The sequence below is a fragment of the Ylistrum balloti genome, unplaced genomic scaffold, assembly GCF_031769215.1.
Source record: "Ylistrum balloti isolate Yb309-2 unplaced genomic scaffold, AGI_CSIRO_Ybal_v1 Utg369640, whole genome shotgun sequence".
Lineage (NCBI taxonomy): Eukaryota > Metazoa > Mollusca > Bivalvia > Pectinida > Pectinidae > Ylistrum > Ylistrum balloti.
Genome location: NW_026781901.1, coordinates 63,574 through 135,662, shown reverse-complemented (window position 1 = coordinate 135,662; position 72,089 = coordinate 63,574). Strand labels below are relative to the sequence as shown.

At 35.4% G+C, this 72,089-nt stretch overlaps 2 protein-coding genes across 2 annotated transcripts; one reads left to right on the top strand and one right to left on the bottom strand.

The window, feature by feature from the left end:
• Positions 1-4,104: 4,104 nt before the first annotated feature.
• LOC132554193 (G protein-regulated inducer of neurite outgrowth 1-like) lies at positions 4,105-5,382 on the bottom strand. The gene has a single exon (XM_060218497.1). The coding sequence runs from the start codon at positions 5,380-5,382 to the stop codon at positions 4,105-4,107; it is 1,278 nt and encodes a 425-aa protein (XP_060074480.1).
• Positions 5,383-44,117: 38,735 nt separating this feature from the next.
• LOC132554183 (uncharacterized) lies at positions 44,118-59,466 on the top strand. The gene is made up of 9 exons (XM_060218485.1): positions 44,118-44,204; positions 44,773-44,891; positions 50,138-50,262; positions 51,051-51,433; positions 52,243-52,296; positions 53,210-53,348; positions 56,609-56,724; positions 58,193-58,286; positions 59,237-59,466. Exons 1-9 carry the CDS (start codon positions 44,118-44,120, stop codon positions 59,464-59,466), a joined length of 1,347 nt encoding a protein of 448 aa, XP_060074468.1.
• Positions 59,467-72,089: the final 12,623 nt, after the last annotated feature.

The following is a 72,089-nucleotide window of genomic DNA, read 5'->3' as shown; positions in this document are numbered from 1 at the left end:
ACTGGTGCGGTAGATGTCTGTCAGATTTGAATGTCAATACATGCATTTTCACCATAAAAATATACATGATATATCATACACTAGATCTGTATACCTGGAAATTTTCACCATTGATTAATTTTTTGACCTCTTCGTCCATGAACAAGGAGGGAGAAATTAATACGGGGCGAAAAATTGTTCCACTTATATAACTCGTTTATATATTTCACGGAGGGTGAAATGAATATGAAAATATACATTAGCTAATACATCTCCAAGTATGACAAGAATCTGACTTCAAGCGTAGATCAATACCTCATTAAGCAACAGTATAGGCTTAAAGAAATAGTACATCGCGCTTCAAATATGTCAGATGGGATATAGAGAACTGGTGATCTATTCCGAAAGTGGTTATACAAACTGGTCAGTATGTTCATACAATAAAATCAGGTGGAACCGGCAAGCCATTAACACTCTCTGACTGACCAGCGTCCCTCTCAATCTCCCCAACTACAGCCGTGGTACGTTAACTACAGGAACATTAACAGGTAAAAACTCATTCCCGAGCTACATACAGGACGCGTTGTGTGTTTCCGATAAGAAATGCAGGTCTGTGCTTTCTGACAAGTGTCGATTGTAACTTTCATCCTAGTTTCATCTTTCAAATTCTTTATTGACAGCTGAGGCAAAACACGTGCTCTCTGCCAATTAACACTCTGGTACTTTGTAAAGTATCCAGCTGTGTTTTTCAGAATTAAGTCTAAGGCTATTAGTAACACCTAGATGTGTTTTTCAGGTAGAACATACACAATGGCTATCTTGATATTTCTCTTGTAAGAATATGTGTTGATGTATTGCATAGTCAAGGAAAATAACGCTGAAACTGAAACGTTTTTATAAAAAAGGAAAACATTAAATGTTTTCATAAAATAGAAAAAAATATTAAATAACAAAAAATTATAAAATCTCCCATACGTATCTATCACTATATCACTATACATTAGTTCTTTACACTAAATAGCGTGACGTCACGATAGCAGGTGATGTCCGTTTCAGCATGAATAACAACATTTAAAGTCTCTTAATGATTTCATATTGATAGTAACAACAACGATGACTATGAAAACAACAACGACGACAACAACGACGACAACAACGACGACAACAACAACGACGCCGGCATCAACAACGTCGACAACAATAAGAAATATTAAATTTTGTCCAGAAGTTCGATCGAATAATAGTCACGAAATTTGTGTTCTATTTTAGTTCGTAATTTTCAAATTACACGAAGAACATGACTTATATAAAAATGTACTCAAACCTTACAAAATAAACGTTTAAGCTGTGCTCATGACAAAAAACAAACCTATGACGTCATTACTTTATAAATTTCAATGGCGTCAACGATCGCAATACTGAAATAATCGTCTAACATCACTAAAATACAGATATTAAATGTGAATATGTGAGTTAGTTCGCGTTAGTGACTAGAGAAATCCAAAGCAAAGCAACAAGATCGTTAAACTTAAATGTAAACACGTTCAAGTATGACGTCAGTAAAACTGAAATGTAAAACGTTCAAGTATGACGTCAGTAAAACTGAAATGTAAAACGTTCAAGTATGACGTCAGTAAAACTGAAATGCAAAACGTTCAAGTATGACGTCAGTAAAACTGAAATGTAAAACGTTCAAGTATGACGTCAGTAAAACTGAAATGTAAAACGTTCAAGTATGACGTCAGTAAAACTGAAATGTAAAACGTTCAAGTATGACGTCAGTAAAATTGAATTGTAAATACGTTCAAGTATGACGTCAGTAAACATATTTAATTATGTCGTCAATATCAAATAATGAAACAGCACATATTTTCTTAAATACCAATGGTAGTACTGATCTCGGCAACAGAAACGTGTTTTTTACCGTGGCCTCCTAAATATACCGCCGTGGCACACCAGCTTTCATCAAGGACGGTACGTATGGTAGTATGGCTTTTGTCTTTCGCTCGTATCTCACGGTTCATGTACATCCCTAACGAGGAGAGAAACTTTCATCAATGGCATCTTCATTCCATATGCTTCATGTACTTTTAACCTATCAAGGTTTTCTTCCTGCCTAATTCACTCAGTAAAGTAATTTCTTTATTTTGAGATTTGAATTTTTTCTTTTCTGTAGATTTTTAAAGCCATTTATCTGTCATTGGTATCAAGATTTCCATCAATGTTAATGTATAACATAAAAATATTTTGAGCTAGTAAAAAAAAAAAAAAAATGATCATAAGGAATTATGATATATACAATGTGAATCTGCAATGTATACATTATCATACTATACACGTACAGTACAGTTAAGGCGATTTTGCTCCCAAGCCTTGCGGAAGCAACCGATTTGCTGACCTGTCGCCCATAGTCGCGGCGGGATCGCAGGGGTGTCGCGGTGGGTTCGTAGCGGGATCGCGGGATAAACTGGTCGATCCAGCCGCCGCGACATCGCGTGGAAGACGCGCGACAGGGATTAAGTTAATGTATACGGTTCAGACATGATGTATAATATATATATTTCAGTGCAAAGTCGGAGGGTGATTATTGTTTTTGTTATTTTTCTTACTTAACATCAAGTCCATCTAACGAACATTATCGTAACCTAAGTTTCAGATTTCAACAAAATGACCGTCATTTTTGGCCAATGATTGGTCAACATTGTTTGGTCAGATTGTTTGAATGCAATAAAATTTGGTATGTGGGTGTGTCATTGGACAGGGATCGATTTCGTAAGTTTAGTCTCGCATACAAACGCACTGAATGCCAATTCCTGACATCTGATTGGCCAAAATTAAGAGTTGTGACAATGTTACACAGGTCGGTTGGGATGACGTGTGTTACTGCATGCATTTGTAAAACTAGTTTCTTTTTGCTTTTTGTGGCAAGTTGTTTATTTGATAGGCTTATGATTATACAACTGTCAGGTTTTTTTTTTGTTAACTATGCTGATTTTTTGTGATCGCCCCAATTTATAGGGGAATGACCTGCAAAATTGTGATCGCCCCAATTTTAGGGGAATTTTTAATCTGATAATGACCTGCAAAAACTGAACACACTTAAATGTAGCCATAGACAGTAATACCATTGAATATATTATGTAGATACATTGTTAAATTTGATAAAAAAGGACAAATGAATGACATGTAACTTCCTACTTTATCGAGCCAAGTTCCTTAAAAAAACTTATACATTGCTAATGTCAAGAGAGAGTCAACATGATGCGAAACAGAAACCGTATCGTTTCGAAATGTAATTATCTAAGGAAGTTGGAATAACGCCTCCGTGAAGTAGTAGATCGTATCGCTGATGTTTGTTTTCATACATAAACACTTAGATATATGTCAGCATTGCTTTGAGAGATTGTAAAAGGGCCGACACGTAAATCTGAAGATTTTATAGAATCACGTTTTATGTATAAAGATTGTAACCATCATCTTCACGTGCGGCCCAGACCCGCCACGATTACACATCGCAGGAACTTGTGGTTACAGTATTGGTAGAGATCAGTATTGTGTATTATAGGAGAACAACATGACAGTTGAACAGTTTTTTTCCTCATTTACGTAGCTTTACACATGAACTGAACATTTGACTTTTAAAAAAATAAAAAATGAAAAAAGGTCATTGATCCTACGGGATTTGTACCTATTTTTGATTTTTGTTTTCAAGGAATAGAATAGCTGATACTAGCTCTTCATTCTCGTACATGGCAGAGGCGACTAGAGGCGGCTAATGTGAACTAGTTTCGTCGTGGGGATTTGGTTTTTGCTTGCTCTCAAATACTTCGACCTAAAGCTGCTTTTGTATTTGAAATACGATGTTCTGTTTTCGGCTTTGGAATTGAATGGTTTGCCCAAGCAAGGTTATTTGTTATTTTTGTCGTCAGGCCGGGACAAATCAGAGTCGTTATTATTAATTAATCACTGCTGCTTGTTGCTTTTTGCCTCAGAGGACATAATTTTTCCGTGGTCAGTATAATAGTGTACCTACGCAGTTAATTTTATATCATGCTATTCTCTGCATCTTCATGAACTTTTAAAAGGACGTTAAATCAAATGTCTGCCAATCAACAAGAAAATATATTAAACCCAACCTACAAAATTAAACACGCAAGTAACTGGTTTGAAGGTCAATATCGCATTTCTAAATGAGTTCAGCATAAGGTCTGTCTTTGAGGTCAGTATTGGGACTCTCAATGAGGACAGCATAAGGTCTGTCTTTGAGGTCAGTATTGGGTCTCTAAATAAGGACAGCATAAGGTCTGTCGTTGATGTCAGTATTGGGTCTTTAAATGAGGACAGCATAAGGTCTGTCTTTGAGATCAGTATTGGGTCTCTAAATGAGAACAGCATAAGGTCTGTCTTTGAGGTCAGTATTGGGACTCTAAATGAGAACAACATAGGGTCTGTCTTTGAGGTCAGTGTTTGGTCTATAAATGAGGACAGCATAAGGTATGTCTTTGAGGTCAGTATTGGGCCTCTAAATGCGGACAGCATAAGGTCTGTCTTTGAGGTCAGTATTGGGTCTCTAAATAAGGACAGCATAAGGTATGTCTTTGATGTCAGTATTGGGTCTTTAAATGAGGACAGCATAAGGTCTGTCTTTGAGATCAGTATTGGGTCTCTAAATGAGAACAGCATAAGGTCTGTCTTTGAGGTCAGTATTGGGACTCTAAATGAGAACAACATAGGGTCTGTCTTTGAGGTCAGTGTTTGGTCTATAAATGAGGACAGCATAAGGTATGTCTTTGAGGTCAGTATTGGGCCTCTAAATGCGGACAGGATAAGGTCGGTCTTTGAGGTCAGTGTTTGGTCTCTAAATGAGGACAGCATAAGGTTTGTCTTTGAGGTCAGTATTGGGTCTCTAAATGAGGACAGCATAAGGTCTGTCTTTGAGGTCAGTATTAGGACTCTAAATGAGGACAGAATAAGGTGTGTCTTTGAGGTCAGTATTGGGTCTCTAAATGAGGTCAGCACAAGGTCTGTCTTTGAGATCAGTATTGGGTCTCTATATGAGGACAACATAAGGTATGTCTTTGAGGTCAGTATTGGGTCTCTAAATGAGAACAACATAGGGTCTGTCTTTGAGGTCAGTGTTTGGTCTATAAATGAGGACAGCATAAGGTATGTCTTTGAGGTCAGTATTGGGCCTCTAAATGAGGACAGGATAAGGTCGGTCTTTGAGGTCAGTGTTTGGTCTCTAAATGAGGACAGCATAAGGTTTGTCTTTGAGGTCAGTATTGGGTCTCTAAATGAGGACAGCATAAGGTCTGTCTTTGAGGTCAGTATTGGGTCTCTAAATGAGGTCAGCACAAGGTCTGTCTTTGAGATCAGTATTGGGTCTCTAAATGAGGACAACATAAGGTATGTCTATGAAGTTAGTTTTGGGTCTCTAAGTGAGTTTAACACAATGTCTACCCTTTTGCTTTTGTGCATTGTTTTGTTTAAAATTGGAAGTCTGTGCTCAGGTCACAGTCTTCTAAGTTTTAGAACCTGTTATAGATTTCCCATGGATCCAATGGATGTCGTTGACGATAAAATGTCGTGAAAAAAACTAAAGAAGCACGCGCGAACCTTTAATGTGAAAGACCATCAACAGAGTTCAATCGATCTTAAGTTTTACAGCTTTCATCGATCGATAGTTATCGATCGGGTCACGATCGCTATCGTTGAGCATAAGAAAAGAAGAGAAATAAACGAATTCCTAATGACATGTTATGGTGCAACGAAGCGAATGAAACCACGCGCTGTACTTCCAAGAGCCCTCGGCCTTTCCCCTAATGGTAACATAACTATAAAAAACATCATTGTACCGCCTCGTTCTGATTTGTTAGAACGTGTATTCCACTGGTAATTCAATTTGCAATACTATTTCCAGTCTGCAATTAGACACTGTTACGCTTATTAAGGTATAGAAGTGCAGACTTTGTTTACCAGATGTGAAGGAAAAAGTCTTATGATACAGTGTAATCAGAAACACAGCCGTCATTGTAAATACAAAATATTGAATAGTTATAGGGTTTTACGTGAAAAGATGAAGCCAAGTAGGTGGTCTTTAGAAACAGCATTTAAATATACCTGTTCCCATAAAAAATCGAAGAATTTCGCGAGACCAGATAATTAGTGCAAAAGTACTAGATAAAGTTAAAAAAAAATACAAATTATGTGTTATTTAAAAAATAGGTTAAAATCATTAACTACTTAATTAAAAATCTGCAAATGTTGTCATTATTTGCTAATTTCCCTATAAGTGACAGGTTGATTTCACAAGCAGGTGACCTCACAGACCCACGCATATAGACGCTAGCGTTTAGGTCAGTGAGGATTCCGCGTAGATATTTCGGGTTAGAATTGACTTCCTCACAGCAGCCAAGGTCATCTGAAGGTTGCTTTAACCAATGACAAGGCCTCACGTGAACGTTTATATTATACTAGCTGTGATGTGAAACCGGCGACACTGTAGAATGACACCTCGTTTGGTCACATCAAACACATGACACAGTCCATACTTCAAACACTTTGACAGATGAACGTCAAACTGTAAGAATTAGGCATCAACTCTGTGGACTTGTGTATGTCGCGATAAGAACATGTAGCCTTCACCGCTTTCTCTTGAAGCAAATAATACTGCCTTTTAGCCATAAAAATATTTCATGATAGCTTGCCCTTCTAGAACAATAACGATAATTCCGGTAAGGACACCTGAAATATCACCAGTAATGTTGTTTGTAACACTATGTTAAAGCAGTAAAATACCAGCTGTTTTTAAAAACAAATTAACTGTCACTAGGTGAAAAACTGTGCAATGTCACCAAATGATTGACGTCATGCTCTTCAAAAAATAATAGCACCACCAACTTGTGATAACTAAGGCAGAAATGACCTCCCACACATGCTAATAGCACCATCAACTTGTGATAACTAAGGCAGTAATGACCTCCAATACAAGCTAATAGCATCATCAACTTGTGATAACTAAGGCATTAATGACCTCCAATACAAGCTAATAGCACCATCACCTGGTGATAACTAAGGCAGTAATGACCTCCAATACAAGCTAATAGCACCATCACCTGGTGACAACTAAGGCAGTAATGACCTCCAACACGTGCTAATAGCACCATCAACTTGTGATGACTAAGGCAGTAATGACCTCCAACACATGCTAATAGCACCATCAACTTGTGATGACTAAGGCAGTAATGACCTCCCACACATGCTAATAGCACCGTCACCTGGTGATAACTAAGGCAGTAATGACCTCCCACACATGCTAATAGCACCGTCACCTGGTGATAACTAAGGCAGTAATGACCTCCCACACATGCTAATAGCACCATCACCTGGTGATAACTAAGGCAGTAATGACCTCCAACACATGCTAATAGCACCGTCACCTGGTGATAACTAAGGCAGTAATGACCTCCCACACATGCTAATAGCACCATCAACTTGTGATAACTAAGGCAGTAATGACCTCCCACACATGCTAATAGCATCATCAACTTGTGATAACTAAGGCAGTAATGACCTCCCACACATGCTAATAGCACCACCAACTTGTGATAACTAAGGCAGAAATGACCTCCAACACATGCTAATAGCATCATCAACTTGTGATAACTAAGGCAGTAATGACCTCCCACACATGCTAATAGCACCATCACCTGGTGATAACTAAGGCAGTAATGACCTCCAATACAAGCTAATAGCACCATCAACTTGTGATAACTAAGGCAGTAATGACCTCCAACACATGCTAATAGCACCATCAACTTGTGATAACTAAGGCAGTAATGACCTCCAACACATGCTAATAGCACCATCAACTTGTGATAACTAAGGCAGTAATGACCTCCCACACATGCTAATAGCACCATCACCTGGTGATAACTAAGGCAGTAATGACCTCCCACACATGCTAATAGCACCATCACCTGGTGATAACTAAGGCAGTAATGACCTCCCACACATGCTAATAGCACCATCAACTTGTGATAACTAAGGCAGTAATGACCTCCCACACATGCTAATAGCACCATCAACTTGTGATAACTAAGGCAGTAATGACCTCCAACACATGCTAATAGCACCATCAACTTGTGATAACTAAGGCAGTAATGACCTCCCACACATGCTAATAGCATCATCAACTTGTGATAACTAAGGCAGTAATGACCTCCCACACATGCTAATAGCACCACCAACTTGTGATAACTAAGGCAGAAATGACCTCCAACACATGCTAATAGCACCATCAACTTGTGATAACTAAGGCAGTAATGACCTCCCACACATGCTAATAGCACCATCAACTTGTGATAACTAAGGCAGTAATGACCTCCCACACATGCTAATAGCATCATCAACTTGTGATATCTATTGCAGTAATGACCTCCCACACATGCTAATCGCACCATCAAGTTGTGATAACTAAGGCAGTAATGACCTCCAATACAAGCTAATAGCACCATCACCTGGTGATAACTAAGGCAGTAATGACCTCCAACACATGCTAATAGCACCATCAACTTGTGATAACTAAGGCAGTAATGACCTCCCACACATGCTAATAGCACCATCAACTTGTGATAACTAAGGCAGTAATGACCTCCAATACAAGCTAATAGCACCATCACCTGGTGATAAATAAGGCAGTAATGACCTCCCACACATGCTAATAGCACCATCAACTTGTGATAACTAAGGCAGTAATGACCTTCCACACATGCTAATACCACCATCAACTTGTGATATCTATTGCAGTAATGACCTCCAACACATGCTAATAGCACCATCAACTTGTGATAACTAAGGCAGTAATGACCTCCAATACAAGCTAATAGCACCATCACCTGGTGATAACTAAGGCAGTAATGACCTCCAACACATGCTAATAGCACCATCACCTGGTGATAACTAAGGCAGTAATGACCTCCCACACATGCTAATAGCACCATCAACTTGTGATAACTAAGGCAGTAATGACCTCCCACACATGCTGATTGCACCATCAACTTGTGATAATGGTAACTGTAATGACCTCCCAGACATGTTGATAAAGTATATATGCAAACTTTGCAACATTTGTAAAGCAACTTATTTCAGCTTATACTAATCACTCTTGGTTGACCAGGGTGAATGCTCGAACGGGATCTGATTGTACGAGGAAACCGAAGATCCCTAAGAAAACCCGCTTGGTCAGGCTGGTGTACCCTTACCTGTTCACGTCTGTTCGAGAATCGAACCCCGGACGACTAGGTGAAAGTCGAGTACATTACTACTGCGTCATCGACCATCTAACATGCTTATAGCACCATCAACTTGTTATAGCGCTGCTCTAAATAGTAATGACTTTTGAGAACACTAGCAGAATCAATGCTAATTATAGATTTGTTATCAGAAGTATTGCCAGTGGAAAGAATAAAATGGCTCCATCTGTTTGATTTTGTCGTTCTCACTTTACTTCAAAACTCACAAAAAATTTGCTTCATTTCGCAGAAGATTTTATGAAATATTTTCTCGTCAAGGCTTGAAAAAAAACTTCGTACATAATTTATATACATTTTTATAAAAAAATATTATTGATGTATCGTGTGAATCGAACACATGTACAATGTGCAAACCGGTCATATGTTTGAAGATTTGCAAAAATAGAATGAACATAAAGACGATAAGATATTCCTTGAAGGACCCCTATCACATTGGAAAATGTATCAAAGTACTTTGAAATATATCTTTTCAGCATCAAAAAAGTATAAAAAGGTTCATTTCTTATTTAGAAGTTTTTTTTTATGATTCACAGAATTCAGAGGGAAATACTTTTTGTTGTAATCCGTCAAATTTCTTCACGTCACAAGTTTTCGGAAAATTAAGGCTTTGTGGCGAAGTAAAGAGCTCTTCTATCATTCATCACTACCAAGGACGACGGGCCTGTCTGTGATTTATCTGTGATTGTCTCTTTTGCGAATCATTTACTCCAGCTGCTCTTGATATACTGCGATGGATCTCCAGCATGATGTTCAGTGAGGTAGACATCGTCTACGAAAGAACCCGTGCAAAATTCGTACTGGTTTACTGGTCGGTAGACAACTACAGGTATGATTGATTTACTCTTAATAATTTGATGTTTACACTGTTATACATCAAGCAAACATTTCTACACAGATCTTCTTGATCATGCTCAAATTACTTACTACGAAGATTAGAACAACGGTTACCGTTTGTCATTCAAGTGTGTCATTCATTAACCGGTTTCGATAAAAGACATAATGTACAAACTCCGGATCATTAACTAGGTGAGACATCCTAAGCGATAATTTCTCTGCTCTTAGTACTAGATCACAATGGGACACACTAGTCTGATTGTCGCCACTCCATCAATATAATACGAAAATAACACTCATAAAATCAGCTTCTCGTGAAAGGAAAGTACGGTAAAAAGTACGAAAATAGCGTTATATATTTATGTATAATTAGCTCTACATGCTTCGTCTATTTACTTAATGTAAGTTAAACACGAACTAGGTCACTGAGTATTTAGTATCTATGATTATTTTAGAAACAGTAACATATTTTTCCCACGTGGTATCGATTTTGAGGTTAAATCACGCTTAGATGACTTGTCAGATTTTTTTGTTGGATTTAGATAAAATCCAAACCACTATTTCTGAATAATCAATAAAAATAATCATTCATGAATTTACCTTCTCTCACAAATTTATTATCATTTTATGCGATCACTTAAATCCACCCATCCTAATTTCTACTAGCATTGATTTCAGTTCAAGACTTAATTTTGGCATTTTGGATTTTTTCCTAAGAAAAAAATAAGCTCTTGGTTTCAATGATAACCTCAAATTAAAACAAGATTGTGTTCTATATACATCTACATGAAGACTCCAAACCTCAAATGTTTCTCGTCCATGATTTGTATGTCTCCCGATCGTGGTGTAAATGTCTCCAAATCGCATTGGAATGTCTCCCGATCGTGGTGTAAATGTCTCCAAAACGCATTGGAATGTCTCCCGATCGTGTGTGTGAATGCCTCCAAATCGTGATGGAATGTTTCACGATCGTGGTGTAAATGTCTCCAAAACGCATTGGAATGTCTCCCGATCGTGGTGTAAATGTCTCCAAATCGCATTGGAATGTCTCCCGATCGTGGTGTAAATGTCTCCAAAACGCATTGGAATGTCTCCCGATCGTGTGTGTGAATGCCTCCAAATCGTGATGGAATGTTTCACGATCGTGTGTGTGAATGCCTCCAAATCGTGATGGAATGTTTCACGATCGAGGTGTAAATGTCTCCAAAACGCATTGGAATGTCTCCCGATCGTGGTGTAAATGTCTCCAAATCGCATTGGAATGTCTCCCGATCGTGGTGTAAATGTCTCCAAAACGCATTGGAATGTCTCCCGATCGTGTGTGTGAATGCCTCCAAATCGTGATGGAATGTTTCACGATCGTGATGTAAATGTCTCCCGATTGTATCATGAATGTCTCCACGTCGTGAGGGAATGTCTCTCGATTGTGATGTGAGTGCCGCCCAATCATGGTTGAATGTCTCTCAATGGTCATTGAACGCACGTGTCTCTCGATCAAGATTTGATATGTCCCTGTTATGATTGAGACATACATTGTAGAAAAAAAAACCAATTATCATAAATATAATTTGGTATGTAAGATGACAACTTTTGTCTGAACAAAAGGACACCGTAGTTATCAAGTTAGATTCACCGAAGAACATTGAGCTAAAATATCTGGATATTGACGGTACATTGTGGTCACATGCCGCAAAACTTTGTCCAAAATTACTTGAAAAGACTCGTTAACAGAATAAGAAACAGCCGTTGAAACAGTATCTTAATATGAGGTCGAGAACAAAGTTTCGAATTTGTGCACACCGTATCAATCAGGCGTGCATCTCGTTAAGTTAATAAGCATGTCTTACCTTAATGGTTTTATTAACAATAAATAAATACATAAATAAATAAATAAAATAAGATAAAATCCTGATGATCAATTCCGACAGGAAGAAAAGAATGTCAAAATAGATTAAAATAAAAAACTCCTGACATAGGCCGGGACGGAATTGTAACTACAAGAAGACATCGGCCGGAATAGTGATGTGGCGTTCATTCTAAACAACACATATATATATACATCATTTTGTATGTACCTGTATCTACATTGAAACGTTGAGAGCATACGTGTATTTAACGCCTTTTTACCTGTCTATTCTTCTCAAGCTTAGTTTCGAAATGGAAACATACCTCTTGGTATTCGGTATCTCACACCACTAAAACTATATTCCTCAGCTCAGCAAACCACAGGTTGTTTACAGAACACATTGATTGGTTTGGTCCTGCAATCTGTATATCTCGTTGTGTTAGTATAGAAATCTACATCAATGCTCCTACCATCGCTTTTGTGATTTTAATATTCTTTCCTTTTTAGCTGTGTTGTATTTTGTCAAGTCAATACCATTTTGATACATTTTAAAAATTAAACAACCAATTGATGTGAAATAAAAAGTGAATATTTAGATGTGATAATTAACTTTCCAAAATCAGTTAAACCCTAAAATACCTCCTCGACAATGAATGCTTTGTAATTGAACCAACCCTAGTAATGTCATGTTATCAAAGTGAGGACCAGAAGATCTGGGAAAAGGTCAAGTTATATTAAATAGCAAACGCTACAAACTCGATATCCACGGAACATGTTTTTTATATGTATATATAAACATCTTTAAAGCGTACAGGTGAACTCGATTCTGTCGTCGTCCAATATCCCCCATGGTTTAAAGAAATTAGAAAATCTAAATTAAAAAAAAAGTCATCACATTTTAATACTTGATTTCAATCTTCTTAACCTTGGTGAGCGCCCCTGTGGAGTCTCACGGGCTGCGGTATTATGCAGCACTCGGCAAACCAACCTTATGGTGTCAGTCGTCGGTTTTATTGTTTAAAGACATATTAACTTTCTTCTGCCTTCTAATGCCACCACAAGACCGGGTAATCGCTGGAATGAATACACAAAAAGACATCTTTATAGACATAGCGATTTTTAAAAGACTATTTCGTTGATTTCTTATTTGAAACAGTGGTTTAATTCGGTAATGCATGGGTATGGTAGAAATGTTATGCGTATTCTCAGAGACAGAAAAAACTTCAGATGAATGTAGTTAATAATGACTATATTTGTTTTTTTTTCTCCGAATGACACAATAAGCAAATGAAATGTCGTAAAAGTATACATAGTCGAGATATTGTTACAGAAATATTCATTTTTTACAAAACTTTGCTGATTGTATGTACCTTGTGTTCTCACTGCTCTCATACGGCACGATTGTTTGTTGGGCGTGTAACCTCCAAAATAAAGAACAAACACCAAAACCCTTTTTTATTCCTACATAGACCGTTTGACATTGAACTCAATTTAGGACAGTTTGGATAAAAATAATAATTATGCTAAACTTTTATTTGATATACGATTTTAAAAAATATGACGATGTAGCGGCATTATGTTAAGATTCGGGATACAATGCTTTTCCATTTTGGCATTGTAGCAAGCTTTTTGGGTAAATCAGTGGCTGTATAGTGAGTTTATATCATAGTATTTAGTTTTAGATGGTTCAGATGTTCACGGACCGAAAGCAAAGTGTATGTACTTTTCATGAAAGTTATTCAACAAAGCATTGTTTTCTCTAATTATTTTACACATACCTATGTTTGGTGATATTAAACCGTCTTCGAAAATATCGAAAAAGAGAATCTCCAAAATAATGACCTTTTAGTAACGAGACACGTAACAAAATGTCAACATGTGTGCTAACAGAACCATTCTCGTTATTCTTTAAACTCTGCCCTACATATTGGCAAAACACTGCAGGAGCTATACCACATGGTACATCTTCGACAAGACTCCCCAAGAATTCAGAATAACTTCAGTAATTAGGTCGCGAAAGGGCTAGCCACCTTCCGTGCTCCCCAGAATACAAGGATCTTTAACATAGATCAAGCCGTGACAATTTCCGGTTTGTGTCTGTCCCTAGTCTAAGGTCAGTCGTTATCGGAAATGTTAATCCGGTTGATCTAATGACCTTATATCTCCGGGTTTTACTTTTGCGAATATCGACTGTTTCAAACTTTTTTTAAAAACCCGTCCAAATTTTTGATCGGTGTTCAAAGCAGCCCCTTTCATTTTACGTTGAGCTGTACTTACTCTGTATGTTAAATAAATAATACAAGCTCATCTCACACCTGTTTCATCCTTCTAGGACTCTTCAATCATTGTAGAGTCCCGAAACGGAAATTGCAAGCGGCAGGCATTGCTGGTGAATTTTTCAGTCCCCAAGGTTTGCCGTAACCTGCATGCCACACTTTAATTTATTAGAATGGTGACACGGTTCAGAATATACACATGTACTTGACAACCTCCTGAAATTTACAGACACTTTTATTTTTTATGACTTTGGATTTTCCTCTCTGTCGCCTCCAAGGTTTTAAAATTCAGGTCCTTTGCATCACTGACGATTCCTAGAAGGACGAAACAGCTGTATGAGTATTTTGCTCTACTGTATCTTATTTTAACTTTGTAGTTTACATGACGTGTAAGCGTATATACTGACCAATATCTCTGTCTATAAGTATGAACTATTTTATTTGCATGAGTTTCATTAAATCAGACATAAGATATAAACAAATTACAGATTCTGTTTATTATCAATTTGGACAAGTTTTAAAGTAAACATGTGGAGAACAAAATTTTCAATTCATGACGTTATTTTCCATGTTACTTTTATGACGTCATGATTAATTTCCGACTGCTGCAGCCGATATAAAACGCTGCAGGATATATAACATTATTGTACACTCTGTCATATGCAAACATGCTACATAGACGTATTCAGTGAAAAACAGGCAGGTTAAGCGATAAGAACATATCGATCTATGTGTGCTCAATAATGGACGGATATCTTATCTTGCAGCAGAAATAAATTTATCGACTACATTTCATTTATTCCCTGGGGAGTTGTTTCTGAGGAGACTCGGTATCACATGAAGCACGTGCGATATACCTGACCTTCCGACAGAAGAGGTCATGGTGTTAAGAGGACAGGGCCATATAAACAATCGTATTATCGTTTACACAGTATGTCAGTGATCAAGTACTCAGCCCAATATTGATCCAACTTAAGTGTTTTGTGATACTCCGAGTTAGGAAACACTTCATGGCGTCACCTAGTATTGTATAGTAATCTGCAGACAAAAAAAGTCTAAAGGCAATTCGTTTTCCTTCGGTTATGTACTTTTAAGTTTCCATTGGCTACTGACCAAGCTTTATGCGGAGGGTCTCTTCTGGAACACCTCGTCTAAAACATGTTGTACTTATCACAGAGATATCAGGGTAAATATGCTTATAGATAAACTTTGAGCATATCTCTGTTTTTTGAGTTTTTCCTTCAAAGGAAAAGAAGATATTATCTTGCTTGATAAACATTTATCAACATGACCATAATATCAGCTTCCTGAACATTTTGAACATGTGAACAATTTATATGAGTTTGTGCTCAATGGAACCATTAAGTTGCAGCGCAAGAATATTTAATTTGTAGACTACACTACTAAATATTGCTATGGTATCAGTGTTTTACTGTATGTTAATGAAGAAAAAATTAACGAAGTTGAATTAGAATGAGATACATTGTATCGAAATAGATAGTATACTGAGTGATAAAGCATAAATGTTATGTAACACAGAACGTTATATCGAGACTTTGACGTTGATATATAACCGGGGGTTTCTTTAGCTATACTGACTTAGACAGAGAGCAATGTATCTTGGCAACACATATTACTGGTTAGTGTAATACAGCTTTCATGTTCTAATTTCGGAACAGTGAACAATTAGTACACAATCAAATCAGTATTAATAAACCCCTGTGGGAAGCCTGAAATATTGTCTTCGTAGAAAATGCATATAGACTGTAATTAAGTACTTTGTAGGAGTGAAGAGATGGCAATCGCTAGAAGGAAAATTACTAATTAAGGTTTCGTTTCTGAAGCAGTTCCATCTATATTCAACACAAGGTCATTTTTTTTGGTGCCATTCCTTAATACATTTCGAGTCACTGCAAGAGCTAGTCATACAGATAAAGCCAAACAATTGGCAAGCAATCCGTCTCTTCGAGAATCGTGTTCGATTTTAGAGCACATTTTGTATATTCTAAAAGTAAGCGGTCTAGTGGTAAGATTGGTTAAGTCCAAATACCAGTCTTGATATAGATTTATATGTCCGTAAAGTGCGCGTGCGGTTTTTTTATGAGGCATGGGTTTATGTGAAAATATCATACCGACGCTATTAACGTGTACACCAGACAGCCATACTTTTAACATAAATAGTTAACAACTTATCTACTAAAGATAGGAACATGTACATATCAACAGAAATACAAACACAATAGGTAAAGATAGAGGATATATATTGACCTGTTCGAGAAGTCATGCTGAAGACTTACTTAAGGATTAACTGCTTGCTGTGTTCCGGTTATCGAGGAATAATTACAATTGAACGCTGGTAAATTTCATCGGGTAATTTTTTATATCTACAGTTTTTCTTCGCTGAAATACGGTTTTATTTTTTATCATTTCTACAGTGTGCAGACACAAAAATAACGAAAACATTAATTTTGCCGACCTCAAAAGCTACCACTATGTAACAGCACACTGTTTCAGTCTTTCTGATACCATATTCACATATATTCATATATCATTTATTAAATACAAAATTCCAACGTTTATTAAATGTCAAAAGTTTGACAAATATTGGCACAATGGTTATATTTTAAACAGAATTTAATTCGTGGAGGCATTTTTAAACGCGCGAAATTCAAGCCCAGTGTGTGAAACAATAACATTACGCGGAAGTCCTACTTTCATGACACCATATCACTACGCGCGCGAGAAAAGATAGCATTACCATGTGTATTCATGATAATGAGAATTACAGTGACTATAGTAATGGCAACACAAGTGAATGGCACCTTATAATCCACATTTGGAATTAGATACAGGAGTTGTAACTATAACATACAGCTTTTTCGTCCTTTAGGAACCCGTCAGTGAGACTAGATTCAGATATAGAAACGTTGGATGCGACAGCGGAAATTCAAAATCCATAAAAATTAATAATTAATCGTCAGTCTATCAACTACATTGTTTGAAAACACACTCATGGTGCATTGGCTTATTTCTGTGAAATGCACAGCAGGCAAGTTATTAATATTTCAAAGTAAAAAGCAAAAATCCGAAAAATCGATTAAATCATCCAAGCAGATCGGATCTGAACGTACAGCAGATTTAACGCATTGTGGATATATTCCTATCTGAGGCATCAACTTAATACGAATACAACTTTAAAGACCAACACCATGACAGTGTCAAACAGGAATATACAAATCGATGTTCATCAAATTCAATGGACCATTGTCAGATGATATAATGAAGGTTAACGTGAAATGATCAAATCCTTCCTATGAGGAGCTCTGTGTCCAGTTAAAAACACATGTCTATTATATAAACATGTTTTCATTATTCGGTTAAAAAGTCTTTAAAATCATGTTGGTATTCCGGTGTAAAAACGTGTTTACATATCATCCGGTTAAACACACGTCTGTTCTGCGGTTAAAATCACATCACTTTTATTCGGTAAAAAACAAGTCAATTATCCGGATTGATTAACATGTCTATTATAAGTAGAATATATCTGAATTACCTGTACTTCAGACCTGTGAGAATGCCATAATTACATTCTCTTTTGACGTGTTAAAGTGACGTCATTGGTTGTAAATCGTTGGGATTTATGTAACATACAGATAAAATATATACAATTAAAAAAAATATTGTGCATGAAAATATCATTAAAAAACAATAGCTCTCAATTACCTCTCAAACTAAAAAAATGTACTAAAAATCCGGAAATATTAGTTCCATAGATAAGATATTGTATATACATTTTACATGTAACAAAGATGGGAGTTCTATATAGTTGTGAGTAACATAATAATTTCAGCCTTGGCTCATAATCAGCCACGGCTTTTTCCTTTGATTTTGCAAAGGGATCAACAGTTGGACCAATTAATTGTTTTGTTTCGTTTGAAAATATCTTTGCAGCATCCAATGGAACATGTAAACTGGGGATACCAACGAAAAATGATAGAAAATAATAATCAGGAAAGACCTGGTTCCTGCGTGGTCTGGGATTTGGGACAGCAAATCAATACTTGTTTCTTTGTTGTCTGGAAAGCAATCTTGGATTTTACCCATCAGACCCTCCATTCGGCAATATTCAACGAAATAAGACTGGTTTATAAAACAAAGCGTCAACATTCAAAACAATATCATTCATCTAGATAGCATATTGTTTTTATCTCGAGTTGTAACATTACAGGCGTATGAGGGCATTCAGCAGTTGTACTGTTGTACCCACCTATGATAAAGGACTGCCAAAGCAAGAGAGATGCTTTAGAAAGACATGCATAAAAGTACAAAATATACATTACAAAACACATGCCTGAAACCATTTAAAGGAAAAAACGATGACAGTCATCCATTAAAATTGTTAAATAAAATTGAATACAAAAACAAGATATAAGTTAAGACAATGCTATCAGCAACACGGAAATCACCATCTGTCACTGAACTTCTTACATGAGTGAGTTTCCTTTGTTTTAGAACTGTGTAAGATTTATATGTACCATTTTACCCTTATTCCATCCTCTCTCCTTAACGAAAATAGATAAGCTTTTTTTCTAAAACGTAATGGTAGCCAGCACCATTTGGCGTCATTTGTAAACGATTTTACAGAAAGCCAGCAGGCCCCTATGGCTGGGTTACACAGATTGGACTGATGGCATAACGGGAATTGTTGGGCATTCAGTCGTAAATAACAACCCTCAAACAAGTACTTTACGGTAGCAGATCGAGTTTCATCCAAGAAATTGTCAAATGACGAATTTCTTGAGAATGTTCACAGCTCTCACATCCGATGATTCAAAATATTTATTGATACTGTAATGATAACACGAACTGTCAGATAAAATCTAAAATCTTACCAGGAAATTTCAAATTGGTATTTATATCTTCATGTAATGTAGTCAACAGATAGCGTCAATAATATCACTGACGAGACTTAGAAGAACAAAAAAGTTGTCGTATTCAGTTAAATCTATTTATTTGACTGTACTATATCTACAGTAAAACTAAATATGCATTGAAATGTGATGTTGTGTGTCTTTTTAACTTTAATCTAAGGCAGCTCTAGAACCATTCTAGAACAGGTCATCGATGTTTTGTAATGTAAATAAGACATTTCATTAACATAGGTTATCTCCGAAATGCACAAAAGTATTGCTCTCTGTCTACATGTCATGAACTAATGTTATTTTGCTTTCTCGAGGCATTTAGGCAATAAATATTGTAGAACGTGCCAATTATTTTAGCAAGGAAAACATTAAATAAGAATACATGTTTCATGTTGTATCATAAATAGAAACTAATGAGTGAAAATAATATTTATCATTATTTACAAAACTAAAAAAAGACAGTAGGACAACGACCTGTGTATGCGTGATGTTTGCAGTTGATGCCCGTCTTATTTAATACCGAGAATCTTGTTTCCATCAACGTGAGTTTTGTAAAAATAGTCCGAGAAGTCTTCATTTTAACTAACAGCTTCAGCAAAATTCGTGATGAGATTCATATTTATCAATATGATATTAAACAGAAACGAATATAATATTCTATTTATCACATAATTCTGATATTTTGGCTAAAAGCATATAAAACAGCATATCATTAGGCTGATGTAAACTCATAATAGGTAATATTCTCACTCTTTAATGTAACTGGTGTTATACTTCTGATAACAGCGTAGCTATGTTATTATACCAATAACAAGTTTTTACCCAATGGCTGTTGTTAAACTAATAACACGGTAGCCACCGTTATCCCTGGAGTTTGTGTGTTACCGTTGATATAAGAGGGTTAGTGGGTATTGTACCTGTTGTTATTTTAAGGACGTGAAATTGCTTGAAATTATGTGAAAATCCTTTATACAAGGATATAAATAATCCATTTCTCCTTAAAGAAAACTATTGTTTTATGTTCATTTCCGAATATCGAGCTTGATTTAATAGTTTATTAGGATATATAGGTGATTTGAAACTAGAGAAAATCTGGCAAATAACCTCACCAAGAGGCTTACCTAATCAGTTAGAAAACGTGTATCTTACTCAATGATAAAATAAAGAGTTCAGTCAAAATATACGTCTTAAAATAAAGGCAATTTAGGATTGCTCTGGAAAGTATAACGTCATTGTCATACTGTGTTCAGTTTCATGGTGATGTCAACTTTCGTTGGGTTCGTGTTCCTACTCAATCAGGCTAGGAGTAGGGCAAGGGTTGAAGCTCGTCCTCAGCGAAAGTGATCGTAACCCCTGGAGTGAAGAGGATTGGTAAAACTCGGTTAACTTAATTGATTGGTATGGATTTTACGTCTTTTCAACAGCTAAGACTATATGAGAAAGGTGTCAACAAATGATTGGACAATCCGGGAATCATCTAAAAGTGTCGTTCGAAAGTCATAACTTGGATCTGGAACAATAATTCCTGTCGGTCACACAGTGCTCCCGGAGAATCGGCTTCAGAACAGAGGACGCAGGACTCTGGTTGGAGATCAGTACCTTCCGTTTTTGTTGTCCGTAATGACTCTCAGATGCGTGGAACTGGTGATTATCCCGGCTAAATATTTATATCATTAATAAGTACTCTTCACTTGTAGGTCATTGGTACGATCCGTTGAGATAGCAGATTGACGAGATAGGCTGAAGCGTTTACAATCAGTTTAGACAAACAATGAGGTCAACTGCATTATATGGCTGTTTTGTCCTTCAGGGTCACATCAGCGACACTAGTGACCTCCTAAGGGGCGACAGAGGGAAATCGAATTTGGTCAAATTCACTGCGAAGAAAATGGATATGGAATGTGCATTAGCCCTGTTATACAATACATAATACATTTGAAAATTTTCGATACTGGTTCATTTCAAATATAACACCAATTGTATGCGTATATTCATTCCTATAGGTAACCAGTTGTTATGAATCTTTCCGTACACTCTGACCCAACAGTTAGATAATGAACTAGGTTTTGTCGGCGCAACCTAATGTATGCAATAATCTATCTTCATCTGAAACAAACAATTGAACATGTTTAAAAAATATTAACAAATAACGCTATAATCTAAGACAAAACAAACGATTTTTTTTCTATTTAGTAGTTTTATATGAAATGTTAAAAATGTCTACAAAATCCTGTTTCAAACTCACCAATTAGAATACAACAACAATTACGCAGATGTGCGTCTAGTATACTTGTTCTTATCCATTACACACTAGTAATTACCGGCCTAAGTAGACTCGTCGAATTTTACGACAGTCATTTTGGAGCAACGTTTACGACAACTACTTCTGAGCCAATTTATGACACGTAGTTTAGGATCACCAGACCTATTGTTTCATTACAGATTTGAATTTTATTTTTCTAATAAACTGTTTATTGTCTGTATTTTGCTAACGGGACCTCAGATAACCATTAAATTTCACAAATTATATCATTTCCAGTCTCATTCTTTCTACTGAGATCTATATAAGCATATAAACTTCCATCATTTAACATTTTTACGGTAGTTCTAATATAGCGAAATGGAAGATTAACACAGTGAATGATTTCAACTCAAGTGTTAAGTATGTCGCTACCGACACTTGAAGTGGCAATATTCGTAACAAATTCCATAAAAAAAAAAAAAATCAAAATCATATTTACAGATAAAAGACATGATTACTGTGGAGAGGTCACTTGGGATTGTTGCGTGAGGTTGGGCCATTGTAGAGTTCTTGTTATCCACAGCATAGTGAGTGACAATCATCGAGAGATTTACATGTTCTGTATCTGTTTCACATTATATATACCCTCGTAAAAGTCAGGCCTGAATCTATACCATCGTTTCACAAACCTCCCACAGGATTTAATAGCGAAATTGAAAGATTTCAGTTGCATGCGTTAAAACATAGCCTTGAATTTTTTAAAACAGGAAATTCCTGTTTTAAGTTTTCAAAGCAATAAAATGAGACTCAAACTTGAGGCTGAAGTCATTGGCAACAAAATACATGAATATTAATGTTCCTCAACGATTTTTATACATACATGTAAATATTTCTAGGTTGATTACAATTTGGGGTCGTTAAACTTGCTTTTATACTGAAAGAAAACATAACTCCATGAATGAGAAACACACACGATTTTATCCAAATTTTCGTTTTTTGTTTAAACCTACTCATTAAGACTGTGAAGTGCAGTTTCGGTTGTTCACCTACAACTGGGAATTTCAATAGATTCTAGATGGAATTGAAACAGAGAGTTTCTTGAATTCCTCTAATCAAGATTAAATGCGTGCACTTTCAGATCATCGTTACAAGAATACAGAAAACTGGGTTGTTTTTGTAGCTCTGTGTCGATATCAGAGTCATGAACGGAATTGGTGCCTTGCGCATGGTACTTAATGCAACTAATGACGCACTTCCGGAAACTTAATGTCTTTGTTTGGCGGGTTAACCGCTGCCTGAATTGCCAGGTCGATAAGAGACGAGGTCACCTTATCGTAGGTGGTGGCGACCTCACAGAACAACATAGGAAGGTCCGTTTCATGTTATTCTTTTAACGACACAAAAGTTGCTAAAAGGACAAATCTAGAATACAAAGAGAAAATAATTGTATGCACTAATTTAATCAATTTTCAGTGGAGTTTAATTGTCTATCGGAAAAAAATCAATCACGATCGATTTTTATGTTTCCAGTATTATATTATTAAAGCTCGGTGTTTACTAAGACCTTTGAAATTCACGCTACGCTGCGTTTTCAAAACTTCAGGAGGAATAAAAAAGTGTTGAAACAAGCGAAACCGAAAACAGTCCACATATCAGCTCATTTCCAATCTTCATTTCGTACATGTGAAATATCAATACACGTAGTTTAATATTCTGAATAATTAAGATAGGAACCGGTTGATAAGTATTTTATGACTGTTTCCTGCACGTGGCGATTACGAGCTCTGTTTTTGATGAACAGGTAGATTTAATTGATATTTGCCACCACGTGTGAGGGCATTAATTATCCTTTATATTAGCTGGTGTGAGAATTATAAGATAAATTATTTAATCACCACTAGCAGAGTTATAGAAGACTTCATGTGGCGAACGATAGCTAGGGCATTTAATGCAATATTTGATATTGGAGTTATCTTGTAGAAATTATGGATATTGTAATCCCCTACAGGATTAAACGATATTTATGGGACAAGCTGTTCCTGTTAAGATACCCCTTAAAACGAGAAATGTAATTAAAATTGATAATGATTCTATGAAAACAGTGATTATACAGAATGCATTTCACTGAAAAATTAAGACCGATGTTATGCCTCATTTTCTGTTAATTGATAACGCTTTGGGATCCAACCTTTTAATAAAGCTATGAATATAATAAAACTCTTGATTTTAAAAATTAAGTAAATATAATTCGAAATTCTCTAATTTGCAGACGGGTTCCTTAAAGAGTCTGTCTGTAATAATTACGTACTTGTCTCTGTAACCTAATTCTGTACATGTGTGTTTGTTTGACTCGGTTCTGTACATGTGTGTTTGTTTGACCAGGTTCTGTACATGTGTGTTTGTTTGACCAGGTTCTGTACATGTGTGTTTGTTTGACCAGGTTCTGTACATGTGTGTTTGTTTGACCAGGTTCTGTACATGTGTGTTTGTTTACCAGGTTCTGTACATGTGTGTTTGTTTGACCAGGTTCTGTACATGTGTGTTTGTTTACCAGGTTCTGTACATGTGTGTTTGTTTGACCAGGTTCTGTACATGTGTGTTTGTTTCGCCAGGTTCTGTACATGTGTGTTTGTATGACCAGGTTCTGTACATGTGTGTTTGTTTTCTGTACATGTGTGTTTGTTTGCCAGGTTCTGTACGTGTGTGTTTGTATGACCAGGTTCAGTACATGTGTGTTTGTATAAACAGGTTCTGTACATGTGTGTTTGTGTTTGTTTAAACAGGTTCTGTACATGTGTGTTTGTGTACAGGTGTGTTGTGTGTTTGTTTGACAGGTTCTGTACATGTGTGTGTTTGTATAAACAGGTTCTGTACATGTGTGTTTGTATAAACTGTGTGTCTGTTTGAACAGGTGTGTTTGTGTGTTTGACCACTGTACATGTGTGTTTGTATAAACAGATTCTGTACATGTGTGTTTGTTTGCCAGGTTCTGTACGTGTGTGTTTGTATGATCAGGTTCTGTACATGTGTGTTTGTATAAACAGGTTCTGTACATGTGTGTTTGTATAAACAGGTTCTGTACATGTGTGTTTGTATAAACAGGTTCTGTACATGTGTGTTTGTATAAACAGGTTCTGTACATGTGTGTTTGTTAGACTTCGGTTCTGTACATGTGTGTTTCTAGGACCCGGTTCTGTGCGCGTGTATCTATGACCTAGTTCTGTACCTGTGTTTCTATGACCTAGTTCTGTACGTGTGTTTTTGTGACCTGGTTCTGTACGTGTGTTTTTGTGACCCGGTTCTGTATGTGTGTTTTTGTGACCTAGTTCTGTGCACGTGTTGCTATGACCTAGTTCTGAACATAAGTTTCTATGTTTTTGTGACCCGGTTCATTACGTGTATTTTGTGACCTGGTTCTGTACGTGTATTTTGTGACCCGGTTCTGTGCGCGTGTTTCTATGACCTAGTTCTGTAAGTGTGTTTCTATGACCTAGTTCTGTACGTGTGTTTTCGTGACCCGGTTCTGTACGTGCATTTAGTGACCCGGTTCTGTACGTGTATTTTGTGACCCGGTTACCTGCGCGTGTTTCTATGACCTAGTTCTGTACGTGTGTTTTTGTGACCCGGTTCTGTACGTGTGTTTTTGTGACCCGGTTCTGTACGTGTGTTTTTGTGACCCGGTTCTGTGCGCGTGTATCTATGACCTAGTTCTGTACGTGTGTTTCTATGACCTAGTTCTGTACGTGTGTTTTTGTGACCTGGTTCTGTACGTGTGTTTTTGTGACCCGGTTCTGTATGTGTGTTTTTGTGACCCGGTTCTGTACATCTGTTTTTGTGACCCGGTTCTGTACGTGTGTTTTTGTGACCCGGTTCTGTACGTGTGTTTTTGTGACCCGGTTCTGTACGTGTGTTTTTGTGACCCGGTTCTGTACGTGTGTTTTTGTGACCCGGTTCTGTACATCTGTTTTTGTGACCCGGTTCTGTACGTTTGTTTTTGTGACCCGGTTCTGTACGTGTGTTTCTATGACCTAGTTCTGTACGTGTGTTTCTATGACCTGGTTCTGTACGTGTGTATTTGTGACTCGGTTCTGTGCGCGTTTTTCTATGACCTAGTTCTGTACGTGTGTTTTTGTGACCCGGTTCTGTACGTATGTGTTTGTGACCCGGTTCTGTAAGTGTGTTTTTGTGACCTAGTTCTGTACGGGTGTTTTGTGACCCGGTTCTGTACGTGTGTTTTTGTGACCCGGTTCTGTACATTTGTTTTTGTGACCCGGTTCTGTACGTGTGTTTTTGTGACCCGGTTCTGTACGTGTGTTTTTGTGACCCGGTTTAGTACGTTGTTTCTAAGTCCTAATTATAATTCCTTCGTAGAGAAAAGCTTCCATTTACTAATTAATGATTTTCTAAGAAAACATTTTATTATTTTGGTTTGATGGTATGGTATATCATACATGCTCCATATCGCCTTATGCAGATTCGTCGATAAAAAATATGAAATCGATACAGGAAAGGATTTGTTAGGAGGAAGTAATTCTCCGGCGAATGGGATCTTTGTCATGGTTAAAGGTTATTGTATTAAGTATCGATGATTTATATATATAATGACTGGCCTGTGTAATACAAGTGTATCATAATGACGGCAAATCTGATAAGGTGTTCTAACACGTGACCTCTGATTAGTATTATCTGGTATTATTTACATCATGAATGGAAATTGAGTTTTAGTTGATACATGTACTCGGGGATCTTGTCACAGACAAATAAAGTGGGGTTATTCAACCCGACAGACTAGTTCCAGCATGTGTCGCTTTAATTTGATATCGCTGCGTTGTATAGAAAAAAGACGTTCATCAGTATGTCGCTACTTCATTATTGAAATGTCATTAATGATTGATATAACTGACAGAGATTTTCTGACAAACATCATATTTGCACTGTAAATATACATATCACTGCATATGTCGAAAACAATTAGATTTACATAACAGCCAATTTAATAGTTATATATCATTCATTATCGACAATGAGATCCGTCAAATGGAAAAGCGATTATAACGGTTACCATGCCAACAATAATGACGTAAGAATAAACACGTGATTGATGTTATTTATGACACGTAATAAATCATACACCTTTCTGGTTAGTTTATACAGTAATATTCCAACTCGATGCATATACATGTATTGCAGTGTTCAACGGTTAACGGAAAAATAATTGTTTAATGAAAATAAAAATCGAATTTGGATGTACATGTATCATAATTCACGCCGATTTAATGATAAGATTAAAATATTGCAACGTTTTAAAGACAAGACGTTCAAAAAAGAAACAAATGGCAGTTGACCTTTGGGCAGGCTGATTTGAATGATTGATGCTTACTACATGTAGATTTAGTGAGTATACTTACTTGTGACTTTTAACACACGAAACAGGTGTTTGTACAAAATATCTCTATATGTCAACATGGAATTTTAAGATATCATTTAAAATATTCTTTTATCTAAATTTGTCTTGTAACACCTATAACTCTTTTAATTTCAAATAGGGTATGTTAGAGAGACACGCATCATTATGACGTCATAATCGAATGATGTCATTGAACATTTGAAATCTTGAAGAAATCAAGAATTGATGAATTTAGGACCGCTTGAGGTAAAAAATAACGAGTGAATTTACTTGGCGTCATAAGCTGAACCCCTGCACAATATGTATTGACAGAGATCAAGCAAGATGTGTGCAAAAGTTTTCAGTGGAGAACAGGACTATATGAATAATATCCATTTTACAAGTTTTATATCTGCTCCGAGCTCAATACAAATCATGATGCTCCATGATCTACATTGTCTAGACATATCGACCTAACAGGTATCAGTTTTATACTTGTATCATTGTATACTAGAACCATACCACGGTGATCGATATCTAATCATATAGCGAATATATTTCTCATTTTGCCATAATGTAAAATTATAATTCACATGCTAACTAATGCCTTAAGCCGTAGTCCACTCTTACTTCCGAAGTAAGCGTCGTCTGTAGCGGCCGTAGTCCACTCTTACTTCCGAAGTAAGTGTCGTCTGTAGCGGCCGTAGTCCGCTCTTACTTCTGAAGTAAGTGTCGTCTGTAGCGGCCGTAGTCTACTCTTACTTCCGAAGTAAGTGTCGTCTGTAGCGACCGTAGTCCACTCTTACTTCTGAAGTAAGTGTCCTCTGTAGTGGCCGTAACCTACTCTTACTTCCGAAGTAAGTGTCGTCTGTAGCGACCGTAGTCCACTCTTACTTCCGAAGTAAGTGTCGTCTGAAGCGACCGTAGTCCACTCTTACTTCCGAAGTAAGTGTCCTCTGAAGCGACCGTAGTCCACTCTTACTTCCGAAGTAAGCGTCGTCTGTAGCGGCCGTAGTCCACTCTTACTTCCGAAGTAAGTGTCGTCTGTAGCGGCCGTAGTCCACTCTTACTTCCGAAGTAAGTGTCGCTCTTACTTCTGAAGTAAGTGTCGTCTGTAGCGGCCGTAGTCCACTCTTACTTCTGAAGTAAGCGTCGTCTGTAGCGGCCGTAGTCTGCTCTTACTTCTGAAGTAAGTGTCGTCTGTAGCGGCCGTAGTCCACTCTTACTTCCGAAGTAAGTGTCCTCTGAAGCGACCGTAGTCTACTCTTACTTCTGAAGTAAGTGTCCTCTGTAGTGGCCGTAGTCTACTCTTACTGTTGTAGTAAGCGTCCTCTGTAGTGGCCGTAGTCAACTCTAACTTCTGAAGTAAGTGTCGTCTGTAGCGGCCGTAACCTACTCTTACTTCTGAAGTAAGTGTCCTCTGTAGCGGCCGTAGTCTACTCTTACTTCTGTAGTAAGTGTCCTCTGTAGCGGCCGTAGTCTGCTCTTACTTCTGAAGTAAGTGTCGTCTGTAGCGGCCGTAGTCTACTCTTACTTCTGAAGTAAGTGTCCTCTGAAGCGACCGTAGTCCACTCTTACTTCCGAAGTAAGTGTCGTCTGTAGCGGCCGTAGTCTGCTCTTACTTCTGAAGTAAGTGTCGTCTGTAGCGGCCGTAGTCTACTCTTACTTCCGAAGTAAATGTCGTCTGTAGCGGCCGTAGTCTACTCTTACTTCTGAAGTAAGTGTCGTCTGTAGCGGCCGTAGTCTACTCTTACTTCCGAAGTAAATGTCGTCTGTAGCGGCCGTAGTCTGCTCTTACTTCTGAAGTAAGTGTCCTCTGTAGTGGCCGTAGTCCACTCTTACTTCTGAAGTAAGTGTCGTCTGTAGCGGCCGTAGTCCACTCTTACTTCTGAAGTAAGTGTCGTCTGTAGCGGCCGTAGTCCACTCTTACTTCTGAAGTAAGTGTCGTCTGTAGCGGCCGTAGTCTACTCTTACTTCTGAAGTAAGTGTCGTCTGTAGCGGCCGTAGTCTGCTCTTACTTCTGAAGTAAGTGTCCTCTGTAGCGGCCGTAGTCTACTCTTACTTCTGAAGTAAGTGTCGTCTGTAGCGGCCGTAGTCTACTCTTACTTCTGAAGTAAGTGTCTTCTGTAGCGGCCGTAGTCCACTCTTACTTCTGAAGTAAGTGTCGTCTGTAGTGGCCGTAGTCCACTCTTACTTCTGAAGTAAGTGTCCTCTGTAGCGGCCGTAGTCTACTCTTACTTCTGAAGTAAGCCTCCTATTTAGCGACCGTAACGACAAACATAGATATAGATCGCCCACGCTTTGGTCAAAACATCCTGTCTTAGTTTCTAACTGTGACAAGTTTCGAAACCAGTATTGACGTAACCATTCCTAAGTTATCACTTGTAAGGGTAAGGTTTGTTATCGATCGAGTCAGCCTTTCCGGATTCGGTACAATCTTTCCTCGTCCGATTCATGATCTAGTTATGACGTAAATTACAATACTGGGAAAAAATATTGACAAGAAGACAGACTGATGGCAAATCCATACTTTTAGAGGCACGAAATGAAGTAATATATATATAACTTATCATGTATCATCCTGATCGTAATATCTGTATGAACGCCTAATGTATCAATTTATTTGAAATAAATGGCCATTTCCTGAATTCCATTAAGTCGTTTCCTCGGAATTAAATGAACATAGAATGATAGAACACACAGCATATATGTATAAACAAGGATGCGATTTTTTCATTTTTTTGTTTTGTTTATATAGTCAATTTTATTTTCATAATCTAATATCATATAGAACCAATGTCCAGAAATGACAGAAAATACACCAGTCTTCTTAGAAATGATGTAATTGAGTTTTACTGATACTCCAGCAGACCACATCTCCAACCGTCTCCATCGGTCTCTTGTTAAGAACACGTCGTCCGCTGAAAGGCCAAAAGGCTGTAATAGCGGACGTGAAAAATAGAATAGATAGATTAGTTACGACCGCATGATGAAGGTTTCCGCTTTCAGAATAACAGGCATTCTATATTATAGTTCTTAAAAATGTTGAGAAGAAAGTTCACTTTTTTTCATTAATATTTTGTGTAGCCATTTGAACTCTCAAAAAAGTGGATGGAAATTTTAAAAGCCGGAGCAGATAGCTATTATGATGAACTCAAGATTCATTTCAAAACCTACATTATGTACTGTATTCATTTGAGGAAGTTGTGCATTTGTTGGTTTTATGTTTGCGTAAAATTCTCGTTATAAAATCTGAGTTCAGTTGCAGTTATAGTCGTGTCAGTCATTGGAGCTCTCCTACAGTTTTTGGATCACAGGTCAAATGACAAACACGGAAGCCGATTGACATGCATTACCGGGGGTAGTTAAGATGAAGACAAATGAATGTGCGTTTTTTGTCCAATAAGAATGGCACACTATCAATCACATGGGGTTCCAAAGGACTGAAAGTCAGAAGATGTGATACTCTAGGGTATACACAAGTTAACATGATTGGTCGAGAGAGGTTTGGCAGGTTTAAAAAATGATGGATAGTTTTTCTTTATTTCTTTTTTTCTCTTTCTTTCTCTCCCTCTTTCTTTCTCCTTATCAAATCTTCAATCCATACCGATAATTAGTCATGATTAATTAAATGCGCCGTGTAAACAATATTGTGTGAATGTTTGGCGATTTGAAATTGACCATGAAATTGTACCAGGAAAGACCTGGAGGTATTGGAACGATACAACTGCTCCTGTCGGCAACAGATCAGAGGTATGGAGCTTTATATCGTCATGGTAGTTTTAGTAGGTTTTTTTAGACTATGAAAATATTGGTTGACCAAGCACACAATAGTAATTAATGAATATCTGTCAATGAACGTAAATATGCGACTTTCCTGAAATAAATGAAATTCAATTATACTTAGGACACAAAAAAGCACGCAGGACGTAAATATCATTAAAAATTTTATGTAAGAGTTCAGGCACAGACAAGTTGTTTCCCGCCTCCAACAAAGATTTGATATTTTGATAAATATTTCAACTTAATGGATTTGATATCGAAACCAAAGTGTTGTTGATGTCCCTTTGACTGAACATGCCAAACAAAGGAGAAAAAAAAATACAAACAAAAACAAAATATTAATCTGATGTCTGATATGAGTATATGGTCTGAATCACATAAAGCTAGTGTTATCACTTCATTTTGATAGCGTGATTTAATTACAGGCAAAATCTATGGTAAACACATGAAATAAAATAGGAGATCTGCCCATATATCATATATGGTAAAGGTGTTGGAAACCTGTTTGAAGAATCTACAGTTAGACTTGCTGAAATAAAGTAAAATATGAAAACAAACAACATACAAATAAAAATCAAGATGATGAAGGGGACTGAAGCTATCAGCTGATTCATCATTGGTGATTAGGGATTCTAATAACGAATCTGCTGATTAAAGATTAGGGGTTGGGGTGGGGGTGGGGGGATTGGAATCCATTGCGGTTAGCCGTTTCGAATAATGAATCCTGGAACATAAAAAAGAACGTTGAATAATCTCAAGAGATCTGTATTTTTCGTTGAATTTAATCCATAACACAGAGCGATATTAATTTTGTAGAAAGTAACTGTTATTTTGGTAATCTTGTGTGTATATATTTATATAGAGTTGGGATACCAATATCTGTTATGTATTATTGTTGGTATATTTATGATAAATATTGGAACAGATATACTTCAGATCGAAGGAGTTCAGAGGTCATTCGACGTCTTCAGTCTTATCATATCTCTCTGTAATTACTCAAACAAATTACCTACACTCCACAAAAACTTTCTTCGTCAATACCAAATTTGCCCAAAATTCACTGTGATAAATCATCACCTTTACCCACAAGTCACAGCAGCGTATCCTGTCACAAACTGCAATACCACCAATAACGCAGTAGACCAATTTGTTCTAATGTCACCACATTTGAAACATACGAATCAATTTTGCAGATCGTGAGACCATTTTAAAACAAAACAGTAACCCAATGCACATTGAAAAACATTCAATGTCTTACCCAAAATGCACCGTGACATTGCGACATTCCTACCTAACTATTTCCATTACTAAAAGCAAATACGACAACACGTTTCCACTTTCATCCAAGACTTCCCAAAGTGTACAATACATATCATTTGATCCGCCAAGTTTTCTGATAGGTCTACACCATTAGTTTTGTAGACGACCCACTGGGAAATTGCAGAAATCCAACGACGCAATGAGATCCACTTCAAAGCGTTTTAGTTGCCTACAGCTATGACTTGAGCGAGGCAACTATTTCACAGCCGAGTAAGTTATCATAACCTTAACCACCACGCAAACGTTTTAATAACGAGTTTTTGCAAATTAACATTAGCCTTGACCTATGTTCAGGATATATGTCAAATTTCGTTAATACTGTGCAGCTGATAGTTTTTATGGTTCAATTTTTTCGCGATTTTCTGTTAAAACGATCGAATTCTATATTAGCGAATAAAAAATGTCGCATTCTGAATGTAAAAGAATATTCAATACACATACGTCTTTTTAATTCACGTATTTAACTTTCTTGATCACGTTTGTATACCGAGAAATATTGAAGATATCATCACCGCGAAAATGACCGGCAACACAGCATCTTAATCGGTAATGTAATGTCTGCCAGTATAATGACAGTTTATTCCTTGCAGTGTTTTTATAAAGGAGGCCGAAATCCTGTTTCATTTATATGATAAAACTGAATCCATGTCCTACAGACAGGAATATTCATATCGTTTATGAGTGTATTTGTAGCAAAATAAGTAAGATAGATAAGAAAGGTCCTACGTCATAGACCGTTAGCAAAAGTAAGCTAAAACGTTTGAATTATTTTTATGTTTAATGGGTTTTTTTATATTGTGTATATGTCCTGTTCAAGCAAACAAAGCAGTTTCTAAAAGAAAGCATCGCTTCTCTGTTTGTTGTTCTCTCCGGTGAATGAACAGAAAGTAGAATTTTTACACTCCGATTTGTAAATCATGTGGTTGATATGATGTCTGGTTATAACGGTTTCGTTTCATTTAACAACAGAAAAGATACTTTGTACAGTAAAGTACATTTAAATCTGAAACCATCAGTGTAGCTGACAAGGAATATTCGTTTCTAGTTTTCTGTTAAGCAAGCGCAGTGCAGGCCTGAGAGAGAGAAGTCACTACTCTGTTAAGAGGTCCCCAGACACATTGGCCTGCCAATATTCTAATTACACAACATTTGCTTCATGCATTAAGTTGATGCTTCGACAAAAAATCAAGGACGAGGGACAAATTACGGTGAAAACATCAAACCGGTAATAAAATCAGTTCAGTGTTTGCTGCTCTGATGTAAATCGCTAACCGGCGCTGTACGCCGTCAATTTATTCCTAAGTGGTGGTATTAGCCTCTTGTTTGTAAAGATTTTGTCTTCATTCAACAGTTATAAGCGTATGGTCATATCAGTGTCCTAAGTTAAGGATCAGTCAAGTGCCCTCTGAAGGGAGCTTCACGACCTGGACACAAGCCTAACAACCATTTACAGCTGTAGAATAGTTAAGTCGCAAGCTCTTAGACACAACTGTAATCGATAATCTGGGGATAAAATCTATTATCAACAATCTAATTTGTTAAACGATATATGATCTGTCTGTTTTAAAGATAAATAATGTATGTTTCAAAAACTTTAAAATGCTAAAGTTGCTTTTGTAGCAACAACATCTACAGCAACAAAAACAAAACCAACATCAGCTGAACATTTTTCTCTCTTTTTTATTCACATTTTACTTCATTTTGTTAATAATTACACGTAAGAAATCACAATAACAGTTATATATCAATTTTGAGGTTTTCTTGTATTCATTTGCCTATTCCTGTTATTTAGTGTTTTTCATTGAAAATTCGGCAAGCTTATCATGTCCGCAATTGATAGTGTTAATCGCAGTCAATTAACCCAACATGAGTAACAGATTGATCCAATGAAACCAACTTGCAGAAAGACGGTTTATTGGCCTGGTTAGCGATAACGAGTTGTTAACAGTTTGAGCAAAGCATACGTAGGGCCTCGTGTACACAACGAAGGGAATTTGGTTACAATTTCAAATTCTGAAATTTATTTTTAGCTACATTTAATTACAAAATTGTATCTTGCTCTTTCTTTATAGAACCCCGTTAAAAAAAAAAAAAAAAAACAAGAATTAAAAACAAAGAAAAATAAAGTAAAATCTTCATAAAGCAACACCTTATACTTTGTTTAGTTTAGTTTAAACACATTTATTTGCCAAAAGACAGACAAGGGATAAGGCACAAGTTAACACAACTTATCAGCTCCTTCTCCCAATATAAAGTTTAAATGATATTAAAATACAGCCATTACAAATATAGTTATTGTTACAATTTGACATCAAAATCTAAAAACGTTTGAACTAAGGTCCTCGGAAAGTTGCCAAACAAAAGAATGTCTATATCTAACGTAGTGTTGCAATTATTTAATTTTTAACCTAAAATACGTCTTTCGGTTGAGAAACGGTGACTTTCATTGAAATTGTGAAAGCCATTCTCACAAGGATAATCACAATTACAAGATGCATTCTCAGTGGAGTTAACTCTAAAATATTATAATTAAGGGAACTAAACTGGTGTTGGAGCTTAATATGCAATATATTAATTTTGCTATTTTCAATTTTATAGTAAATTGGTGGAATTGACTAAATACTTGATGTTAAACTGGATTTGAGTGACTTAATAGAGGGTTGTGATCGAACCGAACTTTTCCAATTTATTTTAACTGTAAAGAGCAGAAGGTAGAAAAGAAGAGTTATTAAGAGACAGTCGTCTGAAAGGAGGAATCCTTGCGTTATTATTGTTACGTAATTCGTAACGACTACTTTCGCCAGATAAAGGCGGCAAACGATGATTGAGGTATTCGGGAGTTGATTTATTATGCATCTTCTACATTAGTTGAAGCTTCCTCATTTTCCTGCGATAAGATATTTTTTCAAGACCAGTTTCATAGTATAAAGTATTAATAGGGGTATATGAAGACTTTCCTAATATTATGCAAGTGGCTTTACGTTGAGCGTTCACTAACTTTTCTGATTCAAAATTAGTGCAACCGTCCCACAACTCACAAGCATATTCTAAAACAGGTTATATACAAGTCTTATAAATTTTTGAAAGCATTCCTACTAAATAAGTGTTTCAATTTCCGTAAGACATCAATTTTTTTCATACCAAAGTGTAAATTCCACACCAATGAAGAACATGCGGATACTAACGATTACTAGACTTGATAATGCTATTTTTATGTTCATATCCATAAATGTTCTAATATCTTAATTTTGACCATACTAAAACTTGTCAACGAGATCACAATCTAAACTCAAATTCAATAAAACCAGGGGAAAACATGAACACGGAGACTCCTGAAAAAGGACAAAGAGAATAAGGCCAGTTGTTTTGGAATAACAAATGTCTTCCGCTTCATCGACGACACCCGCCATATACACGAGGTATACAATAACGGAACCTACAAGCAAACTAACGAACAACAAACACATCCAGGTCAATATGGCAAAATGAAAAAGAATATTTCTCAATGAGATCACAACGGCGACCATAAAACTTTCTCATAATTCTCATCGACCTGCATCCTATGAAACCATGTGTTGCGAGTTTGTCAGTCAGTTGACGATGTCATGCACGAAAATCGTGAAAATGATAACAGGTCCTTGAATGTCGCAGCAACTGAAATATGTAAGTACCATAGGTTGGGTATTCAGGAATATTGCTATCCAGAAAGGAAAATTCACAATAGGGAAATTCAAATCATCACGTTTATCATACAGCTTGACGGAAAGCTGACCATGTCGGTTTCGTTAGAGGAAAATATCTATATTAGCAGCTGGTGAGTATATCCGATGAACGTTGTCAATACATTTCTTGTTATTTAAAGACAAGATGTCATCAATATATCAGAATGTGAAATTAAACGACTTTGCAAGGAATTTGAAATATGTTTTGGTAAAAGCCTTCAATGCTGACAACAAAAACAAGCCAGCAAACAGAGGGGCACAGATATTTCCCATAGGTATAGTCTGTTGAAAGATCTTACCACCAAAATCGGTGAAAGTGTTGTCAACTAGAAAATCGATCTTTCAACTCCTTCCACATTTTAATCCCCTAGCATCACTGAAAGGTGTAACTATAACCCATTCGTAGTTATTCATGTAGACGCCATTAATTAATTTCTTTTATTTCCGGAATTCGTTCTTTTTCGGTGATTGCTATTTACCTATTCCTGAAATCATTTAAACACGTTCTTCAATGAGGCCAAACATTCTTTCTATTACCACAAAGTCATGTTTCTATACATTTTCGATCCGATAAAAAATCGGAAACCAGCTCGGTTATTTACACAACATTTTGAATTTGACGTGGCATCATGCGCACTCAACGGCTGCTATGACAATATAATGGATGTTCATGAACAATTTACGATAAGAACACATTCATATGCAATTTTTCTTGCTGTTAAAAGAATAAATAAAAAAATTGTTTTCTAGTTGAAAAATCTGTATTTTGTATTTACAAGCATAGACGGCGAATCGAATCGCTCTGAAAATAACCTTAATCACGACGCTGTCTGTCGATTTGTTGCTAATGAAACGTGATATAAATGGTTAACATGTGTCTATATAATCTCTAGTACCTTCGTATGTCTATTGTGATCTAAGACGGTGTGGTCATTAAACTCTGCTGATAATGTTATCAAGCTTTCATCGGGACATGCGTGCACTGAGCACGAGTACCGTGCTTGTTTCAATAACCGGAAACGAATGTGGGTGTTACAAAAACATGCCTTTGTTTTGTCAGTTTATCAATATCAACAAAAATACTGATGGTTATTTTGTAAGAAATTAATCTTCTTAATTTGTCAGGAATAAAAACAGGTTCCAAATTATGTTATTGAGAAATGCGACAGTCACATAGATTTTTAAAGCGGTTGCATCCTGTTAAGTAATACAGGCACGTGTAGATCTTACGTAAGGGGTGTTTATTTCTTGGCCTAGATCTGATGAAATTGATTTTTAGATTAGCCTAGTTGTTTTGCTTAACATCATGTCTATCTACCACTGCTGGGAGTTTACATAACGTTTCTTTGTTAAGATTAGTGTATATGTGTCAGTGATGAATGGAAATAGAGATTTCTTCAACACTATGTATATATTTGTAGCACGTTTTTTTAAAAGCATGTCATTCAAAGATCATAAACATATTCTTTATCTTAAAGTTACTGCCTATATACAGATAACTTGCAGAAATCTAACACAATATGAGTCACTATCAAAAATCTGTAAGCAGAATATGCCAAGACGAACAGAGAAAAATATTAAATATAAGCGACTGACAGATTAAATAAGTATTTATGATTTGTATTAAGCATAACAAACAAAAAATACTGTCCGGAAAGACGATGTTTTACTGTTTTTTAATTTACTAAATTTGAACAGTGACGAGTTATTTCAAAGACACGCGGAAAACTTTTAAATCAATGAAATCAAAATGGCACTCATGTTTCACTAGAGAATTATTATTTTGAAAAGCAAAATATAAGTTCATTGTACAAATGAAATTAAAAGAATAACGGAAACGTGTAAAAGGCAACGAAAAAAGGCAAAATAAATAATAAACAAGGACACAAACATAAACATCATTTGATTGCTTAAAATTTATTGTTGTAAATTGAAATGATGTTCTTTACTACATATTTGTGGAAAATTAAGTAAGAGAATGTGGAAAGTATAAAAAAAATTACTGTCTTCCCAAGTTCTTCCCAAGTACGAAAATGCATCACGAGAGAGAAACCTTACTGAAAACAAAGAAGGAAATCCTTAAAGTCAGGATACACATGAATACACAAATTTTGAATTGGAAGAATATTAACATAGATAATACATATCAGTGTCTGAAAATGTAAGAAATGTAAGCTTTATTTTGGCGAGGGTGAAGAAAGACAAAGAAGGCGGGCCTTTGACGTTACGCTAAAGTATGTTTAATAACGTACGCGAAAATAATTGCTCCACACGTCAGCAATGTCATGATTTTTTTTGTAAATATACCAAATAAACAGTTATGTATATTTTAAAATGAAATATTAAAGTAAATCAGAAAATAATGCTATCGAATAAATTTACGTGCTAAAATACAAGTCTTATGCCACTGACGAATACAGCAGAAATTTATGTAGCAAGTGTATTCCGACAACGGCAACGCCAATTGCAAGATATCAGAGTTTGTATCATTGTATTCTTCAGGTGAATGCGCATTGTATAATTGAAAAGTTTTAATGACATATGCAAGGAAATCGTGGAAGAGTGCCACGGAATTCGCCCTCTTACCCGTGCACTAGAAAAGGCAATTCAGATACACCGCGTAACCTTGTAGTTGCACCGAACACATATATATATAACGAGATGTGTTGTTAGGAATGTAGGTGTTATACTACCGCTAATTGGCGTGTCATCAGGTACATGTACGTGCACCATTTCCGGAACGAATTTATACGAAAACTTGGTAAGTATATTACTATAAGATTGTGGTTTCGACATAAAACTTGAGACAAAAAGGATTTTTTTTTCATAGAAGTCTTTAAGCTGAGAATTTTTTCACCGAGTTATTTCGGAAAAAAAAAAATAAATAAATACAGTAAAAAAAGAATGCATATAGATTCGATTTCAATTTTCTTCCCATCAAACTACTGCTTGACTACATAATTGTGTCATTAATATTGACTGTAAATGCCAAATCCTCCTGTCATGTTTTTTTTACTTTGAACCGGTTTTTCACATTAACATGTATAAATATATATATATATATATGTATACTTACTTGCAAACACTAGGATGTGACACGTTTCAGGATCGTTTGATGTCGTCATTTGCCTGCAAATGTCTAAGATTGTCCATTGTTCAGGTCTGGCCGAATCCAAAGATGTGATAAAACTGAACATTAGAGACATTTAACTCTATTATGTTGTATCACTTTAATTGATTTAACATAGAAATAGTTAAAACAGAGACAACATTTATATGTAAATATCATATCAAGAAAATGAAATTCTTGTCCATTTCATAAGTCATGAATGATACATATATCTTTGCTTGATCTTCGACCAATTTGAGTAAATCAATAAATCTTTTCGATTAGAATTTTGAATAGATTAGAAAACTTAAATAAATATTTCTGATATTATAGAAGCACCACTGTATGATTTAAAAAGAATAAAACACCGATCCTTAAGCAACGTAACCACTATGACGTCATAGTCATTATGACGTAACTGTTTGAGCTTTGACCTTTATTGATGATAAGAATGCCATATAAAATTTTTATGCCGATATAGTGACAAAACCTAATTGTACTTGTAGTGTTAGAAACCTTTCTTCAATGGGGAGATTCCACAATGGACACGCAAACAGTAATTGAACCTATTTCATTTATTGTACGAAATACCTTTATTGTATTGCACCTGGTTAACAGATATTGATATCTTAGATTATTGCCAATAATCCTTTGTCTTTTGTATAAACGGACAGTCTGACGCTATGATAGTTGTACTAAGTCTTTGATCGTCATATGATTAACAAACTTTTTATCTACCACACGGCTCGCTTAACCGTATATAGGCATCCTGTGTTTTTGATCGTAGATATTTTACGAAGTATCTTAAATGAGACAGACAGTCCGTATACTTCATATAAGTACCTTTTATCATCGATGGAAGTCTTATTAATTCCAATTAAACGATGTGTGTGTAGGAGTTATAAGAGGGTAAGCTGTAGGAAGGCGAGACATTGCTTCTCTGTACAGTCAGTGATTGCCGCTTTCCTAACCTTAGGTATGTATTTTCCTTAAATAAACGGCGTTAATCTGAAGTAAAAAATGTCTAGTAAAAGTGAGATTGAAATTCAGAAAGATCAGACATGATTTTTAATCTTTGTATAAATTGTAATTAAAGACATTTAGAAATTATTTCTTGATGTTTCGGATAGAAGAATCGTTCGTGTTGTCATCTGAAACTAAATCCGATGTCGCTGTCAGAAGCAATGCAGAATAAAGACTTCTTAAAAACTGTTTCGCCTTTGATGTCCCCTGTTCATTTCCTGTTACCGAAAATTTTTAAATGTTACTATGTGATATCGCATCACGTGACAAAAACACGGTACAATGGGAGATAATCAGATACAAAGTAAAAATTTGAAACAGGAAGCGACATCTCATTTATAAAAGCCGATGTGGTTATCTATTACAAGAGAATGTTCAACAAAAAAATTCAGCAGCTCTTATTAGAAGTAAAGACGGGTGGAATCGAATTCTGTGAATTCTTAATTACTATCGTGATTACCGTGGAAAGGAGGCACCAGATTGATAAATGTCATTCTACTTAGACAGAAAACTATCAGCGGGGAATGCTATCGAGAGAGTGCATCCTTTGTCTGCTTGTCCGTCTGTCTATCTGTCGCCCTCTCTCTATCTTTCATGCGCAAGATGGCATTTTTGTAGTCGAAGATCGTCGCAAACACATGTGAACTCCTGTGCAAAGGGGTCTATTCTTTGGCCATACCCTTGTCATCATTGAAATGTCAAAACGTGAATTCCGCCCCCTCCAAAAAAAACCCCCAAAACACAAACAAAACCACAAAGACATGATGTCACTCTTGGTCAAATGACGCTGAAGGTAGGCTGTCTGTACCACCAACCTATTTACAGTTGAAGGTCAAGCAAAAAAAGTACTGTAACAATATAGAATTAGTATTTGCTTCAGGAGATAAATTCGTTATACCTTCCTCCAGACCACATTGGGGACTGCATACAACCAAGTATTGTCAGTTGAGGAGGCGTGGAAAGGGATTAACAGACAGAAAGGGATAGGGATAGGTCCCCAGATGTCTTGTCGCAGTTTGTGCACAAGACTAAAGAAGAAAGCAAATTTACATTCTTTAGTGATTATACACGTGCCCGTACGCGTATGCTGATCTATATCACAAACGATTATATGTATATCATTTCCAGACTTACAAGCGTCTAGAGTGATGTCACTTCCAAAGGTTTGGACAGGTATCAACACGTGTACGTCAAATATAGATGTTATTGATGCGTCACAAAACCCTACACAATCACCATCAATTATTTTGAAAGAGATATTGAACTGTGAGCGTCTCTAATAAATCTTGTTCATAGTTTGCATTACAAAAAAAATTTAAATATCTGAAGTTTTTGATAAATTTCTGATGTAGTGTATGTTAAGGCGGTGAAAATCCACAGTTAGTGAAGTCAATGCTACGGTTCTTTGGTAAACCATTGAACTCACCCGTACCTGTGATCTCCCGTGATCTAGTATGGTCATTATGACATACATTCTGTCATTAAGAAATTTATTCTAGTTTTTAAAATGAATTTTGCAGGACGAAACGTATCGGACGCTGTATAACTAATTGCCAACGTTTAAAGAGACGGGTCATTTCACCGCCTCATCGTTTTATGTTTTTTCGTTCTAAGTGATAAAGGAATTTAGTGAAGACTCCAATTCTAAAGAGAATTAATAAACTTTTAAAAAGCTTGAGCGCAAAGCAAGAAACGGCATACATTTTCTGTATGATTAACAAGAAACATTAAATGCAATATCAGTTTCTCTAGGTGTTAAAAGTAACATTTTAATCTGAAAATTTATTGAAAGTATGCATAAAATAGTATCTTGAATTTTTGCACCATTCTTTTTAAATATAATGAAATTTTATCGGATAAACAGTTTAGTTACTTATAAATACTAGGTTGTATCACTTTTTAGTTTAAAAGCAGAAGGTATGACTGCATTCCAAACTCAATAACCTCTCAGTTAGTTTCTTCATTAGATAGTACTTATGTCTTCTTTTCTAAGATAAAGCATTAAAAATTCACATTCAGATATCCATTTTTCGAAAAAGCTACAACAATATGTCAGTACCAAATTATTGTGAAATTGGACGTTTAATCCGAGTGTGGATTTGTTGCTGAACTTGACATGATCTTCAAAATGAAATATAAAACTCTACACTGCACATGCAGGTGTCAGTAAAAATACTTCAACAAACATTTTCAGTAAAGTACTAGTGATGAATTCTTTATTTTGGTCCTTCATTTGTCAGTAATTACATATGTATATCCTCCGAAATCTTGGACACACAATTTCGACCATATTCTGTTGTAATCGGTCAAGTGGTTCTTTAGAAGAAGTTGTTCAAATAAAAAAGACCACAAACAACGGATATTAAAGCCAGGAACATTTTGTATCAAAACATTTTTGGTCAACTTCAAGTTTATACTTTGAAAATATAATTTAAATACACAAATTAGTGCAAAGAACTTCTTTGGACATCGTGATACTACAGGTGGTGCTATAATAGCTCAACCGAGAGATCATGTGGTTTGCAACAAGTAAACATGCACCGATTTGTGGTTTTGTATTTCACATTAAGCTGTGATTACAAGCTCTCCCGTTAGTGTTAACATGGCTGTCCACGAGGCGATATACCCATCATTACCGGTTGTCTGCAACACAGTTTCATCTTGAACCTTGCTTCTTTATATAGACATTGTGTCATATTTCCGATCAGGATATTGATCTTGTTAGTAGAGAAGAGAATGTCGGTGAATTACATCATCAACAGTGTGATGATATAAGGGATGCGTGTCAATATTAACTTGGTGTTTGTGAAAAAAATGAATCTCTATGGAACATTTAAAACATGTAATCTTCGCTTGGTTCTCATTCCAATATGTCAACCAAACATATACTGAACTAACACAATCTTGAGAAAATGCAGCGCCACCTACTGGTCAAAACATGATTGACGAAAAAAATTACCTGCCGACATGCGCACACGCGTTCTTAAAGGAACACGTTTTGCGTTTATAACGAAATAAGATTGGATTAAGACAAACATACACAGGGTATATTTCTTCAGTTTCCCGTCAACCCTCACTCAATGGATAAGAAAATACTTCAGGAAAATACAGAAATAGAACCAAATTAATAAAGTACGGAATAAAACAAATTCACAAATGATTAACACCTGATTATTTTTGTCAATTTCATTTTTTCCCCTTTTAATAGAACAGAAAATTGAATTAAGACAGGCGTATTATTAATTTGGTGTCAGGATCAAAATATTATCTGTTATCTATTCTTATTTAACCGATATACAGACGTATAGGTAAATACATGTTTGTAAAGGATGTGAGGATAATTTGTGACATGTGTAATGGTTACACATCATCATCAGTTACTGATGCAGATTCGAGGATATAACGAACAGAGAAATTCATATTAACCGAAACACAAAGTTCTGTTATTGTCATAATTAAATACGATAGTATGTAAAGCATACATGGTGGTACATGTGGGACAGTTGCTTTTCTGAGGTTTTTCACTATTTCTATCGGATAAAAAAATAAAAAAAAGATCGATCAATTCATATTAATTTTGTTTCAAGTTTTGGTAGAAATAAATGCAAGAAGTTAAACCAAAAAAAAAAAGAAAGAAAAAGGTCAATTTTATGTCATTATAACTGAATAACTAGGAAAATATCTACTTGATGATTTCAGAAATGAAAGAAAGAACAAACACACACAAACATATATTATCACGGATTACTAGGCTCGGCTTACGATGAGAGTTTAAAAGGATGTATTCTAGCAGTTGTTTATAGTGATTTAAGCTACACACTACTCAATAAATTAAAAAAAAACAACATTTAAGCCGTCCGGAGATAGAGTCCTTCTTTTCCTTTTTTGATATTGAAATCAATCTACAAGAGCATGGGGTCATGTTTCTCACCTTATATACCTTGTCAACGCTTAGCAACCAAGCTATTCATGGTATTGTCGAGATTAAAATTGAAAACCAGTAATTAAAAAAAAACAAGGCACATTTGACAGCAATACAATGAATGAACTTGGATAAGGCGTTGTGAGTAAATGTCGAAAAAAAACTTTGAATGTAATTTTATCACTAAAATATCGTCTTTGGTCAATATATATTGGATAAAATGAACAGCTACACGTACGTAATCACGGCATTGTGTAGTGTAAGTTTATGCGATCACGTAGACACTGTGAATTACGGCATTGATCTGTCATTAAAGTGTTGTCTAATCCCCTGAGTTATGTTTACATGTGTTGTATTCATTGTATTTTATAGACGGCCCCACAGTGACCTACATGAATGTGGCGGGACTTTATAGGGTGGATGACACTTCAACTGATAAATGCTTCCAGGGATTGGAAACTTGAACAGCCAAAGGGCTAACCCTGGACAGAGACGCTATGGCAAACGGAAGGACAGTGCGATAAGGGTAGGTTTTAAGATGTCCGTCTGCAAGAGATCAGGGAGTTTTGGGTTCGATTGATTTGGCAGTGACATTCTCTATGCAAACTACTTGGCATTATACTAGTAGCTCATTGATACATTTCCATTTTGGTGCCGTGACCAGTTTGCTTAATAATAATCAAGCGTTTATATCAGGTTTCTGTTCATATATTTTACAAATCTGTGGGTAATAATGATAAATTTAGCAATTTGACTGTCCAACGTCCGTTCGCAAGCAAAACAAGTTTTATCACAGCTAGATATATGGTGTCACTGTAGTGGTCACGTGGCCTAATGACGTTTCAAATGTATATTCAAGTAACACTCTTTGAATTCTATATAGAGTGTATAAGGAGAAGTCAGGGCAAAAATGCGGTATTAGATATAGACAATAATGACGAAATTTGGTGCCGTGACCAGTCCACGTTACATTCCCTGACAGAAATGTCGTTTATTTAAAAGGAGAGAAATCTTTAGGTGTAATAGAGAGTCGTTCGTCCGTTCGTTAATCTTGTTATATGTTCGTACGTATGTAAGGATCGTTTTTCTTTCAGACATTAGTTGCCGAGACTTTAGTGTTGGCAAAAACTCACGGGTACGTTGAGAAGATCGAAAACGAACTCGAGGAGGAGCTCCAGCAGGACATCGACCCTCCCAAGGAAAATCTCGGCAGGTAGGCTATCCCTCCTACTAAAACTGGCGCGACTGATATATGGAAACATCTAACAGATACAATGCTAATATCTTTGTTGCTAAAATTTCTTCGCATTCTATTTCATTCCAGTAATTTTCTGAGGCCTCTTTCAATCGATCGTTGTTCAAACATTTATACCTTCAACATATAGAGTCTTATGCAATAACTATGTCATTTTTTTCACATTTTTGTTTGTTTGTTTTTTTCTTCCGTATGTATTTTAACTGGCACTTTTAATTCATTCGAGTAAGTGGTCTTGATTGTTGTATTTCGTCAAACAAGTTAGTTACATTAATAGACAATGGTCGGAATGACGTTATAACAAATGCTATTTCGCACGATACATATTACGAAACGTACTTTGAAATATGATCCGTTTACTGATCAAAGTCATGTTGTGATAGAACACGATGTTATTTAATTTCCATCAATTACAGCACATTCCACGCTTGTCCTTTGACACAACCAGGTAGCGCACTAGGTCGAATAAAAATAAATATCGTAACGAACATTATGTGAATTGATAACAAGCCGAGCTGTAGAACTAGAAACAGACAAAGGAATAATTTATACAGTGTAGTTAACAGAGACCGGTTCAGTGACGATAGTGTTGGAATTACTCATAACCAATATATAAATGCGAAGGTTTAAGATTTTAGAACAGGCTTTTTACAAATATTTCATGAGTATATTAGTTTTCATATCTAGGGGAGGAATGATTAAAAAGGCTAGTACATGTTCAGAAAGAATGATGAGAGACATGGTGATAAACAAAAGAAGAAAAAAAAACAAGAGAAGAGGGAGAGGGAATAAGGGAAGGGAAAGAAGATGGATTGAAAAAGTGAAAGAATGTGAAGTGTTGGAAACTGTATTAAGATATTAAGAAAAGGTTAAGCTGATAAAAAGGGAGAATGATATAAAATAAACAGGTTAAACGACAGAGAAAATAGAAAAGATGGGGAGAGTTATGATACAGACAAGTGTGGGTGTGAGTGGAGAAAATTTGAGAAAAGAAACAAGGGAGGGGGATGAACAGAAACAGGAAAAGAGGAGAAGGAACAAAAAGAAAAAGATATCAATGAATGGACGATGACGAGTGTAATTACACGTAAAAGCACTAAAAACACGAGGAGAAATATTCACTTTCATATTAAGCACTTAATGGCCTGAGTTTTTAAAGTGTAAATGTACTGCACTCCAATGCAACGATACATATGCTTTTTTTCAACTACATTTGTCTACTTATGCTTTTTTGAAATTTACCACATGTTAAATATACTGCAATGCTATATCATGATGATTGTATAAAAATGAAGACTTGCGTAATACCTTACATAATAGCACAATTGTGTGATCCGAAAATAAACATTAAATTGTGAGTAAAAATGGATTTTTATACGCAAAGCAGAAAGGGAATACAAAAGATCATTTTCTGTGGGTAAGTGTTTATATTTGTTAAACACTATTTTGAATTTAATTGAATTTACAATATATACAGTAGATGTAGATTTTATATCATTTTATTAAAATAATTTCTTTCTTGTAAATTCATCATAATTAAACATAAAAAGCGCATGCATTGTTTTGAAATACATTTGAAAATTTGTAAAATTTGAGCGGTTCGTCTATCAGTTCATGCTGGCCATTGGTCTGTTTGTCCATTGGTCTGTCTGGCCATTGGTCTGTCTGACCATTTGTTTGTTACGTTTTTACGACTATGGCCGTTTCTACTATGTCCAATTCTGGAGAAACGTATTAGTTTCACGTTATCACAAACACGTATATTAGTGTATTAGTACACGTTATTTCAGTCATGCCGAACACATGATTAGAGCCAGTTGTATAACATGTTCCTGTTATCATCTATTGTAATATATAGTCAGTTGTTTCATATACATAATGCGTCTCACTGTAGTCTTCAGAGGTATTTCTTTCGGAACTCATCGGGTTTTTCCTATTGATTCCATTGAATATTCGAATAAGTAGGAAGATATGTTTTTCTAAATTTTTATCACTATCGCATGACATCATTTTTCTTTCACTGAATTCGTTTTTCCATCTTTTTTTTTTATCTTAGACTTTAATGTGCAGGAAAGAGAAATTCATACAATTAATATTATTGATATTTTGCAGAAGAAAAAAATGAGAAAATAGGTTTGTGATAAAAACTGTTTTTAACATGTGTGATCACATTAAGTTTCGGATTACACTCGTTTACTGTGCGAATCAATTAATTACATTTGGATTAAAGTTTCATGAGATTCATGTACGGAACAAATCAATGCAGTCTTAGAAGTCAGACTGACAGACTAGTAAGAATAACGCTGAACTCTTTGTTGCATTGACTACATTGGTAGAAAAAACGATATTTGCCGGCATACGTTTGTACAGTTAAACACTCCTACTATTTTAAATAACACTTTGTAGAACATATCTATTGCTTGCAAACACTCTCTTTTTGTTTGATAACATTATCTCCATACGTTTCCGAAATTGTTTTCTCGAAAACCTTTTGTCATTACTTCAAAGCGTGTTTGGTTGGCCTAAGATTTCTAGACAAACATTTCTCTCTATATCACCAGCGAGTTCTCCTAAATTATACCCTGAAAGTAATATATCATTAAACATTGTGAATTTGTCGATTTTCACAAACACAACAAGTGAATGGAAACATAATGACCAACATGAATTGAAAGGACGATAAATCCAATTACCAAAGATATTAATTAATATCAATGGAAAAGAATTAAAAAATATTTTTTACCTTCAAAGTCTGCCTATCACCCTTTCATTATAATCTTGCCGCAGAAAATTGGTATTTTTTCCCTGAAATGTAATGTGATATCACAGCATATGTCCCTACAATAATATAAACACACATAAGTTGTATAGGTGATGCAATTGATTTCAGAAATATCAAAATATTTAAACCTCACAAGAAGAAGGGTTCAAATATTTTGATCTTTCTGAAATTAATTGAATTGAACCTGATAGGGAACAATAACGATATTTTCCCCTTTAACTACTGCAATGTTTGGTAAAAATCACGCATACCATTTAATATGATTGATGTTAAATAATTAATGTTCCTTTTCTGTTTTCGTTGGATATAAAGAGGATTGTTCTGCAAGTATATGATATTATTAGTTCATGGCCTTTAATCATGTGTCCATGTCTGGTCCGCCATTTTGTTTATGCTAAGATAATGACTTTGTGTATGTTTCGTTGTATATATTCTTCCCGTTATCCTCCACTCTCCCACCTCTTTTCTTTTCCACTCTAAAGTTTCAAATATCTTGACAATACCATTGCATGTAAATATATATTTATTTGCAAAGTTCTTGTCTAAAATGCATTTTCTGACCTCTTAAATCGCATAATATTTGATTTGTCGGCACTGTAATAACGTACTCAGAATAGGATGAGCTGAGCCTGTTGTTATCGTTATTCAAATATCAGTTCCCGTGCATTTAAATTTGACGTCAAAAACAATTTAAAACAATTTACTACTTACGAAACATTTACACACCCGTAAATACCGATTTTATTGCTTTTTACCGACACAAGGATGGACGCTGCATTCAATATGTCGGGTTTAAAATTTGATAATTTGATTTACGAACAATAGATGGTGTTTCGAAATGTAGGCTTATTAAAAAATATGTGATTTTCTCACGAAGCAACACACTCGATAATTTTTTATGAAAAAAGCTAGAGTGTACATGGAATAGCTTTTCCCACGATGTTTTGGAAGACGGCGACGTGCTCAGTGATAAGCGAATTGTGCTTAAAAACCTTCACAGCACCATGCCTAAGCGTTTTGCTTCGAGTACTTAAACATATAGGACATAGACTGTAAATGTGATGCTTTCTTTGTTGTTTAAATGCTATTAAGTCGTGTCAAAATCTCTCATGGATATCTAAAAAAACAACTAACAAAGAATTTTATCAAAATTTTGCACAAAACAACCACGGTGAGAAGTCAATGATACAGTTTTGTGTTTACAGAATAGTGTTCACCAGGGCCAGACGAATAAGTCCTAAAAACTCATCATTTTAATTTTTTTACCAATATTCTCATGTAATATGCACAATTATGTATGAACACTGCATGGTGCAAAGCAAAAACGTCACTATTTTGTAGATAATTATGTTAAGCATAGAGATTGCTTAAGAGTCATTTCAACATCTTTAACACGATCATGCATTTGCTTGTATTGGTGTCATAACCTGGTAAGTGTTGCCGACTTGTGCTAAGAGGCATGTGAAACGTATTCCCTGATTGAGACCATTCTTGTCAAATGCTGACAAATTGTATGATAATCTTGCATGGTGTCTTTGTATAAGGTTAATCAAGAGGCGCAGTAACGTGTTTTTATTCCAATTAATTATTGTTCCTTCAGGAAATTGATTGTGGACATGCCAAAGAGACACTAATCTTGGTTTGAAATCTCATGTGAATGTCAGCTTCCTAATCAAAGCTATTATGGATGATGCGATGTGCTTAAGTTCTCGGTAGATAAAGACGTTGTTTTATAAATTTGTTTTTCTTAGATATTCTTTTAATTGTCTTGATATGGCCTAGAAATGTCATTCTGTATTGTGCAGATATCAATAACGTAGATGAATTGTAGTTCGGCACCTTCTGAAGGAGCATAATAAGCCTGCATCGTCGCCCCTATCATGTTTATCTAGTTTGTTCTAGAGAATCTCAGCCATAAAACTTAACCTGTAATAATTGTTATTGCGCAGGCTATCGAAAAGTTGTAACAAGTCACTGCCATGTCTCAGTCAACATAAAACAATAATGCCAACGTTAAAACAAACTGAATTTCAAAACTTTTAAATAAACTACACTTTAATGTTTTATATTGTGGATGAGGCTTGTAAAGGAAGCATTCACAACATGTACATGTATGTATATTAGGCCAGTTATCACAATTGGACAGAGTCGGTTCGGATTTGTGACTAGGTAAAATAAGAACAATGGTGCTGTGGTCAATGTTTGTAAAACCACTAGGACATTTGGTGCTATTAAGTGGTTCTTTAAGAACATCGGTTTTCTGACCAGCATCATACAATATATATTCCGTAGCTAGATTCAATAACATGACATTGCCTCATAATGTTCTATAAGAACTTTGGTTGTGTGACCAGCTTCATACAATTTATACGCAGTAGCAGATAAAATAACATGACATTGACTCATATTGTTTATGTTGTAGGTGGAGAAGAAAGGGCTACCAATTTTTTAAGAGTAAATACATGCTACTGACTGTCGTGGTGCTGTGTATAACGGATTGCGCACTTGTACTAGGGGAGCTAACTCTGGATCTACACAAAGTCAAAGGTACGATTTATAAGTGTATGAAAACAAAACATAAAGGGCGTGCGTGGTCTACGCAAGGACTTAAGGTCAAATAAAATACTTCATGAGCTAAATTTTAAAAATCGAGTAGTAGAAAATGTATCAATAATATGGAAATATGTAGAAGCTGAATTAAACCCGAGACATTTTTTTGAAAATATAGAAGAGAAGAAAGAAATGTATATAGTAACAGTATATATGTATATCATTTTTAATGATCCCATTCTTAATAAAAGTAAAATTTGATATATCTGTTTTACTTTATTTTATATACTTTGAAAGAGGAAACATTCGCACAGGATTTATTTGCTCCGTTTTCTGTGTTTAGTTCGACCTAAACCGTAGTAACATTCAGTTTGTATATTCTACATGTAACTTCTAACTTCATCTACCGTTTAATATTCGCGTTGTTCCACGTATACACTGATACACTAAACTGTAGCGTAAAATGAGATTATTAATAGCTATGTTTTATTACTGCTACTTAACTGCTCAACCCGCATACAAATGTACGTTTAAGGATTCATTGCTTGAAGTTATAGCGGATTAAACATCAAAATTCGAATTATCTGAAATGACACATTCGTGGACAGTAATAAGGATTGATAATGTTAAAGGATTTTTTTACCTCTGTTTTGCTTGTCTCCAAACTTTGACGTCCTCTTTTGTTGGGCTCTCACATGCCACATAGTATGGAAACTTTTTTGTAATACACATGTACAGTTATAGAATTTTTCAAATTTAAACGCTTTGGGTTTGCTTTTTTTCAGTCACTCTTGAAGAGAATGAAAAATTGACCGAAAGCACTACAGCTTTCCTTCAGAACATGAGGCGCCAACATCACCAGTACCTAATAGATAAACAGTTTTCAGAGGTTTTTGACATGCTTATGGTGGCATCTATAAAGTGGAACATATCAGAATATAATTTAGCTCAAACAGAGGAAGAACTCGATGTAAACAAAACGTACCGTTACCGACGGACTTTAACCAAACCAACGGAACAATCGGCTAGAACGTCGGACAGTAACTTTGTACTGGATGATACTGCGATCAATGAAAACCATCATTCTAAAGGACAAAGCATACAGGAAGATATAGCACATGCATTTCATTTTGCTAGTATATCTATATTAGGAATTATATTACTAGAGGTTTGTATTTCTTATGATATCATATCAAAATAATTTATCATGTTCACAGATTGGCACAAAATGTTTTTTCCTCTGTTATACTTAAACAGTGTTTCTGCTTAAAATTGAGTTGAGAGAAATTGTTTCAATCCACGTGCTTCAAAAATCAATAAACACTACAACAAAGTTACCTTAACATTATCAACAACTCTCACCTTTGACTTAATTTATATGTTTGTATTATTTTATCACATACACAGCCTCGCACATATGTTTAATAATTGGGTAAACGTATATTTATTTAAAGAATATGTCTTTAACACATACTCCTTGCTTGATGTACTTTTTTTCGTATCGATTTATTCTCTATTACACTATATAATGCTTAATCCCCAACATTTTTCCCATGAAGTATTCTTTGACTATATATGGCACTTTGATAAAATCAATTTGTTTGAGCAATCCTATAAATATATAACTTTGATAAGACAATAAAAAACACTACAAGGGGCCGTGGCGTTCGATATGGTAAGACGTCTGTCCGACTTTATCACCTCCCAACCTCCTGGGTTGGAGGCCTACGTAGAACAGTCGCCAGGAACTGGATATATGTCTGTGGTTTTCCCCCGCAAAATCCGGCTTTCCTCCACCATTCAAACCTTATACGTCTTTAAATGACCCCGACTGTAATTAGGACGTAAGGCAACAATAAATAAGTAAAGAACACGACTATAGCTTTGATATCACTTTCTCAGTTCTAGGGAAAAACTATTTTTATTTGAACTCGTTTTCCGATTTTGTATAATTGAGACATATTGTATTCATTTCAGACAATACTTAAGGCATTATGTGCAGGTTGTATATTTTTTCATCGACGTCTTGAGGTAAGTACAAGATGACGTCATCATTAATTGAATAACATCTACTAAACTTTTGAACTCTGAATCATGTTGATATCAAAATTGAATAAGACGTCGTCATACCTAAACATACAATAACATATCTTTGATTTTATAAATTTTATATCATCGATTTCTTTCGCAACTTTACCTTTCCTGAAAAGACCTTGTGATACCTTTACTGATATCTTGGATAAACCGTATTGTGTAAATATGAAGGTAATACTTTCTTATTACCTGCTCTCAAAATAATCATGTATATAGAAATGTATTAAGATATGAAAAGACGTTTCCTATGAATTCATTTGCATCATGAATCGAATTGAAAGAAACTATAATCTTTTAATGATAGCATTTCCATCTTGTTAAATGTCTATACGGCATTCAACATAATTTAAGTTTGGGTCGTTAGATTATTAAGGCGTCACGTCAAGCTAGATATCGAAAATGAACACTATCGTCGAGCTTTCTCTTCTCGTTTGTGAATATATTGATATGTTCAATTAAATTAGGTTTATTGCGATAGATATCACAAAAAGTTAAATATCATCGCATGTTTTAAACATAACTGATATCTATTTACCGTACAGCCTTATATTTTCGGTACCTAAACGTACTGTGAAATGTACTGTGTATTTGATTATCTTTCCCATCAAGATTGTGCATTTTTCGTTCTTTGAAACTGAAACTTTTGACCCGTGGAAAGTACTAGCTATATACGTTACTTGTTTTAATTCTTTACAGAAAATTCTACTCAAGTGTAACCACCTTATAAAACATCATTATAAAGAGTGACGTCATATTTTACAATATCCAATAGAAACGTTTCTTTTATATTGAAGTTTTCCCCAATAGATATTAGACTGTTATGATAACTATCGCTAATCTTAATTTGCAGGTATTCGATGCTTTCATTGTGGTAACGTCGTTTATTGTTGACTCGTGTCTGATGGTATACCTTCCACAGTATGACACCAGGGATTTTGTTTTCATATTGGCCTTTCTGCTACCTTGGAGGGTCATCCGGGTCGTTAACAGTAAGTATTTACTAATTTCATACATCTGTTACCGCTACAGATATTGACAAGTCTTAATTAGTTTTTTAACGTTTTTCTTCAATACCTGCCGTATGTCTTTGTATAGTATATGTATTATTTCTTTAACGCTGTCAACAAGTCCTGTAGAATATATCAGGTTATGTCTTCAAAAGTGTCTAATGATTACCTTTTCCTTTGTATTGATTGTTTTTAATTGGTTCTTTGTAATATCAGTATACTAAACAATGTACAGGGTCCTGTTAACATTAATACATAGAGTAGATGCCTTGTAATATAAATACCGTACGTCCTTTGCGGCGGAGATATACACTTTAGGAATGGAACCAGTAGCAAAGAATACACTTGTAGAACACTTTAGATACAATCGATTCGGCCTTAAGGTATACTGTAATGTATTTAAGGTATAATGTAAGGTATTTAAGGTATAATGTAAGTCATTTGAAGTATAATGTAATGTATTTAAGGTATAATGTAATGTATTTGAGGTACAGTGTAAGGTTTTTAAGGTTAAGTGTAAGGTGTTTGAGGTATAATGTAAGGTATTTAATGTATAATGTAAGGTATTTGAGGTATAATGTAAGGTATTTAATGTATAATGTAAGGTATTTAATGTATAATGTAAGGTATTTGAGGTATAATGTAAGCTGTTTGAGGTATGATGTAAGGTATACAAGGTATACTGTAAGGTATTTAAGATATACTGTAAAGTACTTACGGTATAATGGGGGACATCATTAATAAAGCATGACTATTTTAGATCCTTTACTATTGATGCATTTTTAATTCCAGTTCCATATTTTCACTTTTATGAGTCTCTGTTTTTAAAAGAGAAAATGATATCAATCAACATATATACGTTCATTACACAAAAAATTTAATACAATTATCTTATACACATTAGATTCAGCAAAGCAGTCCATTCCGAACTTGTGAAAGTGTAGACATTATCGATCGTATTTGCTCGAATCTGGCAGAGGACACCCCTTGAAAATTGTAGCCTTGGCTACAGTCGAGGAAAGTTTTACCTTTGCAAGAATGAGAACACCGAATTAAGAAAAAAAATATAATTCTATGCCTCAAATTGAATGCCGTAAACTAATTTAATTCGAAAAAATGCATAGAGTGCGACAAGTTCTACTACAGTGAGGTTTTGCGTTAGACATCACGGTATATGTCACGTATTTTGCAGATACTCTCGCCTTTCTTGACTTCCCAACAACGATTGCTAGGAGTAGGTATAATGCTCCCAGAATACCAAACATGCATGTCTTTCGTGCCGATTGCAGAAAACGAAAATCTACCAATTTCCACTCGTATCAGCTTCTTGGCAGACGCGGTACTTCTTTTTATTCTGCGCAATTGTCAAAAACACAGAGGCCTATTTAATTAAGCTTATATACATGCTTAGGCTCATTTCCTTACCACGTTAATTAGGGTGAATTGTTCTTCTTCCATTCTTTCTTTTTCTATCTCGAATGGCTAGTAACATACAGTTATATGTCCGTCTTGCTCTAGGGTTAACAGTCGACTTCGCCATATCGAAACGTAAACGTAAACCGAAGATTGCCGAGTTCAGAAACGTCGGTAAACATCGGTAAATATCGGTAAATGTCTGGATTTTGGCCAGAATTTATAAATAACACCCCAAAATACTTTACGCTATATAATACTGATCTACTGTTAAGATCATCATAACTGGAATTTCAACAGGAAAAATAACTAGTTCGATAGAAATGGAAAATACCTATTATATTGTAAGAAATTACGTTTATGACAAGTAAAGAATACTATTAAAAAAAGGTAGGTATATGTAATGACAGAATTGCACATCCGAGATATTTTGAACATATTAATGGATGTCAGCGAATTACTACCGGGCCAATGAAGACAGAATGATTTTGCGGAGTAATCTCCACATACATCAATATTTTCTATCTGTAGATTCTTTATTTACAAATAGAGTTGTACCCAATGAAGATATTTGAGTTGGATCAAATTTGTTACTTTTGAAGTTCGTAGGGTTGATAGGCACCAGGTTTCATGTGACACATAAAGCAAGTCTCACTACACCACATCCCGGAGACGGTATGATATCACAGTCTTAGCCGACGATGGTTACTCTTTGTAACAGTAACTGTCTCTGATTTCTAAAAACTTGTCACTCTTTACTGCCTTCTTCTCATTTTGCCTTGGTATGTTGAACACTGATTGTTAATGCTAAACACTATTATTCTGTGATTGAAACGTCCAGTTGAGGCTGATTAAAACCCGAAGCCAATTTGAGTCCAAACTGTCCACTCTGTGAATGTCAGATCAGGTATTGACTGATAAGGACTAAGAACACTTAACGTCAAAACTTTTTTTTCTGTGATTGACAAGACTGGCCATGGCTGTTAAGAACCACGAATACTTGTCGTTTAAAAACTTTTCTTTGTGATTGACAAAGACTGGTCATGGCTGTTAAGAACCACGAATACTTGTCGTTTAAAAACTTTTCTTTGTGATTGACAAGACTGGCCATGGCTGTTAAGAACCACAAATACATGTCGTTTAAAAACTTTTCTTTGTGATTGACAAGACTGGCCATGGCTGTTAAGAACCACGAATACTTGTCGTTTAAAAACTTTTCTTTGTGATTGACAAGACTGGCCATGGCTGTTAAGAACCACAAATACATGTCGTTTAAAAACTTTTCTTTGTGATTGACAAGACTGGCCATGGCTGTTAAGAACCACGAATACTTGTCGTTTAAAAACTTTTCTTTGTGATTGACAAGACTGGCCATGGCTGTTAAGAACCACAAATACATGTCGTTTAAAAACTTTTCTTTGTGATTGACAAGACTGGCCATGGCTGTTAAGAACCACGAATACTTGTCGTTTAAAAACTTTTCTTTGTGATTGACAAGACTGGCCATGGCTGTTAAGAACCACAAATACATGTCGTTTAAAAACTTTTCTTTGTGATTGACAAAGACTGGCCGTGGCTGTTAAGAACCACGAATACTTGTCGTTTAAAAACTTTTCTTTGTGATTGACAAGACTGGCCATGGCTGTTAAGAACCACAAATACATGTCGTTTAAAAACTTTTCTTTGTGATTGACAAAGACTGGCCGTGGCTGTTAAGAACCACGAATACTTGTCGTTTTAAAACTTTTCTTTGTGATTGACAAGACTGGCCATGGCTGTTAAGAACCACGAATACTTGTCGTTTTAAAACTTTTCTTTGTGATTGACAGGTCTGGTTGTGGCTGTTAAGGACCATGAACACTTTAGGTTAAAGCTTGTTTACAGTCGTAAAAAGAAGATTCAGCATAATCTCAGGGAGGCAGAAGTCAGAATGCAAATATTTAAGGTAAGAGGCCTATAACACAAGTCAAAGGAAACTGTATGACCGTTATAAAGCGATTTCGGTATTCTGCTATTGCCAATATTAAACATCAATAAAAAAATTGACGTGTTAACAGAATCTTAATTCAAACCCCCATTCGTTGAAACAAGAAAAAGATATGAACAAAAGCACGGATAACAATGATAGGTATAAGGAGAAATGTTAAATATGGAACGATATAGAACTTTTAGTTTCAACACCTAATATCATTCTCATTAATTATACAGGTCAATTTTAGGGTCGCGATCGTTTATAACACATGAGGTATTTTCTACAACAAATTATAAAATTTCATTAGAAAAACGAAAGTTCTAATCACCAAATTAAAACCACAAACATTAACATGAGCTGACATTACATTGTACAGAATGAAAAATCAAATTTTAGTGCGTGATCACTTTTGAAGCAAGTTGATGCAATAATAAATCTGCAACTGCCATATATATATATGATATAGATTCCTCGGTCTTGATAGAAATGTTTTAGCATAGTATTTTTAATGTAAATAGGTATGTAGTAAGATCGACATTTAGATATCTATGTTTACAGTATGCTTTAGTTTTTAAGGTTCAAGATTTTAGTGGATTGAATGTCATCGATCATCGGTATAAATACCACGATTCATCATAAAGTTGCTAGAACATCTTTTCTGTTAAATGCATAATTTTATAACAACGGAAATACATTAAAAGAAAATCTGTTTTCAGCGCGCTGATTATTTACCGGAGATTCTGTTTTAACTCAGTCAATGGAAGCTAAGAAGTAGAAATTGTGTTTGTTTCTTTATATTAATGTTTGCTGCCGATGGCTGGTATCCTCATTAAACTGATTTATATCCCAAGATCAGACACAAAAAAACTTCTCCGTCATATTTACATTGCTGTTAAAACAAACGTTACATAAAAAAGACCGATGTGCACGATACATTCCTTTCAGTGTTTGTGTACAGTCTAGTTTCTGTATTGTGTAAGATATGAAAATATCTTGTATTTTGTATCGATTTCAAAGCCAAATATCTACATCCTGTTAAATCATATATTTTCGTGGGGCTCAAATTTCGTAATTTTCCAAAAATATGTATTTTCGTTTGCTCTTGGTTTCTTGGTTCATCCTTGCCTACCAAATCCGCTAGCACATGGACATGTAACCTGTGTAAAATTTTATCCGTTCATGATTGGAGTACCCAAACCATCAATAAATTCTTCGCTGACGTTCATTACTTTACAGTGCTTATTTTTAGTCGATCGCTTTGTAAGTAGCTATAATGCATTATATATCTTGATTTTTTTTTCTTTCATGTTTTTTTTACGTTTTCATTTAAACATCTAATAATGTCTGAAGCAGATCGCTATTTTGAGTTGTTAATTCAATCAAAGTCTTTTGAGAATCTTTGCTAAGAACATATTCAAAAGCAGCTGCGTGTGTGTTTCAGTATCAATGCAACGCATTAAAGCGGCTGTGCCTAGCAGAGGGTCTAGACGAATGGAAGGTCGATCATTGCCTCAAGGTAGAACAGAAATATCAACGTAAGTTCTTAAAACTTTATATTTCCGGCTATCCCGTTATTTAACGAATTTTACAATGCGTGCCGTTGCTCAATGCGCTGTATAGTGTCTTTAAAGATGCTTTATAATGTTTTTTCTATGTATTTCCTTTCTGCCGAAGAATGAAATAACATATGACTGGTAATATATAACCCACTCAATAAAAATACAATATGTTTTCAATTTTCTTCCTGGTTATAGAATTTTTGAAAAATCACTTTCTGTCGTGTTCATAAATAAAAGATTTTTTAAACTGACACTGATGTCTCAGTGGAGACAACTCGAATTAATAGCATTACTTTGTATAAAGCATCTACATGTAACTGTGATATGGTTACTCGCTTTACTGAGAATTCTTTGTCACTATTCTGCGTCATTTCTCCAAATATTGTAACATTAGAAAATTCTTATTCTACAAGACCATGGTGCCAAACAGTACGTTTCATTACAATATATATCGATTGTGTGGCTCTGAATATAACATTATTTTAGTTTCCCATTCTAAATGGACCAAATTCTCGCTAAAGTAAAACACAACTTTGTATTTATTGTATAGATCTCATTGAAGGTAAAAGTAAGACCTTTCATATATTTAACTCTTAAATTGTGTGAGGTTATACCTCATTCAGATGTCGTAGTTCAGAATGCATACACAGTTCTTCGTGGTGTTATCATTTTGCATAACAAATACGGTATTTCGTGAACGTGGGCGTTTTTGCGCCAATCCATTCGTTTTTTTTTTGGCATTGATTTTGATAATTTTGAATCATTAACGAGTCGTAAAAGGAAAAAGCACCTATATGAGGCAATTTAATTCAATTTCGGTTCTGCTGTATGTAAATCTAATTTTGTATAAAATGTTATTTACTCGGAATAGTTTCTGCTACAGGAAAGGATGATGAAATAAACTTAATACATTGATCATGTTGCAGCTACAATTGGTAAAAAGAAATGTAAAGTTAAGATCGACAATTCCACTCTGTCCCTGATCACAGAGTTGGACGAGGGATGTTCCTCTACTCGTTCGTCTCCCAGGCACTCTTTGCCCTCCTTGGATTTCCCTGGATTGCGGTTCCTCAATGGACACTCCAAACACAACGAAACCAACGGGAGTATTGAGGAGAATGGCAACGAGGTTGATCAACAGCCTCAGGATATGTAATGGAGAGCGGAGAGAGTCACATAGTGGTGATGTTGGATGGATCAGTTATTTTTTATATTCCTTTTCTCTGCAGTTCTTAATTAATTGTTACTTATCAATTTTTGTCGCAAGATAGCTACAAGATTATTTGCGATTTTGGCATATTACATGCGGAATACACAATATTCCTCTTTCGATGAAATAGAATTTCGTTTTTGGTTATAATACTGAAGTATCAAAATGGGATATATAATTTCATCATTAGAAAGATGATTTCTACACACGCAACGCCATCGAAAGGCAGGCCTTTTCTATTTATCTAGTGTTTTTTTTTAAGTTTTTTTCCTCTAAAAACATCAAAGTCAGATTGATACCAGTGAGTATATTTTTTTCCCGGAAGGCAGTATACCTTTCGTATATAATTTATGTGTCGGCCATGTTTTTGGTGACTTTTCTACATTTGCCTTCATCAGTAAGATGTATTCACAAAGTCCAATGTAAAAACTAACAATATTTCGCTTTCTTAATTTTATCTTGAAAAACTGCAACCTTTTTTTCCTTCACTTTTCGGTAAACCCGCAAAATATTATCCATAAAAAGTACAAACTTGCGATAAATTAGGAATCGCCTTTTTGTCTACATTTAGACTGCTTTTCATCAAAACGTTTAAAGCTGGCTAAACAAATTTTGTTTTAAATATGGTTTTAATATATATCACTTTATGCCCTAATTATATCAATTTCATGCGTAATACATGCATACGTCTAGTAGATAGGTCTTGTCTACTTGACGAGCTAAGCAGTGTTTGAAATTGTATTGTACATAGTAAATGCAATGGAGGTCTTTCACACAAATGAATTGTTTTAAGAATACTTGATATTTCAAATGTCTTTTATCTTCCTGCTTTTGCTTTGCGTGAAGTAGTATTTTTATATATTAAATCATGGCGGCGTTCTCTCTCTTATCAATATAACGTGGAGCGATATGCACTTTTAAAATACATGTGATGCAAACATGGAGTTTATTCTGAGAAGTAATCGATTTCCCCCTCTGTCAGTTGTTTCCTTTGAAAAATCGAAAATTATTCTCTTTTCACATAATTTAAATTAATAAAATAATTTTTGTCAATTGATGAAGTTTTGATGTGACATTTAAATATGCAAAATGACCCCTACTAAATGCATTATATGCATATAATGTAACATATATTTTCTTTGTATATACATTTTGCCCTTATACTACACGCGTATCAATACACAATACACTGTCAAGCTGAAGGTAGAGGAGAATGTCAAGGAGGAGACCATCAAATGGTATCAACATCAGGATCAAGGTAGAGGAGAATGTCAAGGAGGAGACCACCATATGGCATCAGGATCAAGGTAGAGGAGAATGTCAAGGAGGAGACCATCAAATGGTATCAACATCAGGATCAAGGTAGAGGAGAATGTCAAGGAGGAGACCACCATATGGCATCAGGATCAGGATCAAGGTAGAGGAGAATGTCAGGGAGGAGACCACCATATGGCATCAGGATCAGGATCAAGGTAGAGGAGAATGTCAAGGAGGAGACCATCATATGGCATCAGGATCAGGATCAAGGTAGAGGAGAATGTCAAGGAGGAGACCATCATATGGCATCAGGATCAAGGTAGAGGAGAATGTCAAGGAGGAGACCATCATATGGAATCAACATCAGGATCAAGGTAGAGGAGAATGTCAAGGAGGAGACCATCATATGGCATCATCATCAGGATCAAGGTAGAGGAGAATGTCAAGGAGGAGACCATCATATGGCATCAACATCAGGATCAAGGTAGAGGAGAATGTCAAGGAGGAGACCATCATATGGCATCAACATCAGCATCAAGGTAGAGGAGAATGTCATGGAGGAGACCATCATATGGCATCAGGATCAAGGTAGAGGAGAATGTCAAGGAGGAGACCATCATATGGCATCAGGATCAAGGTAGAGGAGAATGTCAGGGAGGAGACCATCATATGGCATCAACATCAGTATCAAATCTAGGAAATTCTTCTGAAGCAGAAATTGAATGAAATCAAGTTCTACGAAAATAACTAAAGCCTGGAATTTCGTTGATATTCATGGAGTATTCTTGAAGGAACTAATTAGGAAGTGTCATTTAAGCTTAAGCTAAAGCATGTCACTGACTCTCAGGGAAGATGATCAGACGTGATGGAAAGTCGGAATGATTCTCGGTGACAAAGTAATATATCACACGGACTTAAAAAACAGCAGTGTTAAGAATATTATTAAAAATAACAGATCAGGAAATTGATGAGGCCAATTTTGTCAAGGTAAATAATGTAGTTGACAAATTAGATGCACACATTTTTACTGATTTGATCTGACATGAAATATCCATTTTGCCGTTAATGATTATTTTCAAGGAAACATTAGCGAAAAAGATACAAGGAAGTTTCAATTGTTCTGAGGAAAGAGGTGTATTATTTGGAAAATTATCATTTGAAAACAAGCCATAGTTAATAGAAAGTGAAAAGCTGAAAGACCGAGGACTGATTGTGTAAACCCGTATTTAATAACGGATAAAAATTGATACATGTTTATAGCTTTTAATGTATGTTACGTATTTTTGTATTATAGATAAACATGTCGGTCTGGTGTCCGAACGAGACTCTGTCCTTGAAGAGTGAGTCTTACGTCTCACAAACAAGGAAGGAGAATTCTCGGAACAACTACATTTATCATGTTTCGGACCTCCTCGCCTTATCCAGTCTTTCTTTCATCTTGTAAACTACAACGTTTTCTTTACTACAAATGGTACAATATACAAATCGTGACTAGTATAAATATCGAATTTCTGGTAGCGTGCAAAGACAGCCGCAGTACAATTGTAACTCAGCTTTGTCCCCGACTTTCATTTTTCGTATGTAGTGATCTGGTATTACAGACCGGAGGTCTACATTTTGAATTGAAAGTGCTTAAATATACATTTGAATAACATTTGATATGTTCAAGATTCGTGAATTCATTACCTTAACACGTTTGCTTTGAGGTGCATTATCAATACAATATAAGATAACAGAAAACACAAGGTTGCACTACGCAACTAACATAAAATTCCTGCCAATTATGTATATAGTTATTGATTTAGAAAAAAATGCTTTTGAGCAGTAATTTGATCTCAAATGAAATTTACTTTGAGATAAATACATGCACAGTTTACTTATTGCAATTATGTAGCTGATAATTACACACACCCATACATGTAGAAACACCTATTTCCGTATCTTCGTGAAATATGTATATAAACTGGAATTAGTTATGAATTTCTCATAAGACATATCTGTTACCTAAAATATAATCCAAACAGATTTCAATATCTTGTGTGATAAAACATAATCATATATTTCACAGTTCATCCAATTTATGGCTAATATTCTGTTTGTTTACAATTCATTTCCTGTTCTGGCGTTTACAAAGAAAGAGATAAGGTGAGGTGTTCCGAACGGATCATCGTATTGTAGCGGGAACATAATGTACGTTCACATCGGTGTTGTCAGAAAGAGACTAATAGCGTCATTAAATTAATTAGTTTGCGAACAAATCAATGTTTTTTAACTTTTGTAACACTTTATTAAGTGTCAGGCAGAAGTGTTTATTATCAAATGAACAAGCTAGAATCTTAAACATATCAGACAGAAAAAACTTCCGGTTCAGCTCTCTTCAACAGTTTTGACACTAAATGTTGGTTCAGCAATTTCGTATTTTTATCTGTGTCAAAACTACAATATAAGTTATCCTTTTGGTGTCAGTAACACCTTGAATCAAAAAAATGGAAATACATCAGAGTTTTTAGTTTATTTAAGGTGAGTATACTGTCGATAGGAAGTAATTCCAGCACAAAACAGTATTTGATAATTTACTCTGCGAATTACTATGTGAATTGAAAGCTGAAAATTTTCGAAAAAAAAAAAAAAAAAAAAAAAAAAAAAAAAATAAAAAAAAAAAAAAAAAAAAAAAAAAAATAAATAAAAATAAAATTAAATTAAAAAAAGAAGTGCACAGGAATCCGTCTTCAAGGACATGTACAATGAAGGACGACTAACCAGATATTTTTAGATAGGCTGAACTAATATTTGGTGTCTCTTTGTCTGACAATGATCGACGTGAAACACATCTTCCCAAACAACAATTGTAAATAGTTATAAAATTCTCTAAATATATCGGTAAAATATGTACAGATTGTTAACCGTTGGTGAATGAAGCAAACTGACTGTGATTAGAGACGATTTAAATAGATATTAATTTTTTCAGCAATAAGTGTTAATTGAAAATTTGTGAGTACCTATTTTATTTTCTTTCTTTTGGTGTTTTTTGTTACAATCATGGTGTTTTTACAATATGATAACCTCTTCATTTAACTTTTTAAGCACGCTGTACATTTAATATTGATACGTGACTCAGTGTTATGGAATTTTAAAACAGTTGGCATGGTAGCCCTTGAGAAGCATGCCCCGATTTCTGATAAATTGGGTTTTGGCTTTTCTATGAGTTACATTTCTACTTAATGCTTTGATTTATAGAAGCATCTACTTTGGAATATTTTGAAAAATATATTTGTGCAGTTTTTATGGACAAGGTAACGCTAAGGACATTAAATGTACATGATTGGGACTGACAGGGTTAGTTCATGGAAATCTTTTCAGTGTTATTAAATTCAATAACATATTACTTTGAAAAGGAAATGAATATCTGAAGAAATGAGGAAATGTTAAGCAGTGTTGAACATAAATTGGCCACTGGATAAGTTTATGTTGAATAATCAATGAAACTAAATTAAAATATCTCCTGTTATTCTAGGCATCGAGGCTACATGAATTATGTATTTTATCAAATTTTCAAAAAAATGTACCCCAAAAGATTGCATGCCAAATAAATTTGATTTCAATTGAAATCCCTTAATAAGTTGTATATAGTGATTGTTACGAAAGAAATATATTGTATTTAAATTTCAGGTGTTGTTCCTGTCTGTAAGGACGGAATGACAACTCAAGTCTGACTGTAAACAGACACAATTCAGCGTGTTACTTGTTTTAATTGTTTCACATAAACACAATAGAAACATGAGACTCTTATCAAAATGATTATTTTGTAGTGAGGACTTGTTGAACGCTTAAGTATCGACCATTAAATGAATAGTTACAATAGGTGTCGTCCGTTTTTTTCAATGTCGTTACCATCCGTCCTTCCATCCGTTCAGACCCCACGGAAATAAGTAGAAACCATAACGGGTCAGAAAGGGTCAATATAAACATCAGTCAGAGAAAAAATTTCCGGGTCGCAAGATTTATAGGTGGGGTCCACTTCGCCCCTCCTCAATCTAACTGACCTTTTTGATGACTACATTGTACATTACCTAAAGAATAATGTTCTTCCAGCAGCACCAATATAGTGAAACGTAACAGATAACAGTAGCAGTATGGTTGCAAGAAAATGTCTTCTTCGGGCGTCCAGAATCTCGAAGCGACGCTTCAGGCCACGATATCAGCGGCCATATTACCGTCTATATATAAACATTAATCACGTGACGTCAACTATCCAATGAGTAGAGCAAAGGAGGTGGAATAAATCAATATACATACATTCAAACTCAAGTTTCGTTTTTTTTAACCGACAGCTTTCATAAAAAAATATGAAAATGATTAGACTTATATTCAAAATAAATGACTTTCATTCTCAATAACATTATTTGGTGTTTAGTAATCATAGTACCATATTATATATAATATCACAATCGAAGTTTCGATCAAGACACAATTATTCTGTTAAGCAAGTAGCACTAGTTATGTGTAAGGTATGCATTTTAGCGTGAGTCAAATTTTGGCGATGTTTGCTAATTCTCAAATTTTATGATAACTGTTTGATACATAGTTGTTGTACTTTGGCAACTTGTGTAAGATCGTGACGAATTGCCTATGATTTTAATTTTTTTCGAACCACAGAAATAAGATTCAGCTTATAAACGTCCATTCACAGTAACCCAGTGGTTGGTTTTCTAACATGTATCTACGCGCATGGCTGACTCCACTTGAATACTTATGAAATAAAACATTCACTATGTGCAATATTTCATTATATAACTATATAACTTTGTTTCTTACGAAAAGCTCTCGCAATTTTTCGCCAATTTCGAATAATAATATATCTATAAAGACTAAATCATTCATTAAACACATATTCTGCATAAATGGCAAATTTCAAGTAAACTTATTTTCTTCGCTGTCCACTTTTTTTTTCTTAAGTATCTCGCTTCTTCAGATTTTGACCATACAGCGGTAGAGTAAATCAAAGGCTATAGTCGTACGATGTTCATGGCTAAAACACTCCTCATTTAAAAGCCACACCCATATCGAAAGTACAAATGCACATGTGTAAAATGATTTTTGTGAGATTTTTATTTTCAGCTAGAGATCTTAACACTTTTTCCCAAAAAAAGTTAAACTCGAAAGTTTTAAAATGTATATTAAGAAAAATATTAAAGATTTATGTCTTAGAGTTGATGGATATTAAAGAAATGAACATTGGGTGTGTTCTAAACAGAGGTCGAAAATCAGGTGGATTTTATCAACAGAAATGTATTTCGAATTGAAATATGTATATGAAAATCATTAATGTAGATTATAGGAAATAAGATTGAAGAACACAAAGATAAATGTTTATATGATAATGGATTTTCTATCGCTGTGTTATTTCTAATCTTTTAACAGCGAAATTAGATATTTGAATAAGCTTTGTTGTGTATTCTTGTTTTCATAAATTTAAATTGTAAATAACATCTGTTGATGGGTTTTCAATAAAACGTTTTCAATTACATACGGTGTTTATTGTATTTCAATATTCATTCCTAAAGGTGGATGCGATGGCTTAGTCGGACATAGGAATTTACAATTTCATGTGAAAATCCGAGGCTTTGTGGTTCGATCTCTACCCTAGGTCGATTTTGTGTCTCGGAATGCCAGGTCGGTCTTCCTGTGCTGAAGTAATTCCTGCACTTTACCCCGATCGTTGTGAATAAGATGTAGAGGACCTCCCGCATGGTGTCCGGTAAGGTAGAAACCAACTACACCAAGGAAACCCGTGTAACCCCAACCCCCTCAAAAAAAAAAAAAAAAAACAAAAACAAAAAACAAAAAAAAAAAAAAAAAAAAAATGTCACACACAAAGAAATTATAAAAAATGATGGACAGATAGTAAAAATCTATGAATAGACACATTTTAGATGATAATTTAATCAGTAAGGTTTCTTTGCATGGCAAACATTTTGAACGACATCGTATTACGTATATGTATGAGAAACAGAATCTCAAATGAGCTTACTAATATGGAACAAGATTCAGCTTTTTCCACAGTTATTACACTGTTCTCTCTAGTGTTAATATAACCTATTTGTACCTCGACTAAAAATCACAGATAATTGGTCATTATTACCTCTTTCATACAAATTTAATTGCCTTAATTATTAACACTTGAACACGTGCATAACGATCAAGAAAACTTCACAAGCGAAATAGGTTTTTTCCATTAATCTTAACACGTTTATTTACTACCGCGCAAGCCGACCATTTAATATATAGCATACTAATCCATTGACTGGATTTGATCAACACTCCAGTACATGTTGACACAAATCATCAAACTCTCGTGATAATACAGCCAATTGCTGTAGCTTTGATATCTAATGTTTAAAGAACGTTCAGATTTGTTAAATCTTGCCTGATTTGACAGGCTCATCAATCAATGACGTCATCAATTTATGTGCATTATGATCTTAGTTAGAACGAATACAGAAACGCGAAGCTTATGACACTAATAAGTGAATCGTGTAGGATACCTTGATGTGGTTAAAAGATATCGTTATCATTTGATACAAAGATCACATCTAAAGGAGTGTATTAGGAAGTGATATTGTGTGTTATTACTAAAGTTCATCGTTCACCAGGAGAGATGAACGCCGATTCCGTCGTAACACCATTCATAAATTGTAGGACTTACATTTATAGTTAAACGATGTACGTTTAATATTTGTCAGCGATTTTTACAAGTAATCGGACTCTAACTAGCAAAACCTGGTTAACTTATGTCTGAAGATTTCAGTGGAATACGGTGGATAGGAGTGACGTTTGTTCGGAATACAGAGGAAGTAGTGAAATAACGGCAAAATACACTGAATAACTGACATAATTCCGCGTCAATAGGACATTGTAAATAGATAGTGACAAACAGAACGGAGAAAGATAAACATATTCTTAAATCAAAATGAAATGGTGAAATCAATGGAGTTGGTGCAAATATAATGAAAATTATTATGTGGCGGTTTGGCAGTATAACATGGAAAGGCTGTATACCTTTATGAGGCGATTGATACTACAGTGCTTAATAATCCACAGTATGCAGTGACTCATGACAAATAAACATCAAAAATTGAACTTTGGATAAGATATTAAAGTTTTAGGAAAGTAGTCCTTCTTACGACCCACACTTTGCTGGCATAAAGTAGATTCGGTGCAAACAGGTTTTCATTTCATTTGTTCACGTAAACTTGAAATGCCCGTGTACTGAGTGAGACGTGTATACTCCATTCACCGTGGGGTACGTCAGAAATAAACACTGTAGATAATATGATTCATCTTGTACCTGACGAGTACTTGACGATATCATGGAGCTGATATCGTTTATGTCATCCGCCGTAGTTTCGTAGAAACAATACCTTTCTCTGTAAAACAAACACGTGCATTGTGTAAAATAACTCCTATTTACACAGGATGAGAACATACAACCAGCATAGTGTTTCTCTTTGTCTCATACTTATAATTGTCTCTGCGCATGCGCTGACAGTAATTTGGATGGCTCCCAAAGTGGCACCACACACTAATCTGCAGGTGAATGCGTCTACATCCCTTGGAGCGCTGGCCTTGGCCATAGAGACGGTTTATAACGAATCCATACTTCCAAGAGGAACACTAAAGTAAGATTTCGCTAATCAAATACTTATCTTGTAATATACACTACCTCAACAATTAAAAAAAAGTTCAAACGAAATGTTATTACTTGTTAAAGAACGATATCGCAAGTATCGTTTGGAAACGATTTTGGAAATGTAAATAAGCATTTTTTTTTTGGATTTGAAACACGAATTGGTGCTGTGTTGTGGTGATTGCATCATCTATCTTAGATGTTGATTTTATATCCACAAGGACTTTGCTAAAATTTGAAGGTAAATTATCCTATTCGGGTTTGTATGTAATCATGTTAGGTTTCAGAAGTTTACAGTAACATAATGACACCCATCTCTGTTGTGTAAAGGATTTGTTTTCAATAGAATCAAAAGCATATTGGTTGGCGAGTTTGTATAAAATTGCACTAGGGTGGGATTACATTTGGCCATGGGTAAAATTTCATTATACTCGAAAAGCGTCTTTTGAAAATCAACAAGCTGATTTGTTTCATATCTATTATGTATGTTGTGTTTCATCAAAGATTAAAACATTACTTAATGACCGCGAAATGGTCTGGACACAAAGACTGTTATCCTTCATAATTTTGTATTTTTGTGGTTTATCTTTAGTAAGAGTACTCAAAGAGGTTAGATAGATCAATTTATTTTTGTTTTGGTAGACACTAAAAGAAGTCACTATAGAATTTCATAATTCATTCAAAATCTCATAACTCATTCAAAATATCATAATTCCTTCAAATTCTCATAATTCCTTGAAAACCAGTGGTCTTAAAAAATTAAAAAGTTTCAAAATATGGAAACGTGATATTGTTAACATATCTGAAATAATAGCATGAGGGTGTCGCTATTATATACATCATGCACAGGAAAGAATTATTTCTGAATTGACATTGAATGTCTGCACACCTGTCACAGTCTATTATTCAGCAAGCAAAACGCCTCACATTCAGAGTAAAGCTTGTGACCAGGTGGCGAATCATAACTCCGATTGGTGCGTGTTCTACCGTTACATCAAAAAATAAAGATTTAGTTGATGCCAATATCTATAAATAACTTTATACTTAATCATAAGATTAAGACTAAGACTGCCTTACATTGGATGAGAATTTCTTTAATACATTATGTCATTTAGCATGTGGCCTCTTCACTTAAATGTTTAGCATGTAACGATACATATACCAAACATGAATTAATACTGCTGTTTATTGTAAAGACAGAATTGCTGATATTAGTAATTACTTATAGATGAAATGCTAATGCACGTGTAGAACTCATTTACCTTAGTGTTTATATAGATATAAAGCCGATTACATACGTCTATGTAATGTAAGTCAGATGGATTACAATATGTGTTTATCCGACTCTGGCGGGTCTTTGTAAGGATACTGGATGTAGAATACAGGTTTAAACTTCGTAAACGAGAATAACAGAGTGCCAAGGACGCATGTAATAACAATGGGAGGTAAAAAATGAATATTGTTTTGAAGTGAAACACTTTGACTCTTTCTTTGCTGGAACAACCGACTTGCTTAGTTTGTGTTTGAATATAAAAATCAAGTGATTGCCTGGAAAAGAAATTTCAGACAGAAATAATGCGGGTTTAAAGTTGCGTGTAATAATGACGAAAACCCCATATCCGTAACCAATAAGATGATAGTCTTAGAATGATTAATTACCCTGCGTCCGCCCTTTTCTATCATATACGGATTTTTAATGCTTACGCCCTATCATGTGCTCGGATATAGTGTGACCTTTGGCTGTTGTTCTGTCATATTTCGTTCCCACTTATTTACTCTTTAACGGGTACAGATATAGAGCTTTAATTTGGTACATAGTTGCATACTGATGTTATGCTTATCGAGTTATAATTAGGAAACGGTCAATGATTTTTTCCCTAGAATTATGGATATATCTCAACTGTTACAAACCCGGTAAGACCAATCCTGGATGGCCTTGCTTAACTCGAATGGAAAAAAACAAACATTCTGAATTCAGAACTTCAACTTTATTTCATATATTTGACCATGGATTCTGTAGACAGAACTTTCAAATCTTATTCACGAGTCATTGGTAAACCTCTTTAAACCCATACAAGTTGAAAACATTTCCTTGCTTACCGGCGCGGAGATTCGTTTAGCACTGTCACGATTGTGTGTCTGTTTTGTTGTGTACTATCTACCACTTCACTTTAGCTAAGGACATAATGATGACTGTAAACCATTGTAAATGTCTGAACGATGAACATTTTGTAGCCATCAATTGTTCTTTGATTCAGCGTGATATGGCTAGACTCTGCGTGCAGCAGTAAACAAAGCATAGGCGTTCTCACGGACTTTGTCTTTAACTCTTCAGTCGACGTCATATTCGGTCCACCATGTACTCAAGGTAAGTCACTCTCTGTCCACCATGTATTCGAGATAAGTCTCCCTCTGTCAACCATGTACTCAGGGTAAGTCACTCTCTGTCAAACATGTACTCGAGATAAGTCTCCCTCTGTCAACCATGTACTCAGGGTAAGTCACTCTCTGTCCACCATGTACTCGAGATAAGTCACTCTCTGTCAAACATGTACTCGAGATAAGTCTCCCTCTGTCAACCATGTACTCAAGATAAGTCACTCTCTGTCCACCATGTACACAAGGTTCGTCTCCATGTCCATCATGTACACAAGGTTGGTCTCCATATCCACCATGTACTCAAGGTAAGTCACTCTCTGTCAACCATGTACTCGAGATAAGTCATTCTCTGTCGACCATGTACTCGAGATAAGTCTCCCTCTGTCAACCATGTACTCAGGGTAAGTCACTCTCTGTCCACCATGTACTCAAGGTAAGTCACTCTCTGTCAACCATGTACTCAGGGTAAGTCACTCTCTGTCCACCATGTACTCAAGGTAAGTCATTCTCTGTCAACCATGTACTCAGGGTAAGTCACTCTCTGTCCACCATGTACACAAAGCAAGTCTATCTGATTCCACCATGTACACATGGAAAGTCACTCTCTGTACACCATGTACTCGAGATAAGTCTCCCTCTGTCCACCATGTACACAAAGCAAGTCTATCTTATTCCACCATGTACTCAAGGTAAGTCACTCTCTGTCAACCATGTACTCGAGATAAGTTTTTCTCTGTCCACCATGTACACAAAGCAAGTCTATCTGATTCCACCATGTACACATGGAAAGTCACTCTCTGTCAATCATGTACTCGAGATAAGTCATTCTCTTTCAACCATGTACTCGAGATAAGTCTCTCTCTGTCCACCATGTACACAAAGCAAGTCTATCTTATTCCACCATGTACTCAAGGTAAGTCACTCTCTGTCAACCATGTACTCGAGATAAGTCTCTCTCTGTCCACCATGTACACAAAGCAAGTCTATCTGATTCCACCATGTACACATGGAAAGTCACTCTCTGTCAATCATGTACTCGAGATAAGTCATTCTCTTTCAACCATGTACTCGAGATAAGTCTCTCTCTGTCCACCATGTACACAAAGCAAGTCTATCTATCTGATTCCACCATTTACACATGGAAAGTCACTCTCTGTCATCCTTGTACTCGAGATAAGTCATTCTCTGTCAACCATGTATTCGAGATAAGTCTCCCTCTGTCAACCATGTACTCAGGGTAAGTCAC

Bases quoted from the DNA above. Each gene is read 5' to 3' on its own strand.
- LOC132554183 (XM_060218485.1), top strand. From the start codon at position 44,118: ATGCTTCCAGGGATTGGAAACTTGAACAGCCAAAGGGCTAACCCTGGA. The intron at 50,263-51,050 runs GTACGATTTATA...GCTTTTTTTCAG, and splicing joins GGATCTACACAAAGTCAAAG to TCACTCTTGAAGAGAATGAA. The intron at 51,434-52,242 runs GTTTGTATTTCT...TATTCATTTCAG, and splicing joins TAGGAATTATATTACTAGAG to ACAATACTTAAGGCATTATG.
- LOC132554193 (XM_060218497.1), bottom strand. From the start codon at position 5,382: ATGTTGTCCTCATTTAGAGACCCAATACTGATCTCAAAGACAGACCTT.